Source organism: Vicia villosa, linkage group LG4 (genome assembly GCF_029867415.1).
Source record: "Vicia villosa cultivar HV-30 ecotype Madison, WI linkage group LG4, Vvil1.0, whole genome shotgun sequence".
NCBI lineage: Eukaryota > Viridiplantae > Streptophyta > Magnoliopsida > Fabales > Fabaceae > Vicia > Vicia villosa.
The window spans coordinates 157,235,124-157,307,212 of NC_081183.1; the positions used below are offsets into that span (position 1 = coordinate 157,235,124).

Below are 72,089 nucleotides of genomic sequence, written 5' to 3' on the forward strand. Positions count from 1 at the left end.
TCATTAAAATTTTGTAAATTACTAATAAGAAAAAATTTAAAAAATAAATCATAATTTTATTAAAGTGTTAAAATAATATATAATAAAAAATGAGAAAATATATGAGATAGGAATAGAGTAAATAAATAAAACTATGACTTGAACTAAACGTCAATGCTAAAACATGGTACATAAAAAATTCTTCCGTCAAAGCAATTATTTGGCATATGTATCATGTATGCATGCATACCTTTGTGGGGCAACAAAACTCGTATCCGCCGGTATCCATTCGAACCCGCTTCGAAGTTGATAGGAAAAATCTGTTTTGATTGGGATCGGATTTAGGTTTTTCCCGATTAAAAATATGGGAACGGATCGGGTAATAGGGACACTAGTACCCACCCCGAATCCGTCTCCGAACCGCCCTGTATATTCTATTGTGTATATTATTATTATATATTTTTGATAATTTAGAATATTAAATAGGTGGACAAAGTTTTGATATTTTGATTTGAATTTATTATTTAGAATATTTGAAATGTATGGATGAATTTTTTTAAGATTGTTTCATTTTATTATTTATAAAATAATTTAGTTTTGGAAAAAATAAGTATTTTTATTAAAAAAATTGATTTTACTAAATAGATGGTGGTAGGACGGTGATAGTTGAACCTACTCCGAATTTGTTTGGGACAGATTTGAGTTTTACTTTTCCATCCCCGCTTAGATTTGAGACGGGAAAGAGATTGTTGGAGATTCGGATTTAAGTTTAGAGAAGATAATAACCGTCTCCGACCCGTCTCGTTGTCATCCTATTTGTGGGACCCCGTTTAAATCATGATAATGAATGATGAAGAAAAAACACACAGAAGATGACTTAATACTAGTAACGTGTATTTGGTATTCTAATAGCCACGACTTCCAAACATGTGAAGTAAGATATGACCACTAATTCACAACATGCGTTTACAATTCTTATATTATAAAACAATAGAAATATAGTATTGGTCCCTTTATTTTTGTTGCTTTCAATACATCCAATAAAGGTGACCTCCTTTTTCTATTATTACTAATTAATCATGTTGACATTTTTTAAGCTTAATTAGCCGGTTAGTTTAGTATTTAGTATTTATTATTTAATTCATTTTTTATTCTTAATTATTTATTATTTAATTATATTTCTCAGAACATCTAATATCATTTAAGTTTGTGACACTTTAAATTAATGTCACTAGATATAATTGAATGCACAATTCTAATCGCAATAAGCTAATATATCTCGTATTACAGAAATCATCATAAATAACATCTATATCGGTAAAGAATAGAGATCTTTTTCATTTTTTTAAAAAATAAAAATGAAAACTCCATTAATTAATTTATAAATATTAATAATTTATTTACATTAATTATACTAATGTAAAAATATAAAGAAACATTATCGTTTATGGGTTGACTCATGACCAACAGCTCGAACTCATCTAATACATACCATTTGTGATGCTCCACCTACCAATCTTCATTGTCACCTTCAAATACATTCATATCATATCATGCCGAGAAAATTCTTAATTAAAATCCAATCAAACTCACGGTACATTCAACCTTCTTAACTACTACCTAATGTTTGACTTTATCCATGTAGTATTCCGTTTTGAAGAGTATTACATAATTGTTTATTTCAATTTTTTAACAATTTTTATTGCATTACATATATTTATTAAAATAATAATTTAGAAACAATTTTATAAAATAGAATACTTCAAATAACAAATTAATTTAAATAGGTCTTTATTGAATGTTATTTTTGTTGAGATATTATTGAGATTGATATTATTAATATAATATTAAATACAATCTAATCTAATAATATCAAATATAATCTAAGTTGTGTAAGCCTAAGCTCAATCGGGTTGTATATAAATAGTCATAGTTTGTATCATTATTTGTACAATTCAATTCAATAATATAATCCTTATTTCCTTTATTCTCTCTTCACTAAAAGTGCCTCACGCACTAACAAATTAGTATCTAGAGCTTCCGATTATAGTTCTTAAGAACTTCACGTCAGAGATCGTGTCTCCAGGGAACATGAATCAATCACTGCAAAAATGAACAGTACTAACGGCATTCTGAATTCGCAATGTTTGACGGCAAGAATTGGATTCGATGGAGAACACATATGCAGTCTCTGTTTGACTTTCATGAAGTCCTAGAAGTGGTTACTAATGGAGTTCTTGTGCTGGCTGCAAATGCATCTGACGCGCAGAAAACAGTCCACAACGAAGCCAAGAAGAAGGATTGTAAGGTTGCGTATTGCATTCAAACAGAGGTCGATACTGCAAATTTCGATAGAATCTCTCATGTTGAATCGACGAAGGAGGCATGCGATATTCTTATCAAATATTAGGAAGGAGGTGAGAAATTCAAGGTTGTCAAGTTGCAGACCTTGCATCGATAATATGAATTATTATCGATGGGAGAAGACGAAAAGATTGAAGAGTATGTGTCGAAGGTGCAGAAACTCGTCCATCTCATAAAGGGTTGCGGTGAAACTCTAACTGATAAGATGATAGTTAAGAAGATAATGTGTACTTTGACCTCTCACTTTGATCACGTTATCGTAGCTATTCAAGAATCCAATCAACTTGAAACCCTAAAACTGGAATATTTGGTTGGTTCTTTTGAAGCGCATGAGATTAGGATTATCGAAAGGAAAGAAGTTCAAGATTCGACACAAGCTTTGCAGGCTCAGTCATGGAAAAAGAATGGTGGTTCCAACAAATTTATAGGCAAATTCGATAAGACTCGGGGCAAGAAACCTTGATCGAACCCTCACAAGCACCAGGCCGAAGATAGAACTTCTGAATCCTCGAAAGAGGATGAGGAAACTATCGAAAGGACAAAGAAGATAAGAAAGGTGCGCAGTGTTATCACTGTGAGAAGTGGGGTCACTTGTCTAAACATTGTTGGTACTAGAAAGACAATGGATAGACAAAAGGCAAGGACGAATGAGCGAACCTTGCACGCCTAGATTCATATGATTTTGAAGGTATGGTGGTTATGGCTACAGTTTCAGATAACCATGTCGAATCCAAGATCTAGTTCCTCGACTCAGGCAGTTCGAATCACATGACTAGTCGAGATATTGTGGTTGATGAAAATTCTGTCGGGAATTGGAATTCTAATGATGCAATCAATAAGCCATTAATGAGCTAGGTTTCAACTAAGAAACTGATGAAGTCGTAGTCAAAGAAATTATTCCAGTCGAAGTAATTGCTGACATTCCAGAAATAGTCGAAGTCGAAGAGGGTGTGGCTTATACAAGCCAAAGACCTCAAAGAACTAGAATTCTTCTAGCAAGAGTTCGAGACTATTAAGTAGCTGGTGATAAGGAAGTCACACTAGATAAAGAATTATTTCATTTTACTTTACTTGCAAGTGTTGAACCGATCAACTATTGCGAGGCTTTAAAGATTCAACAATGGAAGTTAGCTTTGGTTGAAGAGTTACAGGGAATCGAGAGAAACAACATATGGGAGTTAGTCGAATTTCCAACACATAAAAAAGCTATCGACGTAAAGTGGGTGTTCAAACTAAAACAGAACGCGGATGGGTCGATAGCAAGATATAAAATAAGATTAGTAGCTCGAGGATTTCTTCAAAGAGCATGGCTCGACTACTCTGAAGTATTTGCTCTAGTAGCAAGATTGGAGACTGATCGAATAGTGGTAGCATTAGCATGCAATCAAGGTTGGTCGACATTTCACTTAGATGTGAAGTTAGCATTTCTGAATGGTTCTTTAGACGAAGAGGACTATGTCACACAACCTCCTGGTTTTGTGATTCAGAAGGAAGCGAGTAAAGTATATAAGTGCACAAAGCACTCTATGGTCTCAAGCACGCACCTAGGGCATGGATCAAGAAGATGGACTCATACTTAGTCGAATTAGGATTTAGTGCATGAGGCACTTTTAGGGAGGAGAGAATAGATAGAATAAGGAAATAAGGATTATATTATTCACTTGAATTGTACAAATGATGATATAGACTATGACTATTTATATACAACCCTGATTGGGCTTGGGCTTACATAACTTGGATTATATTTTATATTATTAGATTTTATTATAATTGATATTATATCTAATATCCAATAATATCTCAACAATATCCAATAATATCTTAACATACCCCCGATAATCCAAGTTGTCGAACATACTATAAAAATAGTTAATTTGTACTATTCCTAATTTCTTTCTTAAATTTAGGAATCTGTCGATCTTCAATCTTTTGGTGAAAATGTCGACCAACTGTGTTTCACTCGAGCAATGCCTAACTTCAAGTTCACCTCGATTTAACTTTTCCCTTAGGAAGTAAAATCTAGCTTCGATATGCTTACTCCTTCCATGCAGAACTGGATTTTTCGCCATATTTATGGTTGACTTGTTGTCTATTTGCAACACAAGAGGTTTCTTTCGGCCTCCATTTCTTCAAGTAATGATCTGATCCAAATTGCTTGACATGCAGCATAGGATCCTATTATATATTCAGTTTCACACGATGATAATGCTACCACGTGTTATTTCTTCGAATACCATGAAATTGGGGCACCAAATACTTGAAAGAAATATCCAATTGTGCTTCTTCGATCTTCCTTATCTCCACACCAATCAGCATCTAAAAAGTAAGTAACTATTGCTTATTCACCTTCAGAGTCTCTTCGAAATAGAATTCAATAGTCTATTGATCCTTTTAGGTATCATAGAATTCTTATTTCAGCCTTCATGTGTGACACTCTTGGTTCACTCATGTATCTGCTCACTAATCCGAGTGTGAAACTTATATAAGGTTGGTTGTTGCACACATATCTCAGTGATCCAATAATTTGCTAGAACAAAGTTATATAGACTTTGTCTTCCTCTCAATGCTTCTCCAACTTCAAGTTTGTTTCGACAGATGAGGATGCATGATTTGAATCATCCATTCTGAATCTCTTGAGTATCTTCTTGACATACTTCCTTTGATGCAGCATCATACCTTGCTTTGACATTTGAAATTTCATACCTGAGAAATAAGACAATTTTCCCAAATCCGACATTTCAAATTCCTTCATCATCGGCTCTTTGAAATTCGACAAGTTATCCAAGCTATTTCTAGTTACCAGTGGCAGTACGTCATCGACATATAAGCAGAAGTTCAATTCACAACCATTGTATAATTTTTTTTATCTCATGTTCAACTTACTACCTTTATAACTAAACTTTTATAACATGTTTAGCTTGTAACATTTATATCTTAGAGGATTTAAGAGACTAATTTACTATTAGTTTTACAATAGTATCATAACGACAACATAGATTAAAAAGTATTATATATAGTGGTTTTTGTCTTAACACTAAAAGCATATAAGTGATTTGTATGAAAATTAAGTAAAGTGAGAGAAAAAGAAATGGTTTTCAGATTGCTGGTGTTTTTTCAAATAAGCACCATAACTTTTAGAGGCTTGCTAGGTGTACACCAAAATCTAACACCTATGGTGTACACCGTATCTAATACAACATGTCATGTGAATGGTTGTGTGTCCAACCAAATAAAAAATAAATATTAAATATTAAAAAAAACAAAACCGTATCATTATACGGTGTGGATGTTAGTTTCAGTGTATAGATAACATTTCTGTAACTTTTATATAAGAATCATTAAGATTCTTAAAAAAGACCTAAAACCAATCCATAATTGAAAATGGTGAGACTGTAATCGATTATGAAAAAAATATTTTAATAAAGATTTGTTTAGATTGGATCCATAATAGATTATGTTGAATCCATAATTAATTAATTACTTAATGAAAAACACCTCATAGTCGATTATGTCACAACCATACTCGACTAGAGAAAGAATAATGTTTCATACTTGATTATTTATACACTATAATCGATTATGCTTCAGTGAAAAATATTTTTGGCTTTTCCAAATAGTTTTTCAAAAGAGTTTAAAAAATATGGAGTTTGAAAATAATTTTCTTGAGTTTGTGTATATATTTTAGCTCAAAGAAAGCTACACACTATATAACAATATGATCATTAGTAAGTAAAACAGTTAAGCTTTAGATTATAGACATGCTTTAAGATTTAGGCTTTTCGATTTAGTTTCTCTTTTTGATGGTGTTCATAATGTTTGATCTTACTAAGTTAATAATCAAAACCTCTTTACACATAGAACAACATTCTCCCATTTTTAGTGATGGCAAAACATCTACAATGAGGTTTCTTATCAAAATGATTAAAGAATAATAATAAAAAATAAATTTAGTATTACCTTCCCCCGAAAAAATAAAGAAGCTCTTGTAAAGAAGTTTTTCATCATGATCGACCCAAGCCTAAGGCTAGTGAGGCAAGGGCCTTAGGCCTCATCTTTTTGGACCTTAAAATAGGCCTCAAATTTTGAATAATTTGGCCTCAAATTTCATATATTATAATACTTTTCAAATTAATTTACAACAAATGGAATGGGTCAAGCGGCAAATTTTTGCTTCTCTATCGTCTCAATTTTGCCATTTTAAAATGTTTTCAGTTCAATAACCAATAGCATTGGTTTTAAATTCTCTAGTTGTCTACACACATCAAATCAAAATTAACAGTAATGTTGATAAAAAATATTTATTTAAAAAGTATTTTAAATCAAATTCTGCCTTAGGCCTCAAAACGCTTTGGGTCGACCCTGATTTTCATCGTCTATCTTAGCTTAGTTTTGATGAAGAAAAAAGCTTATCAATGAAGAAAAATAAAATAAGAAAAAGATTAGAATCAAGTATCAAGATTGCATAAGTGATGGAAATCAAAGGATTGAATCATGAAGTTTGAGGTCCAGTGACAATTCATGTGTAAACCCTTATTAAATTACCATATTAGCTATGCATAAGTTTCATTCAAGGCATATGTTTAAAAAGTAAAAAATCACTTTTATTAAAGGTGCAATTGATTGATGCTAAGAATTAATTGATTGTTGGTATGCCTCTATTTGCAAAAAGTTGAAATTTTGAATAGAAAAATTGATTGACCTCTTTAAACAACTGATTGCAGTGCCTCTTTTTACCCCCCACACTTGATTGATGCATCACAATAATCGATTAATCTTTTTAAATTTTCAATATTTTTGAACATTGGCCACAGAACAATTGATTGACTCATATAAGCAATAGATTGCTTCCTGATGTTATGTGAAAAATCTGAAATGTCACAACACCTTTTCTTTGCACTTGTTCGTGAAACCTTTTCCAAATAATTGCAATTAAATCATGAATTTTTCCAAACATTACCACTCATTCAAGAGTTATCTTGTGAGGTATTTATAGAAAGAATTTTTCAAATTTCAATTCACCATTTTCTTCATACTTTTCAAACAATTCTTATTGTTTTACAAGTGTTCATATAGAATGACTTAGAAACTTTTACTGCATAATTTTCATTCATTAGAAAAAAATTCATAAACCATTGAGAACTTAATGTTTATAGATACTTCAATTGTTCATTGAAAAGTTAAAGTTTCATAAATGATTGAGCACTTAATGTTTACATATTTTTAGAAAGTTGGAAAGCATACACAATTCTTTGTACTCAATTTTATTTGTCTGCTGTAAATTATTCACCAAGTGTGCGGTGACATTGTTTGTAAAGAAAGTGTGTGTGTGCTTTTTACAGGTGTTTGAAAATGGAAAGTGGTGTTTTTTGTTTGTTGTAATAAGGTCTTTTGAATTGGGGAGATTTAAAGTCCATCATAGGTTTGGTGTGTTGTATTAGAAGATTGTAGAAGAGTCTTGGCAAGAGGTTGCACAAAGATCTAACATAGAACAACTTTTTCTCTGTACCACAATCCTCCCTCATCTCTATATCACGTGTCTAATACTGAGGCGGTATAAAGATCTCTAAAAAAGAAAGATGGTCTGTAATATGATTAACACGAGTGATTAGATGCTTGAGAAGCTTGGATTTACCTATGAGCATTTTTGTATCCTTCTGCATTCTTGATAAGATAGATTGAATGAGATATTTAGATGGAGGAGGTGGAGGAAGATAAAAATCAAAGTTTTCTAGGAAGTTTTGGCTTGTTCCACCTAGTTCATGAGGAATTGGAGGATACTATGTAACATTATTATGAATGTAAGCCCATACACCATCATTTTCTATTATTTCCATTTAGTTTTACAATCTAGAATTTACTTGAATTTCTCTCTTCACCTTTAACGTCAATACCATCATTAATAAAATAAATTGTGACAAGATACCATACAGCAGCCAACTGCCATCTTTCCAACAATCAATCATATATTGAACAACACAGATAATCCAGTAGGTTGGAAATGTTTTTTTAACATAATTGGATCAAGATGCGATCTAATTTAAGAAATTGATCAAGGTTGTACTCTATTTGAAAAAGAATATCAGTGATGACATAAAGAAGAAGACGATAGGACATGGTCGTGAATCTTGTAGTGATAGGTGTTAGGAAGCCAGAGGTTGGATCAAAATAAATGTTGAACAAGTAATTTTAATCAAATGAGGGGGTGAATTGTGGTACTTAAAATTTGTTATTAGTTTAAAATTAATTACTAAATACAATGAGTTATGTTAGTATAGTTAAAAATAGAGATAACACCTATCAAATGTGTGTTATTTGGAATTACCTCTTATTGGATGAATGTGTTTTCAATGCCAAAAGGTGTGATCAAGCATGTTGAGACCATATGTAGGAACTTTTTGTGGAAAGGCAAGCATGATAAAACAAGTAAGGCTCTAGTTTCATGGGATCTTGTTTGTAACCCTAAAAGAGCAGGAGGACTGAGTGTCACTTCCTTGAAGGAGTGGAATGTGGCCACTATGGGAAAGCTCTTTTGGAATATCCAAGCTAAGGCAGATAAGTGTTGAAAGTATTTGTGGGTAAATATTTTCGGTAATATATCGTATCCACAGGGATTGGTTAATATCACTGCCGTTCTATAGTTGTTTATTTTGAGTTAAGAAATTTGGTTTGGTTTGTTTTATACTAATAATAATATCAAAAGCAAATAATAAAATAAAAGCAAGTAAAGGACTTTGTGTTAACAATTAAAGAAAGATGTTGAGTCTTTAGGGTTCATCAACCTAATCCTATACAATTATCAATTAATTCTCAATAGAACAATCCTTTGAATCATTATCTTCACTTATCCTCAAATAAGATTCCATGTCTGCAAATCAAATTAGATAACTTTTACCGGTATGAGATTCGATCTCTCCAAATCACAATAACGATAATAGTAATTAAGAACGATAATTATGAAAACCCAATTACAATTCCATCTCTGCAAATTGCAATTGAATCAATATAGTAACCTAGGGCAAAAGTTAAATCCTTTCTTTCGATCAAAGATTCAACAATGATGTAAATTAAAAGCAAGGTTTCTTATTGATAATAAATTCAAACAATTGTTCACAGGAATTAATCAATGGTAATGTATATTCATAGGTTAACTACTACCTTAGACTCAACAAGAGGGATTTAGCTCTCCATAAACATGAAGAACATACAAGAATCAATGGAGGAATTCATCTTCATCAATAGAATGTCTTCAATTGGTAAAGAATCCACCTTCAATTGTTGTTCTCAGCTTCAGAATCAGATAGCTCTCCTAATTTCGCTCCCACAAAAGTATCCCTTACCACTTGGAAAACTAGGGCTTTAAAACAGAACTTTTGGGCTTTTAACGCCGAGGCCGCGGCGCGGCAACGGGCTGGCGCGGCGCGCCCCTCAAACAGAAGTATTTTCGCGGCGCGCCTAGGAACTCTCGCGGCGCGCCCTTTGTACTTTCCATCTTTTTCTTCAGCCTTTGAAACTTCCAGCTTTCTTTCCTCCTCATGTTCTTCTTAAGTTCTTATTCAGCTCAAAACCTGCAACAATAACACCCACAAGTGATTCGATTTGCTTTACGCACGAACTAAACTTATTCAGTTCAATTCTTAATAAAAACCTATGGATTCATCACATTTTTGCATTGGTTTAGAGAAGAAATCACTTATATTAACACATGAATTTACCATTAATTTACTCCTAACAAACTCTCCCCAACTTAGAGTTTTGTTTGTCCCTAAACAAAATTACTTACCTCCAGCAAAGTTTACCGACAATCAAGCAACAAGTTTTTCAAAAAAGTTTTTCTCAAGTGGTTCAATCCAGTAACTAAGTCAAATACTCCTCTTCTACCTGCAAACTCAGAATATACACATGAAACAAACGTTGAAAGCAAATTACCTCCAGAAGTTCAAAACACTACACAATTGTAATTGAATCAGCACTAATCACTCTCATCAAAAAGTATGATGAATAAAAGAGGGGTTAAACACTCATCCAAACAATTAAATCAACAAGGATCCATATCATACGTTCACCAAATTGCTCGCATCAAGTCTTGTGGAATCTGAGAATCAGAAGGTCTTTCTATGGTTGTAATGTGGTTTAGATTCAAAGAAAAGAAGATAATCAAGGGTTGTTCCTAATATAGGGAAGCATCCAATTCATAACTTATTTCTTTTTCTCTAAAACTCTACTTCCTTTACCTGTCCATCTTTTTTTCATTCGTAGCTTGGTTTTTCTTCTTCACTTTTTTTCAGCAACCGTTATATTCTAACGTTGTTACTTCTCTTTTTTCTCAAGCTACGACTTCTTTTATCTTTCACCGATTACCATAAGTACTTACTCTTCTTTTGAATGTGACTCTCCCCAACTTGGAGATCAACCTGTATTCAGATTATATGAATGCTCCCCTACTTTCTAAAAAGGTCAAAGAGAAAACACATCACCAAATTTTATGGTTGATGGTCCAAAACAAAACTTTTTATTGAGATCAAACTCACCAGGTATTTCCTTGGTGCATATTATGATACTTACCTTGACCTCAGGCTCAAAGAATGGTTAGCAAAGGATCACACTCTCACAGAAGCAAATAAGTTTTTTCATTGGAATAGGCTAAAAGAACTCTCAGATTCAAACAAGTGCCTCAATCACTTTCACAGATTTCCACAAACGATGCAACAAACGGTTTAGCATGATACAAACACGTCAAAATAATTGATGGTCTCCTGCATATAGTAAACAATGGAAAGCTTTCCTCACAATGGTTAAGGCTAAGCCGATCCAACAAACAATGTACCATAAAGAACTTCTGACAGTATTTACTAACACCTTAAGTTTCATTGCACACATTAAGAGTTTGAGTTCAAAAATTCATACCTGCTTTGTTACTTATTGAAAAAGAAAGTGAAAGTGAAAAATTTTTTGAACATTCACTTCCTACCACTTTTCATACATGTTGCTTCCTTGTTGATACTTCGCTTGAGATTCTCGCTTTGTTATGGGACTACTTACTCTAACTGGGAGAAAAAAAACTAAAACTGAAAGAAACAACGAATTGCAAAACTTACCATAACTTAATTCAAACAAAACAAGTCATAGTGACCACTACGGTTCACTAGAGTCTAGATCAGATAAACAGAAAACAAAACAGCAGTCTTATCATCAACTCAATTACCAACACAAAACAATTTTTCACTCACTCGTACATCTCCTCTCAACTCTCAAACAAACATGGCATCAATATCATTATCAATATCCGCCTCATTATCCTGACCTTGGTTATTAGCCCCAGCAGTACCACCTGCATCTGCACCTGTACCCGTACCTGCATCCCCCCCAACAGGAAAAGGGTTGGTCTCCGGCCAACCACAGTAAGTGAAGTAGCTTTCCCTGGTTGGGAAAGTTCTCTCTTCAGGAGCTACAGACAGGTTCCTGAATTGTTGCTGCATAGCATCGTGCAGAAAGATCTGGGACCTCTGATTTGCTTCAAACATAGCAGAATAATAATGATGGGCTACCAGAGGGTCAAAAGGGGCTGCACTACCCTGAGGGGGTGCTGCAGAAACAGAAGGTCCAGCTGGAGGAGGATCGGTTGCTTGATCCCTGTAGTATGGCTTTGCACAAAACCTGTCAATATAAACATCATCAATAAAAGTGTTAATAACGTGATGTCCCTGTCCAGGAATTTCCACTCCGGCTTCTTTACAAAGCCCCATAATCAATCCAGGTAGTGGCAACACACATTTGGCATTAATGCCATGTTGTGTGTCACTCAATGCAGCTCGGCGCAGTTCATTCGAAAGAATGAAGGCAACATCAACAGTGTTCTCGGTCATGATGGCGGTTATCAGGAATGCCAATTCGAGCGGAACCGTGGTGACATGTGTCCTTGGCCTGATGTTGTACAGGATCACTGACAAAATGCCCCTTGCATGAATGCTCAGATCCTTCCTGTTGTAGTGGGTTGGATTTCCTTGCCGGCTAAGCTCTGGTCCTCTCCCTGGAATACAAATTGTTTCAGACATCAGCTCCACAAGATTGACGCAGTTAGTTACATTTTGTCTGTAGAAACACCTCTCATTGTCCGTCAATTGGAGGGGTTCCCCTAAAAATTCATTGATTGAAGCTCTATCAAATGCCACAGTTTTTCCTCTTACATAGGATTGATATGTGTAGGCTACTGATTCATCGGTGGTTTTGATAGCGTTTGCATAGAATTCCTTTACTATGTCATAGTCAATGACGGTGTGTGGTTCGAACACACGTTGCCAGTTCCTATTCTCAAGAAAATCCCACATAGCAGCAAAAGGACCCCCTCCTTGTCCTAAGGGGACAACCACTTTCTCAGTTAAAATGGTGCGGGAACCCAGATTCTTGAACCTGTCTGCTTGGGCCCGACCTAGAAATCTATCAGCTTGGTTTGCAGTAGCACAGGATCCTCTGGGACCAGAGCTTGTGGACTTGGTGCGCACTCTCTTGGCTGGATTCATCTGCAATTATCACAAACAATGACAGAGCAGCATAGAGGGTTAGATAAACAAAACAAAATTTGTCAACAATCTCCAGCCGCGGCGCGACTGCGGTTTCCCGCGGCGCGGCTGCGGCGCATCTAAGGGTTCCTTCCCTGCACTGAACCTTCTTTGAAGGTCCTAACGCCCTTAGTCAGACCATAGCAGAGCAATTGGACAATAAAACAATGTTTTCTACCCTAGGGTTCACACAAATATCATTTAATTCTTAATACCTCACTTTAGGGTTACCTTCAAGTGAAACACAGCGGCTAGACACAAGAGTGGAGAGTGAGGAACATACCTTGCTGTAGATTGAGTAATGATGGGCAAAAATAGCGAACTGGGTGATTGATTGGAGCTCTGAACCGGAGGTTGCGCTTTTGGACTTGGAAGTTGTAAAAGATAGAATGAGGGGGAAGTGAGGGTTTTCAAAATACAACCTATTTTAAGCCTTGTACCGCGGCGCGCAAGCGTACCTCCGCGGCGCGCAAATACTTCTGTTTTGCGTCGCGGCGCGCGCTTAACGCCCGCGGCGCGATCCTTTTTTAAAAAAAATTCTTTTGTTCCTTGTTCCCCCACTTCGCTCTTTTGCAACTTCCCTTGTGCTGATGGCACTGATTGATGATAACTGAATAGACTAAAAAGATAAAAGAAAATTACTTAAATTGAAAGATGCTTACTCTGTTGGGTTGCCTCCCAACAAGCGCTTCGTTCACTTGAGTTTGCAGGTTTTCGGTAATCGGTGAAAGTATTTGTGGGTAAATATTTGTGGGTAAATATTTTCGGTAATATATCGTATCCACAGGGATTGGTTAATATCACTGCCGTTCTATAGTTGTTTATTTTGAGTTAAGAAATTTGGTTTGGTTTGTTTTATACTAATAATAATATCAAAAGCAAATAATAAAATAAAAGCAAGTAAAGGACTTTGTGTTAACAATTAAAGAAAGATGTTGAGTCTTTAGGGTTCATCAACCTAATCCTATACAATTATCAATTAATTCTCAATAGAACAATCCTTTGAATCATTATCTTCACTTATCCTCAAATAAGATTCCATGTCTGCAAATCAAATTAGATAACTTTTACCGGTATGAGATTCGATCTCTCCAAATCACAATAACGATAATAGTAATTAAGAACGATAATTATGAAAACCCAATTACAATTCCATCTCTGCAAATTGCAATTGAATCAATATAGTAACCTAGGGCAAAAGTTAAATCCTTTCTTTCGATCAAAGATTCAACAATGATGTAAATTAAAAGCAAGGTTTCTTATTGATAATAAATTCAAACAATTGTTCACAGGAATTAATCAATGGTAATTTATATTCATAGGTTAACTACTACCTTAGACTCAACAAGAGGGATTTAGCTCTCCATAAACATGAAGAACATACAAGAATCAATGGAGGAATTCATCTTCATCAATAGAATGTCTTCAATTGGTAAAGAATCCACCTTCAATTGTTGTTCTCAGCTTCAGAATCAGATAGCTCTCCTAATTTCGCTCCCACAAAGTATCCCTTACCACTTGGAAAACTAGGGCTTTAAAACAGAACTTTTGGGCTTTTAACGCCGAGGCCGCGGCGCGGCAACGGGATGGGGCGGCGCGCCCCTCAAACAGAAGTATTTTCGCGGCGCGCCTAGGAACTCTCGCGGCGCGCCCTTTGTACTTTCCATCTTTTTCTTCAGCCTTTGAAACTTCCAGCTTTCTTTCCTCCTCATGTTCTTCTTAAGTTCTTATTCAGCTCAAAACCTGCAACAATAACACCCACAAGTGATTCGATTTGCTTTACGCACGAACTAAACTTATTCAGTTCAATTCTTAATAAAAACCTATGGATTCATCACATTTTTGCATTGGTTTAGAGAAGAAATCACTTATATTAACACATGAATTTACCATTAATTTACTCCTAACAAACTCTCCCCAACTTAGAGTTTTGTTTGTCCCTAAACAAAATTACTTACCTCCAGCAAAGTTTACCGACAATCAAGCAACAAGTTTTTCAAAAAAGTTTTTCTCAAGTGGTTCAATCCAGTAACTAAGTCAAATACTCCTCTTCTACCTGCAAACTCAGAATATACACATGAAACAAACGTTGAAAGCAAATTACCTCCAGAAGTTCAAAACACTACACAATTGTAATTGAATCAGCACTAATCACTCTCATCAAAAAGTATGATGAATAAAAGAGGGGTTAAACACTCATCCAAACAATTAAATCAACAAGGATCCATATCATACGTTCACCAAATTGCTCGCATCAAGTCTTGTGGAATCTGAGAATCAGAAGGTCTTTCTATGGTTGTAATGTGGTTTAGATTCAAAGAAAAGAAGATAATCAAGGGTTGTTCCTAATATAGGGAAGCATCCAATTCATAACTTATTTCTTTTTCTCTAAAACTCTACTTCCTTTACCTGTCCATCTTTTTTCATTCGTAGCTTGGTTTTTCTTCTTCACTTTTTTTCAGCAACCGTTATATTCTAACGTTGTTACTTCTCTTTTTTCTCAAGCTACGACTTCTTTTATCTTTCACCGATTACCATAAGTACTTACTCTTCTTTTGAATGTGACTCTCCCCAACTTGGAGATCAACCTGTATTCAGATTATATGAATGCTCCCCTACTTTCTAAAAAGGTCAAAGAGAAAACACATCACCAAATTTTATGGTTGATGGTCCAAAACAAAACTTTTTATTGAGATCAAACTCACCAGGTATTTCCTTGGTGCATATTATGATACTTACCTTGACCTCAGGCTCAAAGAATGGTTAGCAAAGGATCACACTCTCACAGAAGCAAATAAGTTTTTTCATTGGAATAGGCTAAAAGAACTCTCAGATTCAAACAAGTGCCTCAATCACTTTCACAGATTTCCACAAACGATGCAACAAACGGTTTAGCATGATACAAACACGTCAAAATAATTGATGGTCTCCTGCATATAGTAAACAATGGAAAGCTTTCCTCACAATGGTTAAGGCTAAGCCGATCCAACAAACAATGTACCATAAAGAACTTCTGACAGTATTTACTAACACCTTAAGTTTCATTGCACACATTAAGAGTTTGAGTTCAAAAATTCATACCTGCTTTGTTACTTATTGAAAAAGAAAGTGAAAGTGAAAATTTTTTTGAACATTCACTTCCTACCACTTTTCATACATGTTGCTTCCTTGTTGATACTTCGCTTGAGATTCTCGCTTTGTTATGGGACTACTTACTCTAACTGGGAGAAAAAAAACTAAAACTGAAAGAAACAACGAATTGCAAAACTTACCATAACTTAATTCAAACAAAACAAGTCATAGTGACCACTACGGTTCACTAGAGTCTAGATCAGATAAACAGAAAACAAAACAGCAGTCTTATCATCAACTCAACTACCAACACAAAACAATTTTTCACTCACTCGTACATCTCCTCTCAACTCTCAAACAAACATGGCATCAATATCATTATCAATATCCGCCTCATTATCCTGACCTTGGTTATTAGCCCCAGCAGTACCACCTGCATCTGCACCTGTACCCGTACCTGCATCCCCCCCAACAGGAAAAGGGTTGGTCTCCGGCCAACCACAGTAAGTGAAGTAGCTTTCCCTGGTTGGGAAAGTTCTCTCTTCAGGAGCTACAGACAGGTTCCTGAATTGTTGCTGCATAGCATCGTGCAGAAAGATCTGGGACCTCTGATTTGCTTCAAACATAGCAGAATAATAATAATGGGCTACCAGAGGGTCAAAAGGGGCTGCACTACCCTGAGGGGGTGTTGCAGAAACAGAAGGTCCAGCTGGAGGAGGATCGGTTGCTTGATCCCCGGCAACGGCGCCAATTTGTTGAAAGTATTTGTGGGTAAATATTTTCGGTAATATATCGTATCCACAGGGATTGGTTAATATCACTGCCGTTCTATAGTTGTTTATTTTGAGTTAAGAAATTTGGTTTGGTTTGTTTTATACTAATAATAATATCAAAAGCAAATAATAAAATAAAAGCAAGTAAAGGACTTTGTGTTAACAATTAAAGAAAGATGTTGAGTCTTTAGGGTTCATCAACCTAATCCTATACAATTATCAATTAATTCTCAATAGAACAATCCTTTGAATCATTATCTTCACTTATCCTCAAATAAGATTCCATGTCTGCAAATCAAATTAGATAACTTTTACCGGTATGAGATTCGATCTCTCCAAATCACAATAACGATAATAGTAATTAAGAACGATAATTATGAAAACCCAATTACAATTCCATCTCTGCAAATTGCAATTGAATCAATATAGTAACCTAGGGCAAAAGTTAAATCCTTTCTTTCGATCAAAGATTCAACAATGATGTAAATTAAAAGCAAGGTTTCTTATTGATAATAAATTCAAACAATTGTTCACAGGAATTAATCAATGGTAATGTATATTCATAGGTTAACTACTACCTTAGACTCAACAAGAGGGATTTAGCTCTCCATAAACATGAAGAACATACAAGAATCAATGGAGGAATTCATCTTCATCAATAGAATGTCTTCAATTGGTAAAGAATCCACCTTCAATTGTTGTTCTCAGCTTCAGAATCAGATAGCTCTCCTAATTTCGCTCCCACAAAAGTATCCCTTACCACTTGGAAAACTAGGGCTTTAAAACAGAACTTTTGGGCTTTTAACGCCGAGGCCGCGGCGCGGCAACGGGCTGGCGCGGCGCGCCCCTCAAACAGAAGTATTTTCGCGGCGCGCCTAGGAACTCTCGCGGCGCGCCCTTTGTACTTTCCATCTTTTTCTTCAGCCTTTGAAACTTCCAGCTTTCTTTCCTCCTCATGTTCTTCTTAAGTTCTTATTCAGCTCAAAACCTGCAACAATAACACCCACAAGTGATTCGATTTGCTTTACGCACGAACTAAACTTATTCAGTTCAATTCTTAATAAAAACCTATGGATTCATCACATTTTTGCATTGGTTTAGAGAAGAAATCACTTATATTAACACATGAATTTACCATTAATTTACTCCTAACAATAAGTTATGGGTTAAATGGGTCAATACATACTACTTAAAACAGCAAAATGCAATGGATTGGCAGAGTAAAAATTGCTCTTGGATTCAGGCCAGTGTGTTCAAATGCAGGGACAGGATTAGGGGAACCAATGCTTGGGGTTCTGCTCTGCACAATGGTAAATATAAAACAAATGAGGTGTATAATGACCTTCGTGGAAACAGAGAGCAAGTTACTTGGAAGTATGTGTTACACCGGAATTTTGCTAAACCTCGGGCCAAGTTTATACTGTGGTTGAGCTTATTGGATCATTTAAGTACCAAGGATAGATTGTTGAAGCATGGGAGCACTGTTGATGTTGGCTGTATTTTCTGCAGGGAGATGGAAACTCTTCACCACTTATTTTTTGAATGCCAGATAACTAACCAAATTTGGCGCTTAGTTCTCCACCATATTGGTTATGACAGGAACCCCAGGGGCTGGACACAAGAGAAGGTTTGGCTTAACAGTGAAACTAGAAAGCAAGGATGGCTTAGAGAGTTGCTAAAGATTGCAATTGCTGAGTGTGTGTATGGTATTTGGAGACATCGAAATGTTGTGATTTTTAACCAGACTCCAGTGGATCCTCATATTTGGAAGGCAATAGTTCATGATGTTCTTATTAGAGGTAGTTTCCAAAAGTCTATTAGGAGTCATGTAAATGTTGAAACTATGAGTATCTCTCTTTAATGGAGATGTCTAGTCTTTTGGATGCATAATGCATCACCGGGATCTTCGGATCGGTTGTAATTCATTGTTTTTGGCAACAAAAATATTATCTTTATTCCAAAAAAATAGAGATAACACCGAAAAATTGAAGGAAAGAATCATAGAGGAAGCTAAATGACTAAAAGTAATTACAAAAAGAGTTGAGAGAGATTGCACCAGGATTTATATATGTTCGAACGATCTCTTGACGTAATGCTCTCCCTAAGAAATTAACTTCTTGAGAATTCAACTAATATGGCTATCTGGTTTCTAAACTAAATTATATGTTATACTTTGTTGAGCATATATATTTGTTATCCTGTCTTGGAGAATCTGAATAATGGATCGGGGATTGGTTATTGCGCTTCGAGTGTGAGGTATTTTTTAACTGACCATTGAAAAAGCAGAAGTAAAAAAATTAGGGTTGCTTAAAGTCGCAACAACAAAAATTGTGGTGGTGTAACTAAGAAAACTTGAGAGAATAGAACAAAAATTTGCGAGAATCAAAAGATGATTCTCACAAACAGTGCTTATATTTTGCACCACTAGGTGGTTATAGTTCTCTAGTATGAAAGTATGAGCGAAAGTGACCCGAGTGTGACTTAAGGTTTACACATATATAGGAGACAACTATAATGGTCTCTGGTTAGTTATGTGTGAGGTGCGTTAGTTATGTGTGAGGTGCAGGAAAACGTTGGATAAAGATAAACATCTCTGATGAAAAGAGTTGTATGCTCCTATGTGGCACCTAGATATGAGGGTCTATTTGTTTGTCAGTAAGACACGTTTACCGCTGAATTAGAAGGTCTATACAATCAATGTTTCTCTAATAAAACAAAGAAAAAAATAATTATGTTTAGTTTTGTATTATTGTGTTTGAGAATCTAAATAATAATTCTTATTTCTTACCCTTTTTTTTTGTCAGATATTTTATGACAAATTTGATTATATTGGCTAAAAAACATTTGACAATTATACAAGCTATGATACAATTTTTTTATTATGTTATTTTTGGGGAAATATTTATATTAAATAACAAGTTTTTTTATACTAATAAATTTTTTATATTATTTTTTATGTTATCAATAAAAAGTTTATTAAAAAAAGCATAACTTTTTTATATAAAGTTAATTGACTTTTTAATATACGTAAAAGATATGTAATAATAAATGAGAAACTTGAGAAAATACTTGAATTTTTTAAACCTAAATTTTAACACTTTTTAACTCTTAACTCAAATATTTTAAAGATATTAAAGTACCTATCCCGCCGAAGATAAGGATAGAGTAAATAAAACATAGAAAATTCTTCCCTCAAAGCAATTATTTGGCATATATATATATATATATATATATATATATATATATATATATATATATATATATATATATATATATATATATATATATATATATATATATATATATATATATATATATATATATATATATATATATATATATATATATATATATATATATATATATGCATTTGTGGGTCCCTGTTTAAATCATGATAATGAATTATGAAGACAAACACACAGAAGACGATGACTTAATACTAACGTTTTATTTGGGATTCTAATAGGACTTCCAAACATGTGAAGTAGGATTCACGACATGCGTTTACAATTCTTATATTACTACAAAACAATAAAAATATGGTATTGGTTCCTTTATTTTGGTTGCTTCAATACCTCCAATAAAGATGACCTCCTTTTCTATTACTAATTAAACATGTTTGACATTTTATAAGCTTAATCAGCTTTAATTTATTATTTATTTTATAATATATTTTACAGAATTGATAAGTTTACACCAATTTTAACACCACACCGTACATTTATACCTACAATGCATACTTTTTTATTTTTTTAATAATATTTTATGTCTTGATTTATGTGCTAAGAGAAATGCTTTTGCATAATATATACGGTGTATATACGGTGTGTGAAAAAACCAGTGTAAGCATAGCATGGCTCTATATTTTATTATTATTAGTTATTTGTTAATTATATCTTTAGGTGAATTCGGTATACGTATATGACATTTTAAAATATCACTGGGTCTAATCGAATGTACAACTTCAATTGTTAGGAGTTATTGTACTTCATTATTTAACCAATATTAAATAATTAAATAAATCATTATACATGACATGACATCTACATCTCGTTAGATCTTAGAAATAAGGTCATCTCAAACAATTTGAAAGCATGTTTCAATTTTAAGAATTGATCCATAATATTTCAACGTCTCTCCTTTAAGACTAATGCTTTGAGATTGTAGTTTTTTTTCTTTTATTTTTTTATTGTATCAAAAAAATCTATCAAAAATTTGACGCATATTAGTATGATTTTTGTATTTTTTTTTCATATAAAATAAATCAGTTTTCTACAATGTTAAAAATGAAGTATATTAATTAATAAACATAAAAAAATTTAAGTCAGATCAATTATGAAATACCTCGTGTCCTCTTTTTTTTTTTTTTTTAAGTTCTCACAATCAACAAAAATATTCTAAAAAATTATAATAAAATTGTGAGACATTACAATAAGAGTCTCGAGATTTTATTATTTTAGAAAATTTTAAAAACATTGTATTAGGTTAGACTAATCTAAATTTGTCAAAAAAAATATTTTAAATCTCTTAATTTTTTTTTTAGCTATTTAACCATGATTAGGGTTGTTCATAAAAATTGTCGAATCGAACCGAACTGAAGTTAAATTAACTGAACCATTATCAATGGTTAATGAATCGAACTTATATTTTATTAATGGTTATAGAACCGAACCGATAAACAATTAACCACTTTGAATTTAATTTCGAATCAAACCGTTAAAACTTTAGTTTCAAAATTCTAACTTCTAATAACCATGGAAACTTTGAAGAACAATTAAAAAATGGTGAAGAATCTTAAACTCCAAAATTAGTGAAGAATCCTAAACCCCCAAATTGATGAAGATTCTAAATCGTCAAACCCAGAATTATCAAAATTGTTAAGAAACAACACAATATGATAGGCACTGCATGAAGGATAGAAAAACACTTAGAAAGGGGGGGTTTGAATAAGTGTAGATTTAAAACTTGTAAGATAAAAACTATTTGCACAATGAATTTTATCCTGGTTCGTTGTTAACTAAACTACTTCAGTCCACCCCCTTGGAGTGATTTACCTCACCTGAGGATTTAATCCACTAATCACACGAGATTACAATGGTTTTCCACTTAGCCAACTGCTAAGTCTTCTAGAGTATACTGATCACAACTTGATCACTCTAGGAACAATCTGCTTAGATACCCTCTAAGACTTTCTAGAGTATACTGATCAACAACCTGATCACTCTAGTTCTTACAACTTAATGTAAACAAATTCTAAGAGTTACAATGCTTCTTATAAAGCTATTATCACAACTGTGATTTCTCTTAAGTTTAAGCTTAAATCTCACTAAGATATTACAACAGCAATGTAGTGAGTTTGATGAAGTTTGAGAGCTTTTGAATTTGACAGCGTTTTTGTATAATGCGCAAGTGTTGTATTGAGCTTCTCATCAGAACTTCATATTTATAGGCGCTTGAGAAGATGATCGTTGGGAGCATTTAATGCTTTGCGTAATCCGTACAGCATTGCATTTAATGTTTCACTCTTTTGTCAACTACCTCGAGCCTTGTTTTTGATGTGTCTACTGACGTTGCCTTTAATAGCTTCTAACGTTCCTTTTGTCAGTCAGCGTAGCCTGCCAGCTAGTACTTGCTTCTGATCTGATGTTTGTGTAAACAACGTTTGAATATCATCAGAGTCAAACAGCTTGGTGCAGAGCATCTTCTTGTCTTCTGACCTTGAAGTGCTTCTGAGCGTGATACCATGAGAACCTCAGTGCTTCTGCTTCTGATCTCAAGTTCTTCTGATGCTTTCATAGACCCATGTTCTGATTCTGCTTGATCATCTTCTGATGTCTTGCCAGACCATGTTCTGATGATGCATGCTGAACCTTCTGAGTCAGTGCTTCTTGCGCTGATTTTGTGCATACTCTTTATATAATTTCTGAAATGGAAATTGCATAGTATTAGAGCACCACATTATCTCATACAAAATTCATATACATTGTTATCATCAAAACTACGAATATTGATCAGAACAAATCTTGTCCTAACAATCTCCCCCTTTTTGATGATGACAAAAACATATATAAATGATATGAATTTGCGATCAGAATATCAGACGGCTAAAGACAATTACACAGCTATAGCATAAGCATATAAACATAGTGTGTGAATATGTCTCCCCCTGGGATTAACAATCTCCCCCTGAGATAAATAATCTCCCCCTAAAATAAATACTGGAAGAAATTTATAAATAACGGACTTCCCTGAGTATTTTCCATTTCAGTTGAGACGATCACATATGCTTAGATCTTCAGAACATTCACAGCTTCTGATTCTTGCTTCCATTGGACAGCTTCAGAACTTGAATTTCTTCGATCTTCAGAACATTCATAGCTTCTGATTCTTGCTTCCATTGGACAGCTTCAGAACTTGAATTTCTTCTTGAATCATTGCATGCTAGATTGTATCTGAATATTATTGAATGTACCAGAGCATCATCCGAGCATCTCTACATCCTAAAATGTTACAGAACAAGCTAATCGATAAAAGTCAGCATGAATGAATCAGAACATAAAATATGTATCAGAACATATAATATGTATCAGAGCAAATAACAGTAATGTAACAGAGCATATTTTATAACTAAAAACATGCATCAAAACATATAAGGAATAAGAATGTGTTAGAGCATATTCTATCATCAGAATATCAGAACATTCTTCCTTCTTGCTTCTGATCTTAAAGCTTTACAGCATTCAGCTTGCTTCAACTTCCATGAGCTTGTTTCTATACATAATTGCTTTTCCCCATGTCTTTGCTTCTCATGTTGAGCTTTAAAGAGGATCTTTCAATTCCTGCAAAACACTCAAAGACATAGAACTTGCTAGTTCTGTTAGAAATGTGGAGCCTTTCTCCCAGCAACTGATAAAATAAATCAGATCATTTATCACATTTTTCTCCCCCTTTTTGTCATAACATCAAAAACATAAAAGATTCAGATGAAAAACAAGACCAACAATATGAGAGAAGAAAAGATAAATTTCATTGATTGCCAAAGAGAAATTGTCAGAAGTACAAAAGTACATGGAAGATGCATAGAAAACAGATGCAGCAAACAAAGAAAACAATCTAAGACTCAAAGACTAAGATGACCCTAGCTTGGACATGATCTTGGCCAGCATGTCATGAATCCCATTGTTGCTCTCAGTCTGTCTCTCCATGAAGGTGCGGAACTCAGCATTTGTAGTATCCTGCGCGTCCATGCGAGAAGATAGTTCAGCCTGGTTCTTCTGAATCACCTCTAGAGTCTTCACCAGAAGAGAGGGTTCACCAGAAGAAGCTTCACAACTTCTGTCCAGAGGGACAGCATTCTGAACCGCAGCTTCCATAATCAGATCATCATCTTGATTTTCCTCAACAGGAACAGATTCAGCAAGATGATCTTCAGCATCAGCTTCTTCCATAGAAGCATCTCCATATTCTGCAGCAGGCACCTCAGAATCTCCATTCTCAAGAGCCTGAAGAATGGCAGCCAGATTCCTTGGAGCAGAAGGACCTTCAACTTCTGGAGGATCAGCAACTTCTGGGATGACCAAATCAGGATCTTCTTCAGAAGGATTCTCCCTCAGAAAGTCAAAGAGTGACTTGAAGTCTCCAATCAGAACTGGATACTGAGGTCTCCAGACCAGAATCTCTCTGCAAGGGTTAGCTTCCATTTCTGCAGCAATTCTTGCTTCCTCAAGTTCATCGGTGAAAAGCTTCTCTTTAAAGATATATCTCCCTCCGAGACGACTGAACCACAAGTCTTCATAACTCCTCAGAATTCCACAAGGGCGTGGAGCAGTTTCTACACAAATTTCCTGAAGTTCTTCAAAACAAGCATCTGCTTTTCTTCGGAAGATTCTCCAGAACTTTCGCATAGCAACATCATTCAGGCCAGAACTTTCAACAATTCTGAGAGTATCAAAGACTCTTCTGAGATTCCTCTTTACCATTTCAAAAATTACACCAATAGGGTACTCTCGGCGGGATTTTATTTTGGTTATTGGGGAATCAGGGTTAGGGACAGAATAGGGTTGAGGCTCTCTATCCAACCGATAAGAAGATTCTGCTTCATTCTCAGATTCTAACACTACCATTTCAGCTTCAGGACGAGGCTTGGGAGTGTAGTTGCAGTCACGGAGCAATTGCTCATGTGATGCAGAATCTGGAAGACCAGAACCAGAGGGGTTGTTTTGAGAGGTGGAAGGAATGGGTTCAAAGTGTGCATGAGGGGGTGGTTAAGAAGTGGATATATTTGTGTCAGGTGGAAAGAGAGTTTGTAGGGGTGATATATCAAGAACAGGGTTTTCAAGGGCCTGGTCAGAAGCAAGGTTGGTTGTGGGTGGAAATGAAGGAATGGGAGCATTTTTGATGGGTGAGGGAGGAGGAGTAAGGGTTTTGGTTATAGGAGAGGAAGGAGGTGTGAGAACATGGACTTTTATGGGTGATTCTGATGGGGCTTTTTCTGGTTGATTTACTGGTTCAGGGGTTTGAGCAACAGCTATTGGTGCAACTTCTGAACGTAAAGTAGGAACAAAATCAGGTTTAGAGAGATGAATACCTTTGGATACCTTCTGAACAGCTTCAAACACAGCCTCAAGCTTCTTCTGCTTCTTACTCTTCTGCTCTTCCACAATCTTAGCCTTCCCAAGAGAGATTTCTCTTCTTCTGGCAGATTCCAATGTCTCCTTCTCACTAGCAACAACCTTCTGACCTCCTACTGCTTGAGTTGTTGGTCCTTGAGATATTTTAACTTGTTGTTTCACAGCTTCTTGAACATCCTCATCATCATCAGAGGCATTTATTATTAATTTTCTTTTCCTTGTCTTCTTCTTCTAAACAGCTTTTTGATCAATTTCGTGAGCACCCTCAGGGTTTCTTAGATCGAACATCATTCTCAGGATGTTCTCAGTAATGACCACAAACTTCCCATGGACGAAGGACATAATGGATTTAGGAGCAACAACTGCATGCACCCAAAATTCCTTAACAAGATCTGGGTAGACCGGTCCATAGAACTCAGCAAACAATGAACTCCACCCTTGAAAAATGATATCTTCTTTAAGATGATATCCATGTTCTTCAATGCTATCAAAATCTACCATGAGTTCATAGATAACTTCCAACTCCTTTTTGGGAATAGAACAGGCAATAACCGAAGTGATTTGCTGATCTTCTTCTTGCAGATGGAGAGGGACAGATGAGCCAACATTTTGAGATGATGAAGCGGCCATTGAAACAGTACTGAGATTTGAAGAACAATTTCTGGGTTTGCGCTTAGGCTTTGAGAAAAGACCGAAAAGGTTGCAAAAATGCATGCAAGAAGAAAGAGAGAATGGGAGCGAAAAAGATAAACGTTATGATTTGAATTGTATTTATAGAGACAGATTTGAAAATGAATGCAATAAAGTTATGATAATGAACAGTTACAGAATCAAATGAAATCAATTGCATTAAATGATGAGTGACGTTAGATGAGAGATCGTGGTAAATGAAATGATTTAACACAGTTACCTAGGGCGGCGTCCCATCAGATTAACTCACGCTTTTACCAACCGTACATACACGTGTTCACCATCAGAATACTCTTGATGACAGCTGTGTTGCACTGAATAGAACTTTTCATCTTCTGATTCTGATCACTGCTTCTGATTGTTATTCTTTAGAAATGATCTAGTTCTGATAGGATCATGTTTATTTCCAAGGATCACATCTTCTGAGTGAGCTGAGGTGAGTCTAGAAGATCTTCTGACCGTTGGCTCTTCAGAAATTCTGAGATTCTCTAAAGATGCAGCAACTTGATCTTCTGATCCGTTGCTTCTGAGACTTTCAGCTTCTGGAACTTTGCTTCTTGGTTCTACAGCTTCTGATATGTCAATATCTATATCTGCAAAATTCTCAAACTGCTTTGGCTTTTCAAGACCAAGCTTATCATCAAATCTGATATTGATTGATTCTTCTACAACCAATGTTTCAGTATTGTATACTCTGTAGCCTTTAGAGCGTTCAGAATATCCAAGAAGAAAACATTTATATGCCTTAGAATCAAACTTACCAAGATGATCTTTAGTATTCAGAATAAAACACACACATCCAAAAGGATGAAAATATGAAATGTTGGGCTTTCTGTTCTTCCCCAATTCATAAGGAGTCTTATTTAGAATAGGTCTTATAGAGATTCTATTCTGAATATAACATGCAGTGTTTATTGCTTCTGCCCAGAAGTGCTTAGCCATATTGGTCTCATTGATCATGGTTCTGGCCATTTCTTGTAGAGTCCTATTCTTTCGCTCTACAACTCCATTTTGCTGTGGAGTTCTAGGGCAAGAGAAATCATGGGCAATACCATTTTCTTTGAAGAACTCCTCAAAGAATCTGTTCTCAAATTCACCACCATGATCACTTCTGACCTTTATGATTTTGCACTCCTTCTCAGATTGGATCTGAGTGCAGAATTCAAAGAACACTGAATGAGACTCATCCTTGTGTTTTAAGAACTTTACCCATGTCCAGCGGCTATAATCATCTACGATGACTAATCCATATTTCTTCCCTCTGACAGATGCTGTTTTGACTGGTCCAAACAGATCAATGTGCAGAATTTCTAACAGCCTTGAGGAGGAGACAACATTCTTAGATTTGAATGCAGGTTTGGAGAACTTGCCTTTCTGACATGCTTCACAAAGAGCATCTGATTTGTATTTCAGATTTGGGAGTCCTCTGACCAGATTTAGTTTGTTAATCTGAGAAATCTTTCTCAAACTAGCATGTCCTAATCTTCTGTGCCAGACCCATTGCTCTTCAGAAACAGACATAAGACAAGTCACCTTCTGCTTCTCAAGATCAGAAAGATCAATCTTATAGATGTTGTTCTTTCTCTTGCCTGTAAATAGGATTGAGCCATCCTTCTGACTTACAGCCTTGCAAGACTTTTGATTGAAGATTATATCATAACCATTGTCACTTAATTGACTTATGGACAATAAATTATGCGCTAATCCTTCTACAAGAAGTACATTAGTTATGGAAGGAGAGTTACCAATACTTATGGTTCCAGAGCCAATAATTTTGCCCTTCTGATCTCCTCCAAACTTGACTTCTCCACCAGACTTAAGCACCAGGTCTTGGAACATAGACCTTCTTCCCGTCATTTGTCGCGAGCACCCAGAGTCGAGGTACCATGACATTTTGTGCTTTGTCTTCTTTGCTGCTAAGGATATCTGCAAAAGAAATTATCTTCTCCTTAGGTACCCACAATTTCTTGGGTCCTTTCTTGTTAGTTTTCCTCAAGTTCTGATTGAACTTGGGTTTAGCATTATAAGTAACAGGAGGAACAACATGATATTCTTTAGGTTTGGCAGCATGATATTTTTTAGGTTGTGTCACATGCTTCTTGGTGTGTGTAGTGTGAAAACTCTGTGCTTGTGAAGTGAGCCTAATATCATGTGAGTGGCCATATTTGAACTGATCATACAATGGCTTGTATGTGATTTTCAAATCATCAACAGGTTCAAATTTATGTGAGGTATCACCCTCATAGTCAAAGCCAAACCTTTTGTTTCCAGAAACACCATATATCATAGAAGCAACATGACTTCTGCCAATACTTCTAGATAGGAACTTTTTGAAGCTCGAGTCATATTCTTTCAGAATATGACTGAGGCTAGGAATGGATTTTTCTGATTCGGAAGGAGATCCAATATCTTTGGATAATTTTAAAACTTTTTCCTTCAGTTCACAATTTTCCACTTCCAGCTTCTTAGTTTCAAATTCAAATTGCTTTTTCAGCTTTTTGTATTTGATACTAAGATGAGCCTTGAGTTCCAGAAGTTCTGTTAAACTGGAAACTAACTCTTCTCTAGATAGTTCAGAAAATACCTCTTCAGAATCTGATTCTGATGTAGATTCTGATCCATCATCTATTGTGGCCATCAGTGCAAGGTTTGCTTGCTCTCCTTCAGAGTCTGATTCTGATTCTGATTCAGAATCATCCCATGTTGCCATAAGACCTTTCTTCTTATGAAACTTCTTCTTGGGATTCTCCTTCTGAAGTTTTGGACATTCACTCTTAAAGTGTCCAGGCTCATTGCACTCATAGCAGACGACCTTCTTCTTGTCAGATCTTCTGCCACCAGAAGATTCTCCTCGTTCAAACTTCTTTGAACTTCTGAAGCTTTTGAACTTCCTTTGCTTGCTCTTCCAGAGTTGGTTTACCCTTCTGGAGATCATGGATAGTTCATCTTCTTCTTCTGATTCTGATTCTTCAGAATCTACTTCTTCAGCCTGAAAAGCGTTAGTGCATTTTTTAATATTAGATTTTAATGCAATATACTTACCTTTCTTCTGAGGCTCATTTGCATCCAGCTCTATCTCATGGCACTGATTAGCTCTTCCAAAGAAACCTCATTCAGATTCTTTGCAATCTTGAATGCAGTCACCATTGGACCCCATCTTCTGGGCAAGCTTCTGATGATCTTCTTTACATGATCAGCCTTGGTGTAACCTTTGTTAAGAACTCTTAATCCAGCAGTTAGCATTTGAAATCTTGAAAACATTTATGATGATTTTTGAAAAGCTTCTTTTGATCATCATTCATTTCTTGTCTTGTAAGCCTTACGCCAGTAGCGTTCACTGGATGTTTGTAACCATCCATCAGAAGATCCCATAAGTCACCATCTAGACCAAGAAAGTAACTTTCAAGTTTATCTTTCCAGTATTCAAAGTTTTCACCATCAAATACTGGCGGTCTAGTATAACCATTGTTACCATTTCCATTGTATTGCTCAGCTGAGCCAAATGTAGATGTAGATGTAGATGTAGATGTAGATGAAGGTGGTGGAGTCTCAACCATCTTGACTTTAATGTTTTTCTCTTCCTGAATCTTTTCTAAACACGGTTAAGTGCTTGCACCTTAGAACCGGCGCTCTGATGCCAATTGAAGGATAGAAAAACACTTAGAAAGGGGGGGTTTGAATAAGTGAAGCTTTAAAACTTGTAAGATAAAAACTATTTGCACAATGATTTTTATCCTGGTTCGTTGTTAACTAAACTACTCCAGTCCACCCCCTTGGAGTGATTTACCTCACCTGAGGATTTAATCCACTAATCACACGAGATTACAATGGTTTTCCACTTAGCCAACTGCTAAGTCTTCTAGAGTATACTGATGACAACTTGATCACTCTAGGAACAATCTGCTTAGATACCTTCTAAGACTTTCTAGAGTATACTGATCAACAACCTGATCACTCTAGTTCTTACAATTTAATGTAAACAAATTCTAAGAGTTACAATGCTTCTTATAAAGCTATTATCACAACTGTGATTTATCTTAAGTTTAAGCTTAAATCTCACTAAGATATTACAACAGCAATGTAGTGAGTTTGATGAAGTTTGAGAGCTTTTGAATTTGACAACGTTTCTGTATAATGCGCAAGTGTTGTATTGAGCTTCTCATCAGAACTTCATATTTATAGGCGCTTGAGAAGATGACCGTTGGGAGCATTTAATGCTTTGCGTAATCCGTACAGCATTGCATTTAATGTTTCACTCTTTTGTCAACTACCTCGAGCCTTGTTTTCGCTGTGTCTACTGACGTTGCCTTTAATAGCTTCTAACGTTCCTTTTGTCATTCAGCGTAGCCTGCTAGCTAGTACTTGCTTCTGATCTGATGTTTGTGTAAACAACGTTTGAATATCATCAGAGTCAAACAGCTTGGTGCAGAGCATCTTCTTGTCTTCTGAACTTGAAGTGCTTCTGAGCGTGATACCATGAGAACTTCAGTGCTTCTGCTTCTGATCTCAAGTTCTTCTGATGCTTCCATAGACCCATGTTCTGATTCTGCTTGACCATCTTCTGATGTCTTGTCAGACCATGTTTTGATGATGCATGCTGAACCTTCTGAGTCAGTGCTTCTTGCGCTGATTTTGTGCATACTCTTTATATAATTTCTGAAATGGAAATTGCATAGTATTAGAGTACCACATTATCTCATACAAAATTCATATACATTGTTATCATCAAAACTAAGAATATTGATCAGAACAAATCTTGTTCTAACACTGCAGAGTATATGTATACGAACATTCACGCTGAGTTTGGCAGAATTATTATAACTCTGCGTGATACAAAAAGTGCAGAGTATATGTTATTGAAAATTTTAAGCAGTACTACTTTTTTCACTATGTGGTTATATTCCAGTTCTTTCTTTCAAGGTCATCATCATGTTATTGAAATGAGATTAAAGTTAATTAACTAATTAAGTAATTTTTCTCTAAATATATATACTCTGCACTATTTAAAAAATGTTAAAAATAAATTTAAATGATTTTTTATTAAAAAAATTCAAAACTAAGTATAACGGTTCGGTTCTTTAGTAAATGGTTCGGTTTGGAAAATTTGTCTTCTAATGGTTTGGTACAGTTTGGAATTCCGAACCGTGCCAAACCAAAATCTTGGTTCAATTCGGTTCTAAAAAAATTGAAATGGTTCGGTACGATTCGGATGCCTTTAAATAATGGTTCCGTTCGGTTCGATTCAATTTTCTGACAGAACCGAACCATGAACAGCCCTACCCATGATACATAACCAAGGAAGTTGCCGCTGCAGCACAATTATATGAACATTTTATTCCTTTAATTTATGAAACTCAAAAATATGAGGATGCAAGTAATGGCGTAGCACAAGATTATAAAAATGATACAAAAACAGTTAAGGATGGGGTGCATCTCTCTATCATATGTTTGGTCTTTCACATACAATTTTTGGCTAGCTTGAAGTACAAGTAGACCAAACAAATGGTTCTCCAATTATACTCATTAATCTGCTCCAAGTTAGCAAAGTATCTAAGGTAAACCACATCCACATAATAAACATTTTTGTTCTAAAAAATGGACGTGCCAACCAAGTACAACAAGTATGCTCTGTTGGGTCAGAATATGGTGTAAGAAAATAGTCTAAAGGAGGGTGAATAGACTTTTTAAAAAATAAACTTCAACCAATTTTTCGAAAATAAAATATCAGAAGATTTCAAAGTTGTGTGCGGAAATGTTTTAGAGCGAAATAGAGTGGATTATATTTGAATTGAATTTGAATCACTTAAACAATTAACTAGTGTACAAATATCACAAATTGAATTAATCATGATACATAAGGTATTCAATTGATACCAATCGTATAATTCACGAGAAGTGATTACTCAGTTTTTCAATTTGCGAATTCTAAACTAAACAAGTTTTTCAGATTTTAATCACCACTAAAACTCGATTAGGTCTCAATTTCAACAAAATCTAATCTTAAGCAATAAATCGTTATCAATGCAATAAACGATAAACTACTCTATGAATCAAAATCCTATGCATGCAATGTACTACGAAATTTAAATGAAAGAGTAAAGGTAGAAAGATGATACTGAGATTTATAATGCTTCGACTCTATCGTCCTCGCGTGAGTCTACACACACTCTTCAATGGTTTCCCATCGGAACCTGCACAGCTCCATATAATTTGACAAATATTCCAAGAATTTATACATCACTAGTCCACAAAAATGTTGAAGAAAATAAAACTTTAATTTTGGATTTTAACTTGTATACAACTTTACGCCAAACTATTATGCCCAATCTTTACTCGATTAACGCTACAAGAATATTTCAATATCACCAATTATGCTTCAAGCCTTCATCTATAGCAATCAACCCTTGATCTTACCGATTCGTTGAAAAGTGAATTATCCAAAGATCTGAGAAGAAATTTGTTTTATTCGTATGCTTCCACACAATTGTTGAACTTGAGACTTCACACACAAGAGAGGGGTGAAATGTGTGGTTTGATAAAACTTAGTTTTGAATTTTTTTTGCAAATCAAATCATAGTTTAAAAACATTTGCTAAGTAGCAGAAAGTAAACTGCAGAAATTAAATAGTTTAACAGAAGAAGAAGAAGAAGAAGAACACCAAGAATTATACAGGTTCAGTCAAAAATGACTTAGTCTTGTCCCCAAGAATTAATCTTGAGTGTTTCCAATATTTTTTGAGAGCTTTTAGTAGGAAAGACTCACAAACCCCATTATACAAGGAAATGATGGTTGAACTTCAATCAATTATTACAAGACGATAGATATGAATGTTTGTATCTTTTCTCTAATATATTGTTGAGAGTGGAGTGGACAATCTTCCTTCTCAATGGTGGATTGAACCGGTTAGTCTCATTTCAAGAACCTGGACCTTTGAGGGGTTAGTCTTCAAGTTCCATAATATTTGAGCTCAATTCCTTTGGTTTTAATAGGACAAACCAAACAACCTGCAAGATTTTGACCAAGTTGGTCTGTAACCTATGAAGATTGTAATATCAGGTTAATCTTTAATCTATCTTGGTTTTAGCCAGGCTAACCAAGAACCAATGAAGATTTTAACAATGCCTAATCTTCAACCAAAATATATGACTGATCACACGATCCCCAAACCTAAGTTTATATCGGGTTTAACTTCAAACCATAAATAATCCCTAATAGCGAAAATATTCAACCAAAGTGTATTCAAATAACTCCCTTTGTGAATTTTACAATTCTGCCATTTTTAGAATTAAAAAAGTATCCTCACTCACAAAGGAACTTTTCTCACAAAACTATTTGACTATAATATCTAGTGAGAGAAAGTTAAATAAAATTTAGAGAGTGAGAGATTGAAGTGTCAAAACACGATTCTAGATGAATTGAAATGACAAAAGGGACCTCTATGTATAGGCAAGAGGGTGGCCAAAAAATGAATTTTCTTGTTAGATAATCGATTATAGTAAAGTGCTAATTGATTAGATTTTAAAAAACAATCGATTATAGGTTCTTAAAATGGAAGTTTAAGATATATATAATCGTTGTATAGAACCAAGTTGCATTCAAATCAAAAAGTTTTAACATTTAGGGACCATTTTCAAATCAAAAAAAGATACAAGGACGAAAAACAAAAATACACCAACTTACATGGACCAAAAGACTATTTAAGCGTAAAATGATTCATTGTTAAATTTTTGGAGTCATTTTCATAAAATTTTAAAGGGTTAAATACGTTTTTAGTCCCTATAAATATGTGACCCTGCATTTTTAATCCCTATAAAATTTTCCTTCAATAAATGGTCCTTTTAAAATTTGTATGCATGCAATTTCAGTCTCTGCTATTTTCTAAAATTTTAAAAACTGTTTAATTATCCTTTAATTTTTAAATTTTTGAATAATTTTTTATATATATGTTTAGAATACTGTAAAATATTTATTTACTAAGTTTTAGAATTTTTTAAAATGAGAAAAATTAAATATGAATTTTTCAAATTTCAAAAAATAATGATAAAAGTAATGAAAATCTCAACTTAGAAATTAAATTTTGAGTTTTTTTTTTCAGAAACTTTTTAAAACATTATGAACATGTCTGCAAAATAATCATTCTAAAATACACATTGATTTGACAATAGGGACTGAAACTAGGTGCATAATAATTTTATAAGGATCATTCATTGAAGGAAAATTTTATAGGGACTAAAAATGCAGGGTCGCATATTTATAGGTACTAAAAACGTATTTAACCCAATTTAAAACTATTGTGCCAAATTTAAGTTTTGAAAATTTTAAAATATTTTGCAATTTTTGAAAATTTGGAGATATTAATATGTAAAATTTGAAATTTATTAGAAAATTATTTTTAAAAAAATTGGGTTAAATATACAATGTTAGCGAGATTCGCTTTATCCTATTGTAAAAAAAATCGAATTCCTCTTTTAAAAAATAAATAAAAATTAAAAGAAAATTCACGTGGACATGTCACGTAAGCAAAAATGAAGAGTTCATACCATTTGGTCAACTGAGAGGTCAAAGACACGAAATTTTAACATTAAAAGTGAGGAATCCAAAAAAAAAATTCAAATTTCAAATTTTTTATTTTTTGATATCATTTGAAATTTCTTAAATTTTAATTTGAATAAAATATTTTATAAATTTACATCATCTTAACAAGGGTTAATACCACTTTACCCATGTAATGTAGGCGATTTTCGCTTTATCTCCTGCAATATATTTTTTTTGATTACCCCCTATAATAATTTATGTTTTGATTCCCCCTTAAGCGTACAAATAAAACACTGATTTTGGAGGGTAAATAAAAAAATATATTACAGGGGTAACTTGTATACTTAGGAGACAAAAAACATAAATTTTACCATTTTAAGGGGGTGATCTAAAAAAATTTTATAAAGGGATAAAGCAAATTCCGCCTATATTACAAGGGTATTGTATATTTAACCCTTTTAACAGTTATCTATATTTTTTATTCAAACAATAAATCTTGGTCAAGTCATTTTCAATTTTTTCAATTTTTTTTAATTAAAATATTTTATTCAAACACATTCTTAAAGTACTTCTCCACCACTTACGGTGGAAGAAGCAATTCCCTGAAATTTGGAAGTAAAATATACTTACAATTTACATAATGTATGACAATGAATAATAAAATCTCTAAATTTGATACAAATATCATACAGCAAAATTCAATAAAAATGTGTTTGGATAAATCATTTTATTGAGGAAAAGTAATTTTTTAAAGGAATTAAAAATACTTTACCAAAACCATTGTTTTGATAAAAAAATATAGAGCACTATTAAAATGATATAAATTTATGATATATTTTATTCAAGTTAAATTTAGAGAATTTCAAATGATATCAAAAAGTAAAAAATTTGAAATTGCTCATTCACTCTATAAAACAGATGTTAAATTATTTATTTTTAATTTTTCAAAATTTGAAAGATGGTCCTCGTATATAAAAATTTCAAATTCTTCCACAAAAATTTCTAAAAATTACAAATAAATCCTTAATAATTTTCAAAATTTACAAATTAGCCCTTTCAAATTTTCAAAAATTACAAATTGGTCGCTATTTTTTATTTATTACATTTAATTCAAAAATTGTAAAATTTATAAAAATAATCTCAAAAATTTGACAATGCATCATTTTAATATTTCATTCAAACAAATATATTTAAAAATGAATGAATTTCAATTGAATCATTTAAATTACCTACAGTGTCTCTAACGACAATTCTTTAATGCATTGCTCTAGCATGGCACAATCCAAAAGCCAATTTCGGTTGCATCCAGCTACGGTTGCTTTAGGATCAACGTTGTTTTGATGAAAAGTAACAATAAAATAATCCTTTTTATTAATGGGTAGTTATATATGTTAAAATTGTGGAATTCAAAATGAATTTTTCAGAGTTGTACTATTGAAATGAAAATTAGATGGATTGACGTAGTTTAACAGGTCTCACAAAGAACTCAAAAATGAATAACACTACTAGAGATGCTCTTAGAATTTTGAATTCCTTAAAATTTCTCAATTACCTTGTCCAAACCCAGTCTAAGGCTTTGTTTGGATTGATGGAATCTGATGGAGCGGAGCGGAATGGAATAAAATGATATTCCGTTGTTTGGATAATTTAAAAACAGATGGAGCGGAGCGGAAAGGAGTGGTATGAATTCCATTCTATTCCATCACTTACCACCATATTCCTTCCCCTCCGATTTGGGCGGAATGAATAATTTGTCTTATTCCGTTCTAAAATTTCCAAACAATGGAATGGTATATTCGTTCCGCTCCGTTCCACTCCGCTCCATCCCATTCCGCTCCATTCCATTCTGCTCCGTTCATTTCATGATATCCAAACATACCCTAAGGAAAATATAAGAAACGTAAAGTAAATTACTCACAAAAAAAAGTTTTCCAACTCTTAACATAAAAGAATTAAAGATTACACAAATGACTTATTCAAATAATTTATATATGATAGCTGATTGGTTGACACTATCTTCTAATAGTAAAAAAATAAAAAAGAACTTGCAAAAGAATTTTAACTTAATTTGCTTAAAAAAAGCAGGCAGAGGAGAAATAAATTAGTTACATTAACAGTGAACAGAGAAAATACACAAAGCCCCTCAGAGTAGATGATGGAAGAGCATGAAGAAGGGAGGTGAGGGATTCTTCTCTCCAATGCAAATCTATCTTTTACTTCTTCAACGCTGTTCTTTAATCGGACAGGTACTGCCCATCAGAATGTAACTGATCTATAACACATTATATGGCTCTTTTGAAACCACAGAATTATCCTTTTTATTTCCATAACTTTACAGACTTGTCATGACTGGCAGAAGCAACCATCCCTGTCACTGGTGATTGTGCTAGAGCTGATATTACACCCTCATGAGCTGGTATGGTCATACATTTATTTTCGGCCATTAACCATAGCTCCAATGACTGCAAACCATTAATTAATGAAACAAATGAAAACAAATTTTTTAAGAAACTACGTAATATCTGCAAAAACATGTTACCAGCTTGTTAGCCAATATATTTAACAAAAACTATGTTTCAGGGGGAAAATTAAATATATTTTTTTTTTTTTAATTCTATACCCGCGTGTATATATATGTAACTGAATTAAACTAACTAATATAACTGAGACACTTATTGACATCATTAATAACAGTAATCTTCAGAAAAGAGTCACTGTATAAACAGTTAGTAAAGACTAGTTCAGGAATAAACCTGAAAAATATAGTAGTAAACTCTGTAACAATATGTACAAACATACCTGGTATCCACCAATAACCAAGAGGTTGGAGTAGCTTGGATGAAAAACACAGGAGTGAAAGATGTTTCCACTGGAATTAAGTTCATGAATGCAATCCCCTGAGGCAAGTGACCAGACTTTGACAGATTCTTGACTCACAGATGCCAAATAATCTCCATTTGTGTCCCAGCATATACAATGTACATCCGCAGAGTGTCCCTAGAAATACGTAAATTCAAAATATAAATAAATTTTAAAGGATAATATAATAAAAAGCAAGATTGGAATTTGTATTTTATCGTTAAATTTATTGAAATTCGGTGTCCTTGTTTACACCTGTAATGAGTGCATTTTCCTGTCAGTCTCAACATCAAAGAGAGAAACAACATTGCCAGATGCTGCAGCCAGAAGGTGTCCACTCCTTGGCTGAAACCTCACCTGTGTAGATCCCCCCTGCTTGATAAATTTAACCAGTTTCAGAAGAGAGAATATGCCAAATCCATCACATTTATGAGTAAAATCAAATAAGTTTCGCACATGACCTTAAAGGCGCGAGTACAAGAATATTGATTAATATTCCAGAGGCGAATCTCACTGTTATCATCACAGGAACAGAAAACGTCGTTTTTCTTAGGGTGGAAATCAAGGGATGCAACATGAGAAGAATGACCACTATATGCCTGCAAGGAAAAGTTTGGCTGCAAAAGTAATAGCCAAAGGTTAGTCCTAGCTTTAAGCAAACCAACATTTTAAATAGATACTATTGTTAGTAGTATCAGTATTCGGACCTTTAGTCCATTAGTCAAGCCCATTAAGTTAGAATAGTCTATATAAAAAGATTAGGGCCGGTACATTATTTATACCGAAATATATAATATTTAGTTTTCACACTTTACACTAAACCTACCAAGACACAGCACCTAGATATAATGACTTTCATTTCCAACAGTAAAAGAAATATAAGGTTGGTTTGGTGGTTGGGAGCAAAGAGTTAAGGAGTGGAGTGATAAGGAGGTTGAACATTTATTCCCACTCACAACATAACCCAAGCATACTAACAGTAAACAAATAATAATCTGCATGGGGAAGAGAAAATTGCATTCAATTAGAAAGAAAGCATAGCATAATCCCATATACTCAGGAAAGACAAGGAATGGCAAAATCTAACACTCAAAAGAGAATCAATTAAAATAAAAAAAATTACATCTGCAGCATCCCAAAGTCGCACAGTTGTATCAAAGGAAGATGTTGCCAGCTGAGTTGAATTTGGTCTGAAGCGAACATCAGTAATAATAGCAGTGTGTTCCTCTGGTGTGCTCTGTGTTTGCAGTGTCTCCATGTTCCATAGAACAACCTAATGAAAAGGGATAGGATAAGCATCTGTTTCTTTGACACAATAAGGGTCAGTTTCTTAAGAAGGGTAAAAATGAAAGTGAAAAATTTGTGTATATGTTTACAAATTTAAAATAGTATTGAAAACTGACCAATAAATCCTTCATTCCAACTTTTATCCCCATACCCTACTAATACCAGAAGTAAAATTTTGATATAAACAAGAAAAACATGCCAACATCCAATGAATACTAAATTAAAGCATGCCTGCCTACTAAGCAATTTGTTGGAGTAACAGTATAACTATTCATTCATTTTCTCTATTTAGTCCTTTTGATTATAATAATACTCTCCTAGAATTTTCTTTTTTTAGAATATTTTCCTAGAATATTCCTTTTCTATATTAAGATGTAATCTCTCTATTTATTACTACTATTGCTAAAGAATAAAATATACAAGAGTTCTTCTATGCAGCAACTCGTGAGAGGAGTGTTGGAGTAACCGTATAATTTTCCTATTTGTTTATTTTCTATAATTGATCTTTTTTTATCTATAAAATAAGAAAATACAAGTACCTGGTTAATACTAATATGCCCTTTGGTTAAAAAATTACACCTAATTGTTTTGGGGGCAAAATGTGTCTAAAAATTACTTTTTGTAACTAAATTCAGAATTTGGCTACATTGAAACTAATGGTTTGGTCTGTTTGTGTTACCATTGGGCCACATATGTACAATATCCAATTTGCATTGTAATGTAATTGAACCATAAAATTTTCATCAGTACAAATGTTGTAGAGAAGAAATGTTCCCTCTCTTCCCTCTCTTCCTCTTCTCCCTATTCGTCTTCTCTCTCTTCCCTCTCTTTCTCTTCTTTCTTCTCTCTTCCCTCTCTTCGTCTTCTCCCTATTCGTCTTCCTCCTTCATCTTCTTCTTCCTTCTCCATCTCCTTCTTCATTGTTATTATTGAGTTTCAGACATGTTCGATTTTGATTTTGATTTGGTGTTTGTTGTTTCAGGTTTGGTGGTGTTGACTCACGCGGAAGAGGGAAGCTTCGCCGACGGTGCGGTTATCTGAACATAAGGTGATCATCTTCTTCTTCAGATCTGGGATTTTTTGTTGTTACTAAGTGGTGATGAAGAGGGTTTTGATGTTCTTTGTGTTTTTGGATCTACGGATCTGTTGTCTTTTTTTCTTCTTCTACAAAAATTTCTAAAGGATTTTATGTATTTGGAAAATGACGATAACATTTAGGGTTTCATTATGATCTCTGTGGCTATGTATTTGGAAAATGACGGTAACAATTTGAGAAGGGTTTCTGGAAAATGAAGAATGAAAATCTTAGGGTTTCATTGTTTGTTTCTCTGTGGCTGATTTCGGGTGAACAATGGTGTCTGAGGTATGGGCAACTCAAAGGTTAGTGCATAGATTAGACCTTTTATAATGTGGGTTTTTTTCGTTGGTTGATGTCATGTTGATTACCTTGAATATTGTTTGATATTGAAAATGTTCAGTTTCAGTTTCCCGATTTAAGGCATGTCTGAGCTTGCCCTCCATATGTTTGATGAAAAGCAGGAATGACACAGTGGTTGTCGTTGCTGCGTTTCATGGTCTGAGGTTTGAAAGACCCGGTCAGGTTTGAGAGCAGTAGAGCACGGGATGATATCGATATTCGAATTAAAATCTGTTGCAGTGCGAAAAGGATCATTCAAACCAGAATAATACATGAGTCACACTACCATCGGCGACAAGGAACGATAAGAAATTTTCTACTGGATTCTTAAAGGTTCATGGAAGGTGAAGGTGAAATCTTGTGAAGGTGAAGGGTGTAAACTGTTTTTAGTTTAATGGTTATTTGGATTTGTAGGAAAAGTCTCTTAAAAAGTCTCTTAAACTGTTTTTACTATATTTACTTTGAATACAATTTAGAGTTTATGTGACTGCATAGAATCCAAATTGAATCAACTATATCCTTGACATGCTGAGTTCTTCACATGTTCGGAGATGACGTTTTTTCCTGTGATATTTATCAGGTACATATTCGCTCTCTCTTTCAATTCTCTTTGTCTCTACTCTATGCGAGCAAACCGTCTGGATGAATCAGAATTGTTGTGTGCAGAATCGTTGTTGTTGAGCTGTTGGTCGGTGTATCGATCTTTTCAAAAAGTCACGGAAAGATGAATAAGTTTGTATGAAGCTCTGTTTTTGCGATTGTCGTGAACGGTGATGTTGCAGGTTGCTAATTAATGTTATTGAGGTGTGTTGTTTAATCTGTATCGGTTCTGTTTTAATGAATTTTTCGAGAATATGAAGGTTGTTTGGTTTTGATTTTGCAGATATTTGAAAGTTTAATGAAGGTGATGGAAGGGAGTTGAAGTCTACAAGTTTTTGAAAAATGAAGGAAGATGGTGATATGCGGACGTTATTATAGGTACTAACACATCCTCCTTCCGTCACATCACGACTGGAGTTAGTCCTCATAATAACTACTACCCTATCATCGATTTTATTTCTCTTCTATACGTAAACCTCTCCTTCTTAGACCATTGGGATTATCAGGAATATTTAACTATTATGAGATGTGAAAAATCTATACATCATTTCGGCTATATGGGTATTTCTTCAGAGAGCTGTGGCGGCAGTGAAATTGATGGCGAGGAAAAGCAATATTTGTAGATTTATTTTTTGCATCATGGTTTATTATTGGAAACATATGGATATTTGGATCTCCAAACTTATACCGGTATGTATATCCTGTAAGAACCTCTAACATTTAATATTATGTTTTTTTCAGACCCTGCATATTAAATTTGCTTCCTTTTGCTTTGACAGGTTATGTGTAGTGTTTCTTACTTTTAGCTGAATAGATTACGCATTACCCTTCATTCTATGCTTAACAATCTACTGCTGTCTTCCCTGTATAATTTCCACTCATGGGGTCAATGAGGATATGGCACAAACCAGAGGTGCAACCTTCAAATGCATTGATGCTTTACCAACTCACAAGTCCAAATTGAGGAAAAGAAAAAGCATAGATGAAAACACTCCAGCTGTTATTGAAGGTGGAGTTGTTTCCGGAGGAACCGAAAAGGAATGCGTGATCTCCGGAGAAGATGCAGTAAGTATAAAGTGATTTTTAATTCTTCTCGATCCTTGAGTAAAAATCGTGCCATTTATGTTGTTCTTTCAAGACACAGAGCCAGGTAGAACCCTTTATCTGACAGAATCATCAACGCCTTTGGTAATAGTGATCCACACCATACTCTCAAGGAAGTTTCTAAGGTATTTTCTTTTTACCCTTTAACTGTTTTTTAATATACATATTTTGATGGCAAATACTAATGCACTTAATGAAATTTCAGGCTTCATTGTTGTTTGTTTACCTCGCTGTTGGGACCGGAATCGTATCTTTCCTACGTAAGACCATACTTTGACACTTGCCCTTCTCTTATTATTCATTGGTACTATTAATCGATGGTTTTAAATTGCGGTATGTATTGAAGATAGATATCGTGTTGGATGGTGACAGGAGAAAGACAAGTTGCGAGGATTCGTAGTTTGTACTTGAAAACAATATTGAAACAGGATATTGCGTTTTTCGACACTGAAATAAACACAGGAGAAGTAATTGGTAGAATGTCTGGTGAAACAATTCTCATTCAACATGCAACGGGAGAAAAGATTGGCAAGTTTACTCAACTTGCTACATCAAATTTTGGTGGCTTTGTGGTTGTTTTCATAAAAGGATGGAGACTAGCTTTAGTTTTGCTTGCATGTGTTGACTAGATTTCGTGTTTTTATGGTGAATATCTTGGCCTCTTCCATTTCATTTTCAGTATCAGCTTCTGTAGAATGCCTTCATTGAGGGAGAGGATGTATATGTAATATTATTAAGTTGTGTTGTGATTGAAATGGTTGGTTAAGAAGTGTTGAAATCTATAATCTCTTCTTTAGTCATCACTGGCATGGGTATAACTTTATTAGTATCAACTTTCCAATCTTTACAGGGATTGATCTGTTCTTTGGCATTGCCAGTAGCTTTAAATGTGTAATCTCTTCACTGTGTTTTGACTTTTATGAAGGAAGAGGTACTATAAATGGATGTTTGACTTTGCATTCAAGTTTCTACTTTAACATTTATACTCAAAGCTTGGCAGTGGTGGAAATGGCTGTAACAAAGGATTGGGCTTGGTAGTGATGGAAATGGCTTTAACAAAGGATTGGTTTAAGAAGATCAGAAGAATAATATCTTTATTTTCTAACAGCAAAAATAAAAAGAGAATATATTAAAATAAAAAAGAACTATAAATAAATTAAAATAATAAAAAGAGCTTTTTTATTTTATCTTACAACTATACTCATTATTATTCTAAGACAAGACTTTAACAAAGACTGATATATTTTAAGGGGGACTCAAAATGATGTAAAAAAGGGTACATCCCACAAGGGATTTCATTTCTTCATGTCTAACTTTTCTATCCAAAAAATCTTAAATGTTTTCAATTATTGAGGAGACTCTATGCTTCATTTATGTTATGTATTAATGTGATAAAACTAGAATAAGTAAGACCAACATGGCATAACTTATTTTGGATGTAATGTTCATTTTGGGCATAGCTAACTAAGTACTACTGTTGACAGTTATAAGAATGAAAAATGTGACTTTACATAGTCACAAGGTTGGTTATTAAATTTATGTTAGTACAAAATCGTTGTTGCAATTTTTTGAGTCGCTTTGATGATACTAACCATAAATTGTAAAATGTCAATAGTTTGCAAAATTAACTCAAGGAACAAAATTAAAAAATTAACTTATCAGCTCCCTTTGGGATTACCATGTAATGCCCAAACTATTATATCATCCTATTAACTTACTTTTTTTAATCAATCCTTAGGCCCAAACTGTTAACAAAATATTTTTATTTTTCAAACATCTTTTATTATTATATTAACCTCTCCCCTCAAAATTTATTTTTCTCTGTCATCTTTTATTTCCCTCAACCACAATGCGCAAAGATGTATTTTTATATACCAAAGATGTAATTTATAATCCAAATATTTACGATCCAAAAATGATATCCGGGATATAATCTATTATTAATCTAAATATTTTTATATACGAAAATTTACTATTGATACAGTTATTTTTGTAAATGATACATAAACATAAATAATATTTGTATACAGGGAACAAAATCTATTTTTGCTTTAAATATTTTTATATACGGAAATGGTATTTATGATCCACAAAATTTTGATTCAAAAATGGTATACGGAAAAAATCTGTTATTGATCTAAATATTTTTATATACGAAAATTTATTATTGATCCAGATATTTTTAATAATGATACCTAAACATAAATAATATTTATTTATTTATTTTTAATATAAACTCTATTATTCATTTATTTATTGCCCTTTTTGTATTTCATTTTTTTTCCAGGTTTTGACATATAGGCTCTACTAATTTTGACTACATACAAATTATTATTATTTATTTTCTCTCTTTAAATATTTATAACACAATATTTAAAAACTCATCCTATTATTTTTATTTCTACAAATTTTTAATATCAACCCATGTTTTTTGCGTTGTTATATTTACTAATAACCCACTTTTAAAACTTAAAACAAATTCATTAACCTATTCTATTTTTTTAATGGATTCTAATTTTATTTACATTTTTTATTCTTAGACAAAACGATACACAAACCGACACCAGAACCCGTGCGGACGCACGGGTTTCCCACTAGTTACTACTATAATAATATTCTCCTAAAATATTTCTTTTCTATAATAATAAAATACGAAATGGGTGGTCCTTCTTTCCATACCTACACAAAAACAACCAAGCTTTTTTCCAATTCTTTAATCTTGAGATCTTTCTTAGTTTTTCTTATAGGTTTTTTATGTCCTCCTCTCCCTCTAGTTATTCCACTCTTTTCCATCTGACCTACTCTCTTTACAACAGAATCTACATATCTTTTTTCTACATGCCCAAATCACCTAAACTTATTTTCCACCACCTTTTTTACTATAGGTGGTATCCCAACAATTTCTCGAATATGGCATTGTTAATCTTATCTCGTCTAGTCTTACTACACATCCAACACAATGTTTGCATCTCTGCTACACTTATTATAGTTTCATGTTGATTCTTAACCACCCAACATTTTGTCCCATAGCAAGTCTTACCATTGTCTGATAAAAAAAAAAAACTTCAGCTTGAGCGGTACTTGTGTTACATAAAACCCCTGAGGCCCTCCTCCTTTTCGACCATCCAGCTTGAATTCAATGATTTACATCTTTTATTTCTCAATCATTTTGTATTATGGACCCAAAATATTTACACTATATGTCTTGTGGTATGATTGGCCTCCAAATTTCCCAGCAGTGTTAGGCCAGAGGGTGTATTTTAAGAGTCTTACATCAAACAATATATAACTTGAAAATATGTTTATATGTGATCTCATCAGAGTCCGCCGGAATCACTTGATTCCATGACATTATTAGTCAATCTCTTGGCTAAGGGTATAGCCCTTGCAAGAGTGAAGAATGATAAGTAGAGTTTCACTAGTAAGTCGGACGTCTCATCTTTCCGACTTTACTAAGATGGAAAGGCGGGATAATCCTAGGACACCCTGACCTCATCAAGAAGACAGGAAAAGGCAAGAGGTCTGTTTTCCGGGGCATAAGCTTGCTGCAATGATACACACGTTTAAGTAAAGCGCAGTGAACAATAAACCAAATTTCCGGACAAGCCTGATCACCTACAAACTGGTTTTGTATAGTTGAGTAAGCCTGGACCCAAATTCTAAGACTACCAATCTAATAAAAAGGAAAGGTTCTTCATCTAAGGTTCATTATCGGCATAAATTATTACTCAAGCCCACAGTTCCACAACTTCATGTAATCCATTGGATACATTATTTCTCTTTTTTTCCTTTCAAAGTCCTCGTCATTATGGATTTAAACTAGCAGAACAAAAGAATCAATAGCAGCATAAGACCACAAAATGCTTGCAAAAAGATATATTCTTTTTTTATTGACAGTATAGCACATCTTATTTATGGCATGAAATTCTTACATTATATAGAAACTTGAGCAGAAATTAAGAAAAACACTTGACATGATATTTTTGACGAGAAGATAAGTTTTTGGAACTCAGTATAATAATCCTCTAACTAATGCTCAGTTTTATAGTACAAAACAACCATCAATCAACCTTGACCTAGCAATAATGCATTCTAGAAAGTTGATTCTTAATATCACAACAGAGGCATGGCTAAAATGCATTGTGTGAGAGTGAGGGGAAATTATACATAAATTATCCATGAGCTATCCCCTATTAGCTTCTTTTGCGAGAATTACCTCTAGAAACTTAGCATATGGGACCAGATTGTGACAGACATTAGATACTTAGGGTTTTGACCATTAGTTACCTAAGCATGATCTACTGTCTTAACTAATTAATGCTGATTCGTCTTGTTAAATTCTACCCATGCTTGTTAAGGTGGAATCATATACCCAGCAGTACAACCAAATCACACTAAACACAAATGCCTAATAGGAGCAAAACATAAAGTTAAGCAAACGACAATAAAAGGATGCATCCCCTAATAGGAGCAGACAATAATCAGATTTAATATATAAAAAACAAAACAAAAAAAAGGAAACCAATTTTAGATCTTTAATTTAGAATTCAATGGGAAGTATTTCTTTTTATTCTAAAATGTGTTATAACTATTTGGTAATTCTGATATCCCCTTTAAAGCAGTAAACTGAAGAATTAAATTCATTTTACCTTCTTGTCATGTCCAGCACTGGCTAATAATTTCCCATCTGAAGAGAAATGACAGCAAACAACTTTTCCATTGCTTTTGCGTACAGAACCAACTTCATTGAAGGAAAAGCCTGAAATGAACCAATACAGTCGATATAAATAATAAAAACTTATACACATGGAACCTGGATACTGAATACGATACGGATATACGGGACAATTTTAAAATTCAAGGCATGATTCGGACAAGATACTTCAATAAAAATTTAATATTAAATATATAAGTGTGGGGTTTATAAACATAACTAAAAAGGATAATAAAGAAACATTCACATTATTTAAAAATGATTGTCAAAACAAATGATGAAACAACGCGGGTGATGAAAAGGATAGTAAGAAATACGAGAAAGAGACATTTAGGTAAAACCATGTGTCTGCATTACGGAAGTTCTATTATGTAGTAAAACAGCTGCTGGAAAAGTATAGATAGCGTTTAACTTTAAAATTTGACAGAATGTAGCCCAGTCAAGATTTGAGGTTATTGACAGCAAAAAAATGGCCAGTCAGATTTTTTCAAGAACTATTTGTAGAAGTTGAGTTCCCAGGATCAGGGGCTTTGATGCCATGTGAGAAATAGGAATAAGAAATTTTCTGAATGTGCTTGAGTGAGGGCTCTGATGCCATGTGAGAAATAGGAATAAGAAATTTTCTGAATATGCTTGAGTGAGTATTATAGCACTCAGCAACCAAGATATTTATAAACAAAATATACATCTCATATCCCAAACGTATCGGCCACAATAAAAATACATCTCGAGCATATCTCAACGAACCTGTTGTATTTCGTGCACATATAAATGCATCGGCCACAATATTTTTTTTTTAAAATAAAGTTTAATTGATGGATACTTCTTTGATACGTATCAGAACTTATCAAACACATACCGATGTTGGATACGAATGAGACACCACTTATACTTTGACATGCACACAAGTACATCAAAATTACCTTTTGAAGCATCTGTAGCATGCTCAGAAGGATTCCGTTTCAATGTCCCGAATAAGTCCTTTCCATCACCATCATCCTGTGAGAGAAATGATTCCACATTATCATCTAAGGAGCCAACATCTCCAAAAGGTTCCAGGTCATCCTGCAAATAAAACAAAGTGAATAATAAAGTATTAACTATCATCTCTAACTTCAAAACAATATGATTCCGTTAATAATATAGGGAAACATAACATAAATTCTAAGAATAAAACATTTTTTGTATTAAATGTTTTATTTGTAAGCAACATATGTAGAAAAAATGCTTTATCATCTCCAACATTTTTTGTATTAAATGTTTTATTTGTAAGCAACATATGTAGAAAAAATACATTGATAATTCCCTTGGGCAATACAAGTTACAAAATATGCAAGTTGATTTACCAGCTGGTTTGTGGAAGATGCAAGACCGCCTGCTCCTTCAGTACCAAACATCATCAAACCTTTGGATACACCAGCAACATTCTGCAAGTTACCTGCCATAGCAACTCCATCACCAGGAGTATGAGTGGATGGAGTTGATGGTTGAGAGTTAGAAGGGCCAAGTGTATTTCCTGTGCCAGTACTATTGGCAGCTCCCGAAGATGTAGGCCCTTTCCTTTTTCGGTTATTCTATAATATAGCATGCAAATAGTCATATATAATGTATGAGAAAATCACGCAAATGGACACTTCTAGCTTAAATATTATTAGCAAAGCAAAAAATAAAAGTATTAATGATTGGTATAATTGTAAAGAGAAATGATGGTTTAACACACAAATTTGACAACAAAACTGACAACAATTTGGATGGTTAACGCCGTTCAAATATGCGGTTAATTACATTCATTAGATGGTAATAAATATAACAAGGTCTCGCAATCCAGTAATCATCCATTGAACATAATTAACCACAACTTTGAATGTTTTTAACCATGATTTTCAGGTGTTCAAATATACATAGTCATGAATCATGATAACCATCCAATACATGAGTTTGAGGTTTTCAAATATACATGAAATGTATTAACAATAATTTTTGTTCAAATATACGCCTGAAAGTTGAAGTTAATTGTGTTTCGTGGACGGTTAATGAGTTGCGACACCTAGTTATATTCATTAACTGATTCAAACATATCATAATAAAATACAAAAAAGATAAAATTAATATAAAAAATTTAAGATAAAGATGTATACAGCAGAACGAAGCGCCTAATGAGATTCTATTGTCCACACAGAACAATGCGCCTTCAAAGAACCAATGTTCTATCCCTATAACGAATTGTATTATTCCACTTCATACCTTTCTCTCTCCACTCAGAATCTTTAGAACATGATTCCCTTACTTAATTTACTTCTTGTTTCCTTTTCTCACTCTCAGTCATGTGGATATTCCCACTTTGTCCCTCTATTTATCTTAACATAAACTCCATGATATGGGCTTGGACAACTGATGTGTAAACTGTCCCTTTGAGCCTAATATCCTATCATTGCCCCCCTTTTGAAATACAGACTTGTCAATGGGACATAGACTCTTAACACAAATGTAACTCGTGGAAGACCAAATTTTTTGTCCCAGGATCCCCCTGTTGTGAGTTTGACAAACTAAACACTCCACTTAGTTTTTATTAAGAGTCTCACATTGGACAATATATGGCATGAACATGTGTTTATAAGTTAGAACGATCCTCACATTACAAGCCAGTTTTGTATGGTTGAGTTAAGTCCAACCACATTTCTTAACATGGTACTAGTATCAGAGCCTCGTTTAATAATCTATTGGGCCACCTATTATCAAGTGTCTGCATCAGGTCACTTGTCATTTATATTCATGCTTCAGATGTCCAGTTCTGAGTGTGAGGGGGGTGTTACTATTCTCACATCGGACAAATATATGGTCTAAACATGTGTTTAAAAGTGAGGTCACTCCTAACCTTACAAACAGGTTTTGTAAGGTCGAGTTAGACCCAACCATAATTCTTAACATGATATCTAGAGATTGTTTCGATCCTCCTCGAACTACCGATCGCTTCTGCTATTGAGTTCCCAAAAGTTTGGGTGTGTGATGTTTTGACTTTTCTAAATGATATGTTCTCCTGTTGCATAATACATCTAGAGATTGTTTCGATCCTCCTTGAACTGCCGATCGCTTCTGCTATTCAGTTCCCAAAAGTTTGGGTGTGTGATGTTTTGACTTTTCTAAATGATATGTTCTCCTGTTGCATAATTCGTTGGGCCACATGCTATCGATTTCCGCTATCGAGCCACCCGCCATTTATATTCACGCTCCAGATGTCCAGTCCTGAAAGTGAGGGGGTGTTAAGAGTCTCACATCGAACAATGTATGGTTTGAACATGTGTTTAAAAGTGGGGACAATCTTCACCTTACAAGTCGGTATTCTATGATTGAGTTAGGTCCAACCACAATTCTTAACAGAGTATCTAGAGTTTGTTCTGATCGCTTCTGCTACTGTGTTTCCAAAAGTTTGAGAGTGCGTGTTGTTTTGACTTTTTTTTAATGATAGGTTTGATTAAAAAAATCCTCTTGTTGAATGACAAATTGTTCTCAGCATGTCCTCTATAGTATAAAAGATGGTAGAAAATAGACTTAGGTAGTTTGAACATGTAAAGAGAAAACCTGTATATTCTGATGTAAGGAAAGTAAATCAGATGGAAAGGAGTCAAACAACTAAAGGTAGAGGAAGAACTAAAAAAACTATAAGAGAAACTATTAAAAAAGATCTACAGATTAACGAATTGGATAGAGATATGGTCTTGGATAAAACATTATGGCGTAATTCGACCCATGCAGCCGACCCCACTTAATAGGAATAGGCTTGATTGTTGTTGTAGTATTTTATCATTACTTCAATTATATACTGAAGTGAATAAGAGGAAATCTACAAATCAATTCTAAGATCGGTTGGTGAAGCACGAGTTCTCACCAAGACTACACAACAATTGGAAGGCAAACTTGAATCAATGTGAGCTTAACTCCAAAAATATGAGTTGAGATTTGTTCCATAACTTTAAAAGCATTACCACATTCTATAAAGTTGAAAATCAAAGATTTCCATGATGCAATATGAATATCCATCATTATGGTACGTGGCAATCAAGGGATCGGAAGGCATCATAAACTTATTACAGTTTACCGATATTCCTAAAAACACACCCATGAACTGCTTCCCCAACTCCAAATCCATATGATCACCACATGCACCGATGAGGGTCAGCATGATAGTTCCCTCTCCATCGACACAAACTCTTATGTTATTAGAAACTTCCAAGCATTCACTACCTTACCATTCTTAACATACCTTGATATCACAATGCTCCGAGAACTAAAATCCATCACAAAGATTTTAGCAAACAGTAACCTTGCAATTTCGATGTCCCTAAATTTGGAGTAAATCGAAAAGAAAGAATTACTCATATAAATATGTGACTCCAACCCACCAACCAGACCCACAGAGGGGACAGCCATTTGGAGCTTCCTACAAGCACGTGCATTGAATAACTTGACAAGTACCATGGTGTACAGAGCTACTCACATGGGAATTGGGAGCAATGGGGGGCATTTCTTTTGCATTTCTGCGCCCATAACAACACTGGGTTCATTAAGAAATATGATTATAGGTTGAACTTAGAAAGACCCATACTTGCCCACTGTTTTTCCACAAGCTCAGAGTCATGTGACGATGACGAACTCCTCCACAAATGCCCATTATTCTCTTTTATAATTTGCACCACTTGTTTCATTGTCTTCAAAATATACTCAGCAACCAAATTCCCCAATTGGACTTTGGCTAGGATGGCTTCACAAACTTCAAGTAGGGCCTTGTGAGGGGACAGTGTAATCACCGGAGATTTCCGCAAAGGAGAACATCTCTTGTGTGTTCTCTTCAGATTAACCATATATGTTGTCCCGAGGCAAGCCCGCAAAATTAGAACTGTATTTAGGCTAACTAAGCGCCCTTTCTTCTTGAATCCATATGTTATCAGTATCACCAATTTGGGTTGGCTTCAGTGGCTAACTCTTTTAAAAGTTGTAATTTCTTTTTCCAAACTAGAGCTATTTTGGGTCTACCCATCAGATTAAAAATGATACGCAGCTCACCAACTACCCATTTTTCCCCTGCCTCCCCTCTAAAACTTTAAGAGCTGAAACAGTCCTGAAAGGTACCTTCTCGCCTAAAAAGGGCTCCTTCTTCGTTGCACATATACATGCCTTTTCATTTGAAACCGGCCACAAAGTAGGCGGCCTTCAGCAAAGATAACTACATTGTATACTAGCTCATGATTCCTTTTTTCTCCAATGGCTTTAACAGTGGCAGACTAACTCGCAATTTCCTATCGTCCACAGAAGCATCCAGATCCGGTGGCTTTAGAATCTTTATTGTCACCACCATGTTCAAATTTATTGGTTTGGGTGACAACAAAAGACACATCGATGTTCTCAGTGACGAGGAGCCAATGTTGTCATCGTTTGTCTTCTTTTCCATAGAAATTTATGTTGTTGTCGCTTGTCTTCTTTTTCATAGAAATTTGGCTGCCGCTCCTTTCCTCTTCTCTCGTGTTTGATTGCTTCTCCTTCAGCTTCTCCACCTTTGAAACAGTTTGGTTGAACTCTTCCAATGTTTTGTTCTCCTTTGCAGATGCTATTCTCTGTCGTCCCTCGCTTGTCAACGGAACTCTCCTTGTTTTTTCTTTCAATCAGATTACTTTCCACCAACATCACAAACGGTATCTCCTAGTTTCCCTTTTGCTTTGTTTGCATTTCTATTAGCAGCATTCTGATGTTACTCATCCCTTTCCACAGTACTTCTAATCTTGCCTCCATTGTTCGGGCATGATTGTCTGTTTCTGTGAATTGCTGATCCCTTCACAATTCGAGCAGGTCAGACCATTTGATTTGAACTCAGAATCATAAAATGCAGAAAAGATGAAATGAAATAAACAAAAAAAAAATGTAAGATAAAGAGTGTATTATTTCAGAAAATTAAAGGAAAACACAAGATTTTATCGTCCATAGAGCTAAGCTCCTTCATACCCTTCTCTTTCCACTCAGAATCCTTATAACCATTCCCTTACACAATTCACTTCTCATTTCCTCTTCTCACTCTCAGTCAGCCATGTGGATATTCACATTTTGTCCTTCTCTTAACAAAAACTTTCCACAGTATAGGCCTGGACAACTGATGTGAAAGGTGTCTCTATGAACCCACCTTCTAGTGTGGGATCCTATCATTAAACATCTACTAAACATAATTAACCATGTGTTAGAACTACATTAACCATCGTAATTTTTGTCGAATTTGTTATTCAATTTTGTGTCAAAATAACACCTCATTTGTAAACAAACATAACCAAAAAAAAGAAAAACACCTGACCCAGTTGCTGCGGGTGTAAAGGATCCTGCTGTTGCTGGGAGATGGACTGTTGCATCTGTGGCATGTTGATCTGCTTAAGAAATATTAGAAACAAAAAATATCAACAAATGGATATACAGTGTCTGTTTTTCAACCAAAAATAAATAAATAAAGTGTTTATTATAATTCTAAAATGGCTATTTGTATGTTGAGAGGAACTAAATATTCAGATGTGAATATGTAAATAGAACGTAGTCCGGTGAAAGAATAGTCAAGTAAGTATGGGATGATAATTGTTATTAGGAATATAGGCTGGGTTTCCCTTGTATTGGCCCAATTCTCTCCCCTTCCCTTCTGTCAGAATTCGGTTATGAATTCGGTTATGAGTAGACTCTAAAAGAATTAAATAATTAAGATTCTAATCCTAACTATTGTTCATTTGAAAATATAACCTATGGATCATCCACAAACACATCCAAATCATTCAATGCTCAGGATAGCAAAAAGCATAAAGCAAACTATCCTTCTATCAGAGTAAATATCAAGTTCATGTAGCATGAGGCCAGGCAAGATGCATAGAATAAATGATACCTTAGATGAAGTAGGTTGCATTGGAGAACCTATTGACCCATCATTTGCAATTGGCTGACTGTCTTTCACATTCAAACCTCCCCTAGCTAATCCCCTTAATCGTTGTGGATCCATATCTCCATACACTTGTGAATTGCCAATATTTCCTTGTGCATGTGCCTGTGCAAGGAGCTGCTGTTGTTGTTGTTGTGGCAAAAGCTGGAACTGATTTGCACTCTGAAGAAGAGGCTTTTGAACTTGAGCTCCAAAACCCGGGCGAATTTGTTCTATGCCCTAATATGATTTAAACCAGATCAGATATATTGATGAATATCTAAAGGTGAACTTAAGGCTCATAACAGAACTCACAGTTAATGGCCATCCTTTTAATGTGAGACCACCAACTCCTTGATTTAATCCTGAAATCGGAGAAGAGAATTATTGAAACCTAGAAAGATGATTATATGATGAAATTGTGTGGAGATTTTGTTATAATCATAATTGATGAAATAAAAATAAAAATCTCCAAGAACATTATGACAAATTGAACCATGCAAACACCCAAAACCCTACAAGCAAAATAAATAAGTATCGTGTTTTGTTGCCTGGTTTACATGATATAAAGTGCTGTAAATTTTAATTCATTAAAATTTCGGATATTCATTAAATTCACTTTTCCCCAGTAGTTCAAACCTGCATTTGTGATTCCAGACTTTGACTGCATTCCACCCTGCCCATAAATTGAAGAAGGGTCCATAGGTAAGGATCTCTGCATGTTTCCCATGTTGACCTCGCTTTTGATATCCTGCTGAGGAGGAAAAATTGAAGTTGAACACCTTAAAATATAGAGTACATATAAAGCAAGGAAGGAGGGAAGGAAGGAAGGAGGAAAGAAAAGAAAGTAGTGAAAGCAAGACCAAGCAAGGAAAACACATACAGGGATTTGCTGAGTTCGAACCTGCATTTGCTGCAAAGCTGCTGTCACATTTCCTGAATTTCCTTGAACCATCTGACTGTTTGGGCAAAAGGCAGAAAAGTCATAAACATGTAGAAGACTACATACTACATATATTTCAAGTTCAATGCAATTTTAAAATAGTATTACCCAGGATGATTTGTTGATTTCAAAAGGGCCATTCTAGCATCTAAAAGTGGTTGGGATGTCTCTGTATCCATAGGGTTAGAGTTCTTCATTCGATCCTCATACATTTTTGCAGCCAATGCAGTGGCAGTAGATTGCCCTAGCACTCCTTCTGTAGTGATAGCATTTAGAGGACTTCCAATGGGAGGATGATTAGGATCCCTTCTTTGCAGCTGAGCATGACGCATTAATTGCAACTGCTGCATTTGCAATTGCTGCTCTTTTGCTTTAATTTGCTGAGTCTGCAAACAGGAAAGAGTATTTAATCAGATAAAAACAATATCATTTAGGGGAAGGCTAATTATTACATGAAGGCTCGTGAATCATTTTTGTATCAAGCGCCATTAAAGCCAAATGAAGAGAAGGGAGGTACCTCTAAATATGCTGCAGCATTCTCAGAATGTTTCTCATTTGTCCTTGCAATAAAAATATCCCAGAAAACAGACCACCACTCAAAAAGAAAACCTCCGGGAGCATCAATTGCTGCATTTTCAGTGTTAGCTATAATCAATTGTGTTATAATTAACCTATAAATATTCCACCCAAGCAACACACGCTGACATGTCAACAGACTATTTATAAAACAGGTCTTAGTTAGAGGGGAGGGAATTCTCTCCAGTTATTTTCTCTAATGTTTTCTCAAGTGTAATCATTTTATATAATTAAATAATCAGGTAAACAAAATAACACTACGGTACTACTTTAACGAACACTCACCTACTGGATCAGGAGAAACCTTCCCTTCTGTCATAAAAGACTTGGCAGTATTGTGCAACTTTTTCTTCACCAAATAATCATATATGTAAACATCAAGCCTAACAGAAAAAGACAACAAAACAATAATGGAAATTGGAAGTAAACAACAAAAAATATTAAATGAAATTCTCTACATAGATCAATTAACTATTAATTTCGTATCAAACATAAATTAATTAATACTCTTACATCTTATCAGCTTCCCAATTACTCTGCGCCATAGTTTCCTTTCACAAGCAAAATTAACTACAGCAAAGCACGAAATTGGACCAGATATGGAACAATTGAGATCAATCAAATCTCACAATAAACAATGAGAAAATCAATTTAATCTAATCAACAGAATGCGCTAACAGCCTCGAAACGCGACAAATAGATGGATCAAAGATCCCGCATTACGAATCACGGGATGCATGCACCCACGATCACAAAGGAAGAAGAATTGTTATCATAAATTTTAGAGATCACAAAATGTGGAAATGAAATAACATTTCCTTGTCAGGAAAACAGAGATTTTCTTGTGAATTGCACAAGTTTGGCACCAGGTGACACTTGATCGGTGATAAGATCGAAGGTGATGAGAAAGGAAGGGAAATTAGGGTTTGTGACACAGTGATTTTGAGGAGTAGAGTTTGAACTGGTTCAATGAGCTTTTCTGCAGTGTGAGGGGAACCAATGGGAGAGGTTGAATAAACGAGATTCCGAAGCTCAGGCTCGGCAACGAACCGAAGCTGATAAAGTTCAGGTTAGAGAGTAGAGAATTACCGATCTGTACTACAGTTAACAACAACCCACACGTGTCGAGTAAGTCGACCATCTCTGTTTTTTTATTATAAGTTGTTCTTAAATTTTTTTTTCATATATTAAAAAAGTATAATTAATTTTATATGAAAAAATTAAGAATTTTTTATAGCACTCTCGTTCATTGAAAAAATATTTTTTTTTTGACAAACATTGAAAAAATATATTTAAAAAAAAAAATAAATATTTAAATATTTTTATTTAAAATTATATATATATATATATATATATATATATATATTACAGTTAATTTTAAAGTGACTTATAATTAAAAATAAGAATAGTTTACCATCTATTTCAAAATAAATATTATTTTATTAATAAAAAATTATTTAAAATAAATATTTTTTACTTTTTTATGTAAAGATAATTACTATATTTTTCAAGGTTTCCTTTAATAATTAAAGTGTACATTTCTTCTAACATATTAATAAGATTATTTTATAAAAAATTACTATCTTTTAATAATTTTATTGTATTTTTTAATATGTGTGGAAAATTCTTAAATAACATTTGTTATTAAATCAAATGAAATTTTATCATTGCAATATATTAAAAACAGGAGGTTAAATCGAACAGATTTTCGATTCAAGGTTCATTTGATTTAACTGGTTAAACATATGATTGAACCGTTTATTAAATAAATTAACAATATAAAGTTAAATTTTATAGATAAATCACATAATTATATGTTCACAAATTAATAAAATAAATGTTTAAAAAATTCATTACAAACTTAATATTATGAGATAAATGATAAACATAATTATAGAATATAATGATACATTTAAAGAAACACAATTATAACATAGTGTTATAACTTAGAAAAAACTTAGAAATCTATGTTGCTCTTTTGTGAAGAAAAAATATTTTAAGTATTCATGCTAACATATTAATTATTTTCAATTTCTTTATAAAATAATATTAAAATTGACCAATGGTAGGTATTTCTTTGAATCGAACAGTTTTATAAAATCGGCTCTGATTCTACAGTTTGAACGATTTTGAGCAATTCAATCTGATTTTTCCAATTTTGTTGTGGTTTTGACCCACCTGCAGTTTTACAAGATTGATCAGACCGACCCTAAACCCCGACTCTTAATTTAAAAGAGAATAAGTCACACAATAGGATGCTACTCAAAACAACAAGCATACTTTCTTTAATCAAAATTAATAACTCGCATCGTAATTCAAATAATCATAACATGACTTCACCTATTATTTTAAAAAGGAATATTGACTTAAACAACACAATCCAAGGATTTACTCAAAAACAAATAAAATGCTTATTTCTTAATATTATATATCAAGCATTAAACCAACTAAAAACGATAAGTTAAAACAAATAAACAAAGAAAGTTTCACATCAATCCTCCAACGCACATCATCACTCACTCCTCCTAAGTATATGTACATAGTACAAAAACAACACAAAAACAACAAGAAAGGGGTGAGAATATACTTTATGATATTAACGGTGTAAAAGAATGCAAGGATAGATTAAAATCACACAACTAACAACACACATTCATTTACACGACAACACATAAGTATGATCAATTTCACATACTCTTTATGTATGCAATGTGACTCACAACTCGACTCAATGCATGTGGTACCAATTAGACATCAGAGGTTTGTTATTGATATTTCTCATTAAACAATGGTTCTGCGTTGGAATCGGGGGCCCACTTTTGAACCCCGGACATGTATTGGTCCAAACTTTTGAACCTGTAACACGCCTCTTTCAAAACACTAACAAGTATAATGCATGACATACAAACAATGCAACAACAACAACAACAACTAGGGTTCCACTTCTAACCATAAACGACCTACAATTAAGCATACACAGTAGTCTCCATTTATGAACTACACACCTCTAAACAAACAATCACAATTATATACACATCATATAATTATTTCACAACAACACAACTCACCACCAAAATGATTAATTTAATTATTGTTTCACATTTATAATAATTCATTTAATTAATTAGATTCACCAAAATACATCAAAAAGTAGTCAAACATCAATCGCACGACTAAATTGTACAAAAAATAGAACTGACTGCTCAAAACTCATCCACTGAAAACGTGACAGTCAGCCGTTAGCTGGGTGACGGCCGTCACCTAGTCTTCCATCCCCACACACAAGATTGTCATCCCTTAACGACCGGCAGAGAAAACCCACCCAGAGACTGTGACGGTCTCCCTATTATAACGCTGACGACTGTCAGCTGCTTCAAACACATGACAGTCAGTCTGTCACGCTCGTGACGACCATCACGCTGTTAACAAAACCAAAAATTGTGTTTTGCGTATCACAACTCATTCGTGCTCCGATTCTGACTTTTAGCACCCCAGTTCAAACAAAAAATCATGGATACATGTTGTACACTATTTAAAAAACATTTATTCATCAATTAATACAATAAAATCATCATTTTTCATAGGTTACAAGGTTATGTTCAAACCTCTAAAACACAACGATGGCAACACAAAAATTTAGAACTCGTATCAACATAACATGTATAGAAATCAGCATATAATATAGCACAAAAATTATACATTAAACATGGTAATTAGCATGAATTTCACACATTCATAATCAAGAAGTCATAACATACAACAATGGAGAATTCAACCTAGAGGAGGGTGAGGATCCCTCTCTACCCTTCATACAAATACACCAATATTCCAAGTAGTTTCTCCCTTGCATGAATTTTCAGCAAATTAACATCAAACTCTAGCTATGGTGATCCTTTTCTTCTCCCTTAAGCCCTCTTTGCCTCTTGCCTCCTAATTCTAAAAGTTTCTACGTACTGTAAAACTCCTTCAACCCTAACACTTTAGTATTTTTATTAACTCAAAGATAATTTACCTATTTTCTCACTTTTGGTTATCCCCCTTTTACCCCTCACTTATCTTTATTTTCCTTATTTTTCTAATAATTCAAATTTTCACAAAATACTATTAATTTCAATTATTTCTCATTTATTTTAAATCATTATTCTATAATTTTAGTTATTTAAAATTCTAAATAACTCTAAATGATTCTAAAAGACCCTGAAACATCACCTAACACACATATTCACCAAATAATAAAATAAAGCATATTAAATCACTTAATTAATAAAATAAAAAACAACAAAATTCAATTAAATAATTTAATTGAATTCAGGGTGTTACATGAGTCACTTTCGGTTCTCGGTCCAACCGATAGACCCAGACGGATCGGTCCAATTTTTAAAACATTGCTTCATTGTTACGATTTACCATGTTGTTCTTTTTATAAATCACAACTACATCATTATTCACTTTTTTCTCTCTTTTTTAACATTAACTTAATAATAACTTTTAGCAATACTCAAATTCCATTTTTGTTTATAAAAGAAGATAATGGATTAGATGGGTCTCATGTCCAAACTAGAATGGGCTAGAATACAGGTTGGGGTTTCCTATATTCAAATCCGGTTGCTAAAGTTTTAGAAATTTCTCATTACACCCTTAGGTAGTGGGACGCACCTCTGAAAACCCCCAAAATATCTTTGGATTTATTCGGAGATACATCTCTGAATGCACCAAATATCATTTTTGAACAAAATTTAGTTCAGAGATATAAATCTGAATTTTATAAGGTTAATTCGGAGATACATCTCCGAACTGTCCCCTGAAGACATTTTACAGCAATTTCATTTAGATGATTTATCATTTAATCACTCAGTGATATTTTCGAAGATTTATCTCTGAAAATCTCCAGTGGGAAATTGAATATATGACCCCTTGCATTATCATCTCTACCACACTTCAAACTTCCTCTAAAATGAAAAACCCTTAAACAATCAATTTCATTTTCAACCAACTTTTAGATTCCAAACCAGCATTCTTGGATTTTATCACATCAAGGGGAGCAAAAGAAGTTGCAATTTAAGGTAAAGTTCACTCATTTTATCCCGCACAATTTTTAAAATGGATGTGTTTCCCTGATATGGGCCACCTTATAGCAAGTACATATGACATAATGTATATCGATTTGACAATATATGGGTTCTCGGAGACACTTTTCCACTTCGGAGTGGTCCATATAAAGACCCTTCCGGACACATCATGAGCATAAGGTGGCTTTCAAAATCACTACATTTTGTTGAGGCTTATTTGAAATGTGGGTGTTCGATACCAGCTACATCGTTGGAGTGGACGACACATTCAACAAATGAGGCAGAAAATTGGTGGGATCAATTTATGGAGAGGGATGAAAGAGTTCACCAAATTAAGCAAGCTTGAAAGTGAATCAAATAAAAAAAATCGAAGGTGAAACCAATTGTAGATGTATGTGGTATTACATCTTTTGATACATTTTAGATTATAACCGATACTCTTTTTTTTTAATGAATTATTGTCAACGATGTAATCTTGATACAATTTAATACACAATTAATATATAACCTCAGTAATGGTGGTGTAATTCCTGATTAAATTTTCTGGTTTGCTTATGGTTTACATTGTATGTGCTATAATATACTAAGATTTTGGTGCAAATATATTTTGGATATACATATCCTTATTAACCTCACGTAATTAAAAAAACCAATCAGGGACATTTTCTGATATTTATCTCTAAAGTTACCCTTTTTGTAAAAAAAAAGTTGTGGTTTATTTGGACATACATATCTAAAAAGTAACCTCATAACATGATAAGGTTTCTAAGGTCCAAAGTGACCCAATACTTGTATAAGTAGGGTGTCCATCAACCTATTTGTTTCTACAAAACACAAAAAAAAAACAGAGAATGAGTTCATATACCCACCTTGCATTTGTGTACTTCAATGGCGAGAATCTGTCACTTCCATTTCGGGTCACTGAGGAAACATTCCTCGCAAATTTAATATCTAAACTAAATACTCTCCTACACTTTGTAGAAAATTGCAGAGTTGTCAAGCTCGAGTATCAGTCACCCTCATTTGACAATGAATGGAAGATACATTTCACCAACTTTAAATTGAAGACAAATGAAGATTTAAAAGTTATGTGGAGTGTTTTTCTCCTTATGAATCCAAGGGTTCGACTGAAGTGGATGTGAAGATTCAAAGATCCGTCGAGGATATAACCATTATGTTGCAATGTTCCGGTTATAACAATATGTAATGTTGAATTAATTTTAATGGGTATCGACGTAATATTGAGTGTTTGAATTTAATGTCAAGTTGGTGTTGGTGTTTGTTTCATTTTTAATTCATTGAACACTCATGTTTCTGGTTTTTGGTAAATTTGTAAGATCAGGTAATTTCAGAGATACATCTCAAAAATATACCTTTGCAGATGCATCTCTGAATTAACCTTGTGTTACAATTACGAAATGGTGCATTCAGAGATGTATCTTCGAACTTATGGGGCATTTTAGACTTTTCGTCATAGGCCTGGGAGAAGGCAAAAGAGTGTAAAGATAAATTACCAAAAATTTTGCATGTTTATTTAGAATGTGTGTTATTGTATTTGATATTCTTGGAGTAAAACAAACCTTGGCATTCCCAAACTTCAATAGCTTATTCGAGTTACGAATGATGCAACCTGTTACCATTTTATGATCTTCCCCTTCCTTAAACATGTTCAAAATCCCTAAATTGTCTGTTTCAAAAATCACCTCTCTGAAACAGTTGTTCAAGGCTACACTCATCATTTTACTCAGGGCCATTGCTTATACTGCTTTAGAATCATCGACACAATCCATAATCCAAGTGCAAGATGCCATGGTATCTCCCTAGTAGTTTCGGAAAACAACTCCAATACTCTAATTCCCTCGTGTGTCTAAACATGCATCCGTGTTTCCCTTAATCTAGCCTGCTTCAAGGGGTTCCCATTATCGATTCTTCTGAAGCTTGGAATGAAGGTGGTGACAATTGTTGTATTTCTGGGGTAAGTTCATACATTTAAAGTTTTTGATTTTATGATTTCCTCTTTCCTCCATAATTTTGGTTTGATCGTAATTACCTTTAATGGTGTTATTTATACCATTGTGTTGATGGTTGAGACATTCTATAATTCGTTTCTGACATAATGTCTTTGAATTTGGTTGTATTGCTTGTGTTTTATAGGTCCATGAATTGGCTTTTTTTTCTACTCCCTGCTCCTTACGATATAGGTTTATCACTTTCTTATTTGGACAATTGTTTCTAGTGTTGTTGGGCATCATGTCCTTTATATCTTTGGTCATTAAGTTGTTGTTTTTTTCTTGGCAAGGTTAGATTTTACCACCTTCATGATTCTTGTGATGGCCTATTTTTGTGCTTTGCTAAGTTGCTATGATTTTGTTATGAGTCGAGTTACTTGGTTTTTTCTTTTTATTGGTCAGTAGATCTTATTTAGGAGAATTATTCGTAACCTTGTTTCTTTCTTCACTATTTCGTTCCATGTTGGCAGGTTGTTGATCGGTAACCATATGATTATGGATATGATATCTCTGATTGATCTTGTCATTTCTCTTTGCAGGGTTGTTGGGCTTGCTTGTACATGTTTTATCAATTGTAATGTTGGGATTGTTGTTGTCACGGTGCGAAAAATACCCGAGCGCATCGCACGCTCAAAATACAACTAGTCCCCACCGAACTTTATTTATTCCAAAAAGAAAAGGTAGAATATCGATAAAACCCACAAAGAACGAAGGATAAGATGGTCATCACAATCAAATTAGGGTTCGAGATTCGGTTATACAAGGGGAAGGTATTAGCACCCCTCACATCCGCTGTACTCAACGAGACCCATTTAGTTAGTCTTGTGATCGAATGTGACTGTGATGTTTACTTGCAATCTTCTACTTATTATGCAAGGAAAAGAAAGGAATTTTTTTTAGGTTTTTTATTATTGTGCTCGCCAAGATTTCAAAATCTTGTGCCTACGTATTCTCATGGTATAATGAGAAAATCAAAATTTCGTAGTTCGGGGTAAAAAAAATACATGTTTGTTTGTTTCTTTTATTTTTGAAAATGAGCTTAGTTGCACTTGGCTGATAAGACTCGATGAAAAAGGATTTACACTTGGGCAATAAAAAGAAAAGACTCACACTTGAGAGAAAAAAAGAAATTTGATAAGTTGTTTTGTTTTTAATTGTGTGAAAAGATGTCATGAAATGTTGTTGATTATTTTTTAAAAGGAGCTTGGTGTTTACCAAGTTTCTATTTGTATTTTGAACTTTATTGTGAAAATAATTTGACGGACCTATGATTTATTTGTGGAAGTGGTGAATGGTCGGTGAAATGTTTCTTGAGAAGCGTCACTTGATGTTGATCAAGTGGTCTTGAATTATTTTTGAATAAAAGACTTGTTTTTAGGTTTTTTTGAATTTTATTAACGATTCGAGTAAAGATCGAAATAATGACAAAATATTAAATCGAAAATGCAAACAAGCATAAAAATAAATCAAACAAGAAGGTAGAAAATATATAATAGAAAAAATAAAATAAGAGAGAAAATAAATAAATAAAAATAAATAAAGAAAATTAAAACAAATATGAAAAAGGGTGTTAGAAATCAGAATGGGGTGTGATAGTAAAATACTGACTGGGCTATTATGCAAGGCACATGATCATTTTTGTTTATTCTGGACGTGGTGAGTAATAACAAGAGGGGGTGATTAAAAAGTGATGCATTGCGCCTAAAGCTAGGCACATTCGGCTACCCTTGCTTATGGGAAAAAAAAGTTTTGGCAAAAAAATCCTAGAGTACTAAAGTGAACGGGCGCCTCTTTGCCCCAAATAAACCCATTACTCACATTTATTAATTATTATTTGAAACAAGGAAAAATTAAAAAGAGATCAAACTTTAAAAAAAAATCACAAAATGGTAATTGCACTATTACTTTCTTTTGTACGTGACTCTCTCATTCTTTCTTCCTCTTCATCGATTTTCTAGCTTTTTCTATAGTTTTTTTTCTCAAGCTCTCATCTCTTAATGAATAAATGAAAGCCGGAAAAAGGCAACAACTTAACATGGAACCCAACATTGATTTCCACCAACATATTCTTAGTAATAAACATGACAATCATCCATGAAATTCTAGATCTAAACAAACATGCGTCCAAAAATAACATCAAGCAAACGAAACCGGAAATCAAAATCAAGTAAGTGGCAATCAAAACCTGATCCCCTTGCAAACCCAATACCCCAATCCATTTATGTTTTCCGGTTACATATTACAAGTCGAATCAAATTGCAAACAGTAAAAAGGGAAAGGGATCGAATATAATCAGCACATAAAAAGGTGGTCAAAATCGAAGGAAAAACTACACACAAGCATAGGCTCTATGATGATTTGAGGTAAGCTACTTGAAATTTCTATTGATTTTTGTTTCCTTCTCTTATGCTTTGTATCACTCTCATTCTCTTCTTTTGAATTCTAAGGCAATTGTGTACTGTTAATTTAGCTTTAAGCTAACTTAGAATAGATTAATATGTGGAATCACTGTATAAGAAGCCGAGCAAGAAACAAAAAAATAAAATTAATTTGTGATTCCTTTATCCTATTGTTCCCTTTCTGATGCAATGCTCTTTTATTTATAGGTGACGAAATCAAAGTGAAAAATGAGTGAACAAATGCTTAAGCATGTGAAAAGGTGATGGGAAAATTTTGGTTGAATATGAGGTGTAATCAAGGAGAGAAACGTGACTCATGAAGCTGGAAAAATATGCATTTTGTGAGTTTTGTTTTTTTCTATTTTTACTATAGCTATAATTCTAAATTTATGTAATTTTAATGATGTAACTTTGGTTTTACTGATGTAAATATTGAATGTATTTGGACTTTCATGAATTAGTTTTTTTTTTTTTTTTTTTTTTTGGATATGTAATGGAATTGTGCAATTATTTAGTGATGCAAAAACTTACTGATGTAAAAAAATTACTAATGCAATTAAATGAGATGGATTGAAATTGTTACTGAACTGGTTTTTTTTATATTTTTGTTGTAACTGTGTTTTCCATGGATGCATGTAGATATTGATTATTTGGATGATTGGATATGGAGTGGATATTGAATTATATTAATGCATAATTAGTAATTGAAAAATGGATTAGTTATTTTTATGAAATGGTTGAAATGGTTTGTAGATAATGGATATGGATAATTGGATGTAAGTGGGAATTAATGGTTTATGATTTGGATATTTTTTGTGGATTTATTTGGAGATGGATAATTGGATGGAAGTGGTTTTAAAAGTGGATTTTTATGGATATGTACATGAAACTTGGGCATTTGTTGGATATTATAATTGACTTAAATTAAAAGTGGATGAGTGGATATTTGAGACTTGAAATGGATACTAACTTGAATTGGATAAAAAGTGCATTAAAAGTGGATGACAAATGGATAATTGTTTGGTTTAAAAAATGGACTAAAATGGCTAAAAAACTTGATAAATGGATTTATGGTTTATGGACATAAATGGATTAAAAATGGATAATAAGAATGGATTTAATTAAGGGTTAAATATACAAAGCCCCCTGTAATATTAGCAAGATTTGTTTTTAGCCCCTGGTAAAGTTTTTTTTTTTAAAAACCCCCCTTGCAATTTCCAGATTCTCTAGCGATAGCCCCTGTTGAGCTCAGATTCCATTTTTCGATGACTTGGCAGTCTACCTGGATTTTAATTTTATTTTTTATTTAACTTTTAAAAGCCACGTGGATTTCCTTATTGCCACGTGGAATTCCTTAAAAGTGGATGAGTGGATATTTGAGACTTGAAATGGATACTAACTTGAATTGGATAAAAAGTGCATTAAAAGTGGATGACAAATGGATAATTGTTTGGTTTAAAAAATGGACTAAAATGGCTAAAAAACTTGATAAATGGATTTATGGTTTATGGACATAAATGGATTAAAAATGGATAATAAGAATGGATTTAATTAAGGGTTAAATATACAAAGCCCCCTGTAATATTAGCAAGATTTGTTTTTAGCCCCTGGTAAAGTTTTTTTTAAAAAAAAACCCCCTTGCAATTTCCAGATTCTCTAGCGATAGCCCCTGTTGAGCTCAGATTCCATTTTTCGATGACTTGGCAGTCTACCTGGATTTTAATTTTATTTTTGATTTAACTTTTAAAAGCCACGTGGATTTCCTTATTGCCACGTGGAATTCCTTAATTATTTTTTTTATTTTGTAATATTATGTAATATTATTTATGAAAATCTATTTACTAATTAATTATTTTTGATGAAATATTATTTTAATGCATTAAAATATTACATTATACTTAAAGCCAACGTTACATCCCAAAGCAGTCCAACTCTTCAACATTTGCTTTCAAGTATGAAAATGAACTTTATAAACAATTTATTTTACTATATGCTTTCGATGTGGGACTCTAGTTTTATGCTTTCTTAAAACATGCTATCAAACATTACTCTTCAACAACAACCTTCCATGTTCAGTAGCAAAAACACTACACTCATTTTAGTTGTAGTTACATGAGACATAACACCAACAAAAACAAACTACATGTTTCATCAATCATGGTTCTGGTACTGCAACTCAACACAAACAAAAACAAGAACACGACGACTTTTCTCAAGCTATAGATTGTACCTGAGCTGAGTGGTATCATCACCAACAAAAAATGTGTATACTTGGGGTACTGTGTGCTGAGTGGTTACAAAGTAAATACCCATTATGTGAAAACCATTCTAATAATAATGCAGATTTCATCATCATCTACTTCTGAACTATACACGACATTGCTCGCTGCGTATTGTAGGAGCAACATGATTGATGAGGCCTTTTCTTAGCAAGTTGGTTTTCTCTTTTGATGATTTATATACTCAAAGATTTGTGAACTACATTAATGTTGTTGTTGATGCATGTAGAAGTTAAAAGCTACAACATCAAGCTATTCTCCAACCATGTAATTAGTAACATACTGGTTCATGAATAATAAATAATGAGAAGTAGTACCATAAGCTATTTAATAACTAAATAAATAATGAAACCCTGCAGTTTCAAAATATAATTAGCAGCAAGACCAACTTCTTTTCATTTTTATTGTCTCCAACTTGATAATATGAGTATTTTTATGAATATTTAGACCAACTTCTTTAATGATAATATGAGTATTTTTATGCGCAAGAAATCTAGTTGATTGAGCCATATCTAATGTCTTAAACCCTCCAGATATTTTCCAGTCAAACTGATGCAAAAGGTTGGCCAACATTATTTCATTGACAACCAACTTTAATATGGTAACCATTTGAATTCGGTTTCTTCTTTGTTTACTCGAGTGATTAGTAGCGGAGATGGAGGATGTAATCGTAGTGTTTCTTTAACATCTGCCGATGAAGTTCCAACATGCCAAAGTGAAGGGGAGATAAGAGAGAAAATTAAGAGTGTGTGTTTGATTATGATTACCTGATACTTGAGACTCGATTCTGATGGAGGAGGAAGTTGTGGTTGATGATCAGGTGGTAGGTGGTGGTAGTTTGGGTGAAGCCATTTGAAATACAATTTTGTGTTGCTTCAGTACACTTTTAGTCCCACATCGTTTGAAAACAAAACACAAATAGTCTTTATATACCAATGAAACTTATTACCTTATGAACTAAAAACAATGCGAGAGTAAGTGGACAGCAAGGTAGATATAAAATTAAAATGGGCTTTGGCCCATATCCAATATTTTAATAATTTAAAAAATTAATTTATTAAAAAAGTTAATAAAAATAATTTGAGAAAACGTAAAAAAAAATTAATAGAAAAAAAATAATTTCTAAAAATAATTTAAGAATTATTAAAAAAATAATAAATAAAAAATTAATAGAAAAAATTAAATAAATTCCACATGGATCTTATAAATTAAATAAAAAATAAATAAAAATCCAGCTGGGACTGCCAAGTAATTGAAAAATGGAATCTGAGCTGCATGGGGGCTATATCCACGGAATCTGGAAATTATAAGGGTGGTTTTAACAAAAAATCTTTTACAGGGGCTTAAACCGAATTTCGCTAATATTACAGGGGGATTTTATATATTTAACCCTTTAATTAATTAACTTCTTAATGAAAATAAATGGTAGAAACATGAACTTGTGCAAAATAAATAAAATGAAAATGTGGATATTTATGTATGAGAAATGATTTAAAATATGATGAAGACTGAAAAAGTGGCATGGTTAACCTTTCTTTTAAAATGGCCAAAACAAAGACAATGATATAATAAGATAACTGAGCCTAAAGACCATGCACAATCCTTTTTATTTTATGAACAACCGTAAAAGTCGTGCTATGCAAATGAGTTTGACATCCTTAGGGTAAAATTTAGGGTATGACAGTTGTCTAACTATGTCTCAATCCCCTTCAATTTTTTCTCGTCTCCAACACTTCTGCTTATCTAATTTTTGTCTTTTATTTTGTAGTTCTCTTGGGTAGGAGGAGTGAGAGAGTTATTTTGATTGATCCCATGTGGGTTGAATTTGGTTGTATCTTTTCTATTATACTTGATCCATATTAATAGTGTCTTACGTGCAGGCTTTTGTAGGGGTGTTGGCTTTTAGGTAGTGTGTCACATTGTTCCGAGCTCTACTTAAAGCTTCATCAGGAGGTATTTCCTTGTTGCCATGGGTTTTTAAATTTCTAGTATGTCACATGTTGTCTAGAATGTTGATAACAAGAGTTGTAGTATAGGAATCCAGCATAGGAAGGTAGTTGATAATCCATTCTTGAATGTTAAAATGTTGAGTATTGTCGAATTTAAATGTCATTTGTGATCCGAACCAAATCTTCTTAGTCCGCTCAAGTTATATGAAGTAGTGGTTAAGGGTTTCAAGTTTTGAATTACATCTTGGACATATGGGGTTGCCTCTGACCCCTCTGGAATTGGGATCGCCCCTGGATGGGAAGATGTTGTGAATAATTATCCATATGATGATTTTTTGGCTACGAGTTGAGTGGGAGCTCCATATGCATTTCCAAATATTCCTGTCATTTATCCTATCTGAGTAGCTTTGCTCGTCCTTGTTGGACTAATTATTGATGCAATTATACCTCGATTTGATTGTGCAATGGTCGTTATTTATGGAGACATAGGAGGAATAAGAGGAATAATGATGATTGCCAATATATCATTTTGGAGAAATAGGCTACTAATCAGATCTTTGTTCTAATAAGATCTTTGGTTGTATCTATTTTAATGCCCATGTAACCTTGTTTTATATTGTTATTTTTATTAAGGTGGTGAAAAGTCTCATAGGCTATGTTAGTATTGCCATTGATAGATCTATTGTGAACAAACACACTTTGATTTTCCCTAATGATGTGAGGGGGATTTTCACTTTGTTATGTTTGTGAAATTGATGTTGATGCATGATTTCTTGTTGTATTGTTGTTGCTAATCCGTGAAGTTATGTGGTGTTGATTTTGTATTGATGTTGGGTCTGTAATATAAAATGATGGAGAAATATAAGGGGGTGTAAACCATCGAATTCAAGCTGGATGGTTGAAATGGAGAAAGACATAAATAGTTTTATATGATACAGAGGCATTGCTCAAGCTGAAGGGAAAATTTTATCAGACTACTGTAAGACTTGCGGTTTTGTATGGGACAGATTATTGGGAAATTAAGAATCAACACACGAATAAAGTAAGTTTAGTAGAGATGAGGATGTTGCAGTGAATGTGTGGTAAAACCCAATAGGATAAAATTAGAAATGAAAATATTAAAGAGAGTGTCAGGCTAGCGACTATAGTAGAGAAGATGGTAGAAAATAGAATTTGGTAGTTTGAGCATGTAGAGAGGAGACCTTTAGATTATGTAGTACGGAATGTAGACCAAATGGAGAGAATACAAACAATACGAGGAAGACCTAAAAAGACTATAAGAGAGATTATTAAGAAAGATCTCGAGATTAATGATTTGCGTGCTCTTCGGGATCTCCGTCCCCATTGTAATCTTGGAGTTTTGGTGATTTTTCAAGGATCTGAGGATTCTGCCATCTAATATGCGAGCGATCAGAGGATTCTTATTTTTTAGGTAGAGCTATAGTGGCTTCCTCCTTTCCTCGAGATTGGGTGAAGGCGTGCATTGTCTATGTTCCTTATGGCATGGAGATGTTTGGAGTTCCTCCCTTTCTTCAGACGCTTCCACGACCTTTTGCGAGACAGCTTCTTGGATAGTGAGGTCATTAAGTACAACATTTTGCATGATCTCTTCTATCTGAGTTAGTATGTTTGTGATGGCTTGGGAGTTTTGCTGTTGAATTATTCTAAAATACCTTCAAAAGTTCGTGCGTAACTTCTGGTCCTAAATTTTCGGCAGTATTGATCGTTGTCGCCAATCATTGAGCGGTAAAATGAGTAACTTTTGTCGGTGCCATTGCTTGATGTTTTTTATGGAATGGATTTGAAATAGATTTAGTGAGAATAACTATAACATAAATTTACGTCCTAAGCGAAGTAGATATGAATTCAATATTAAAAAATCATGGTAATTGTAGGAATTCGATGTCGATTTCCACAAACGACGCCAATGTGTCGTACTAGAACGAGATGATGATCTGAGGATTGATTAAAAAGATTGGTTGTGGTCCTGCAAGGTTAGCACTTTAATGATCAACTTAGTGCATAAAATGAATAAGAGCATTTCAAATAAGAAAGAGGGTTGCCTCAAAGTGGCGTGTTTCACTCTTTTTTTAGAGGAGTTTATTAGTAATTGAAATGTGAAAGGCTTCAATCCGATGGCCCTATTTACTTTGCTCCCCCCTTGAAGTCATGAGTAACTATTTAGTGTGTTTAGCTGTGTGTGTTTGGCTCCTCTGGCCGTTGAGCTCTGCTATTTATTGGGCCTTTACCGTTGGCCCATAATAACACTATTATGAAAAAAAAATGACAAAACATGAGGCTAATGAAAAATATGTTTCAATAGAGGTTTGTATATAGACAGGTAAAAGAAATGTGATTTTTCAATACTCAATTTATATTGTATGGACTTCTAATTTAAATTCATCTCTAGGAGTATTTTCTTTCTATTAGTGACTAAATATTTATTGTTAGTGTCCGAAAATCTGATATCAATTGGCAAAAAGTTGATAGTGTTAGGTTGAACAACAATATTAGAGTTAAAAACTTAAGTCTCAACTCTCACAGATGTGTGGGAGTTTTTTGTGTGGTTATTATTAGTTTTTGTCAGGTATAGGAATGTGCATGTTTGATTATTTTAAAAAATCAAATTATAACTATTTTAAAATTATTTAAATGGTTTGGATTTATAATTATAACCATATTTTATTTAAAATTGGTTATATAATCGGTTAAAAATTTAGTTATGATTATTTAACCGGTTTTTATAAAAAAAATATAGTTTTGAATTTTTTTTTTTTCAAAAAAATAATTTATTTTGACAATTAAAATATTTGGATTTGGATAGTAACCAGATTATAACCGAATTACCGGTTATTAAATATTCAATTATATTCGGATATTTAAAAATAGTTTAAATTTGATTATGGATTTGGGCATCACAACCGGATATTTTTTTGTGTAGATAAAAAATACTAGTTATTATTATCTATGTTGTATAAATATGGGTGACATAATTATTGTTAATGATGTACAAATGAAAAGAATAAAACAGTTCTTAAAAAAAAAAAAATAGACTCTCACTCATGTTCTTCATCTCTCTATTCTCAAATTCTTTTAGTTTATTTTCTAACACGAAATGCATTTATGCCAAACTAACTAATGAATACCAACAGACATGTTTACAAATACACCAAACAAGAGAATTGTAACACCTATAAAGTTGATCAAATTATTTCTCTCTGATATGGTTTTAGATTTAAGAAACCAGAATTCTCCATCAATCCTGTTTCTGTAGCACATAATGCCATACAAAGTAACCCTCTACCTCTAGCGATCTATGCCATGGAACCCCTCTTGCTCTTGTTGAAG

The 72,089-nt window shown here is 33.8% G+C and overlaps 2 protein-coding genes and 1 long non-coding RNA gene across 21 annotated transcripts; 2 read left to right on the top strand and 1 right to left on the bottom strand.

Annotated features, from left to right (window-relative positions):
* Positions 1 to 17,951: 17,951 nt before the first annotated feature.
* On the top strand, positions 17,952 to 18,605 carry LOC131598166 (uncharacterized). The gene has a single exon (XM_058870794.1). The coding sequence runs from the start codon at positions 17,952 to 17,954 to the stop codon at positions 18,603 to 18,605; it is 654 nt and encodes a 217-aa protein (XP_058726777.1).
* A 17,919-nt stretch (positions 18,606 to 36,524) lies between these two features.
* On the bottom strand, positions 36,525 to 56,144 carry LOC131595667 (transcriptional corepressor LEUNIG_HOMOLOG-like). Of its 6 annotated transcripts, none has more exons than XM_058868092.1 (17): positions 55,550 to 56,144; positions 55,322 to 55,419; positions 54,978 to 55,087; positions 54,569 to 54,846; positions 54,422 to 54,476; positions 54,157 to 54,268; positions 53,833 to 53,882; positions 53,485 to 53,757; positions 52,910 to 52,987; positions 47,927 to 48,154; positions 47,504 to 47,645; positions 46,516 to 46,625; positions 38,582 to 38,731; positions 37,920 to 38,075; positions 37,714 to 37,830; positions 37,399 to 37,596; positions 36,525 to 37,061 (listed from the first exon to the last, which is right to left on the bottom strand). In XM_058868092.1, the coding sequence occupies exons 1-17, from the start codon at positions 55,579 to 55,581 to the stop codon at positions 36,918 to 36,920; spliced, it is 2,331 nt and encodes a 776-aa protein (XP_058724075.1). In that variant the 5' UTR covers positions 55,582 to 56,144; the 3' UTR covers positions 36,525 to 36,917. The 6 variants fall into 6 exon arrangements, with proteins under 6 accessions (XP_058724075.1, XP_058724074.1, XP_058724071.1 ...); XM_058868091.1 differs by having other exon boundaries at positions 54,157 to 54,271; XM_058868088.1 differs by having other exon boundaries at positions 54,401 to 54,476.
* On the top strand, positions 39,346 to 43,215 carry LOC131595668 (uncharacterized). 14 transcript variants are annotated; one of them, XR_009281991.1, is made up of 8 exons: positions 39,346 to 39,793; positions 39,964 to 40,125; positions 40,224 to 40,528; positions 40,743 to 40,966; positions 41,046 to 41,452; positions 41,542 to 41,991; positions 42,072 to 42,126; positions 42,239 to 43,215. It is a non-coding gene; the product is annotated as an uncharacterized LOC131595668 (long non-coding RNA). The 14 variants fall into 14 exon arrangements; XR_009281993.1 differs by lacking the exon at positions 39,346 to 39,793 and adding an exon at positions 40,639 to 40,742 and having other exon boundaries at positions 39,843 to 40,125; positions 40,829 to 40,966; XR_009281998.1 differs by lacking the exon at positions 39,346 to 39,793 and adding an exon at positions 40,639 to 40,742 and having other exon boundaries at positions 39,843 to 40,125; positions 40,829 to 40,944.
* Positions 56,145 to 72,089: the final 15,945 nt, after the last annotated feature.

What these genes read in the sequence shown, in the direction of transcription:
- LOC131595667 (XM_058868087.1), bottom strand. Translation starts at nt 55,581, where the DNA reads ATGGCGCAGAGTAATTGGGAAGCTGATAAGAT. An exon ending in AATTGGGAAGCTGATAAGAT is followed by an intron (nt 55,420 to 55,549) that starts GTAAGAGTATTA and finishes TTTTTCTGTTAG; the next exon opens with GCTTGATGTTTACATATATG. An exon ending in TTCGAACTCAGCAAATCCCT is followed by an intron (nt 54,272 to 54,400) that starts GTATGTGTTTTC and finishes TTTCCTCCTCAG; the next exon opens with CAGGATATCAAAAGCGAGGT.
- LOC131598166 (XM_058870794.1), top strand. Translation starts at nt 17,952, where the DNA reads ATGGATTGGCAGAGTAAAAATTGCTCTTGGATTCAGGCCAGTGTGTTC.